The sequence below is a fragment of the Homarus americanus genome, unplaced genomic scaffold, assembly GCF_018991925.1.
Source record: "Homarus americanus isolate GMGI-L3 unplaced genomic scaffold, GMGI_Hamer_2.0 scaffold48016, whole genome shotgun sequence".
Lineage (NCBI taxonomy): Eukaryota > Metazoa > Arthropoda > Malacostraca > Decapoda > Nephropidae > Homarus > Homarus americanus.
This window is the reverse complement of record NW_024755055.1, coordinates 2617544-2668724: the sequence shown is the minus strand read 5'-3', so window position 1 is coordinate 2668724 and position 51181 is coordinate 2617544. Positions and strand designations below refer to the sequence as shown.

General features: G+C 47.9%; 1 protein-coding gene across 2 annotated transcripts; it reads left to right on the top strand.

The window, feature by feature from the left end:
* Positions 1–15846: 15846 nt before the first annotated feature.
* LOC121856264 (mucin-5AC-like) lies at positions 15847–46126 on the top strand. Of its 2 annotated transcripts, none has more exons than XM_042351670.1 (2): positions 15847–16036; positions 39519–46126. In XM_042351670.1, the coding sequence occupies exons 1-2, from the start codon at positions 16019–16021 to the stop codon at positions 42129–42131; spliced, it is 2631 nt and encodes an 876-aa protein (XP_042207604.1). In that variant the 5' UTR covers positions 15847–16018; the 3' UTR covers positions 42132–46126. The 2 variants fall into 2 exon arrangements, with proteins under 2 accessions (XP_042207604.1, XP_042207605.1); XM_042351671.1 differs by lacking the exon at positions 15847–16036 and adding an exon at positions 32257–34030.
* The last annotated feature ends 5055 nt before the right edge of the window (positions 46127–51181 follow it).

The window sequence follows — 51181 nt, the reverse complement described above, 5'->3', positions numbered from 1 at the left end:
TAGATCCAGCCCCTAGTACATATAGATCCAGCCCCAGTACATATAGATCCAGCCCTAGTACTTATAGATCCAGCCCCTGGCTGTATAGATCCAGCCTCTAGTACAGATCCTTCTAATTACTTATAGATCCAGCCTCCTAGTACTTACAGATCCAGCCGCTAGTACTTATAGATCCGAACTCTAGTACTTTACAGATCAGCCCCTGGCCTTGCCAGTCCAGCTCCTGGTACTTATAGATCCAGCCTCTGTACTTACAGGTCCTTTGTTGCTTATAGATCAGCCCTAGTACTTATAGATCAGCCTCTGAGTAACATGGTCCAGCCTCTGGTACTTACAGATCAGCCCCTAGTACTTATGGAGTCCAGCCTCCTGGTACTTATGAGTCCAGCCCTAGTACTTACAGATCCAGCCTGGTACTTAGATCCAGCCTAGTACTTACAGATCCAGCCGCTGGTACTTGTATAGATCCAGCCTCTAGTATACAGATCCAGCCCTAGGCCCTTATAGATCCAGCCTCTGGTACTTGGTCAGCCTCTAGTACTTACAGATCGGCTATTCCACTTTTAAGATCCCAACCCCTAATGCTTATAGATCCAGCCTCTGGTACTTATAGATCCAGCCTCTAGTAGCACAGATCCAGCCCCTAGTACTTATAGATCAGCCTCTGGTGCTTATAGATCCAGCCCCTAGTAACACAAGGTCAGCCTAGTGCCTGGAGTCAGCCCTGTTGTATAGATCTGGCCTAGTACTTATGGGTCAGCCTCTGGTACTTACAGATCCCAGCCCCTGACTTATAGATCCAGCCTCTGGTGCTTATAGATCCCAGCCCCTGGTACTTACAGGTCCAGCCTGGTACTTATAGATCAGCCTCCTAGTACTTATAGATCAGCCTCTGGTACTTACAGATCCCAGCCCTAGTACTTATAGATCCAGCCCTGGCGCATGATCCGGCTGGTACTGGGATCGCCCCTGGTACTTAAGATCCAGCCCTTAGTACTTATAGATCCAGCCCCTAGTACTTACAGATCCAGCCCTAGTATATAGATCAGCCTCTAGTACTGAGATCCAGCCTAGTACTTACAGATCCAGCCCCTAGTACTTATAGATCCAGCCCCTAGTACTTATAGATCCAGCCCCTAGTGCTTATAGATCCAGCCCCTAGTACTTATAGATCCAGCCTCTAGTACTTATATGTCTCCAGCCCCCCTGGTACTTACAGATCCAGCCTCTAGTACTTATAGATCCAGCCCCTAGTACTTACAGATCCAGCCTCCTGGTACTTATAGATCCAGCCCCTAGTACCCACAGATCAGCCCCCTGGTACTTACAGATCCAGCCCCTAGTACTTATAGATCCAGCCTCTAGTGCTTATAGATCCAGCCCCCTAGTGCTTACAGATCCCAGCCCTCTAGTACTTACAGATCCAGCCCTAGTAACCCCTGGTCAGCCTCCTCCAATAGCCATGTCTTGCATATAGATCCAGCCTCCAATAGCCATACCTTCGCCTCATTTAATTACAACACACATACAAATATAAATAAATAATTGTGTGTGTGTGTGTGTGTGTGTGTGTGTGTGTGACAGTAGAATGACTGGATGGTGTACGTACATACACTCACACACACACACACATCTCCGGGGTGCACCAACAGATGGCACGCCACAGTTATCTTTGGGTAGTTTTGATTGTACACAGTAGCTGGTGTAGTAGTAGATGGTAGTTTGGTAGTAGTAGATGGTGGTAGTTTAGGTGGTGGTAGTAGTAGATGGTGGTTAGGTGGTGGTAGTTTAGGTGGTGGTAGTGTAGATGGTGGTAGTTAGGTGGTGGTAGTAGTAGATGGTGGTTGTTTAGGTGGTGGGTAGTAGATGGTGGTAGTTTAGGTTAGTCTGAGGTATACAGTAGATTTGGCAAGTTCAGGGTACAGTAGTTTAGTGTAGGTGAGATTAGTGATGATACAGGTGTTAAGTTGGTGGTAGAAGGTTGAGCAGATTGGTGTTAAAATTGAAGTATAGTAGTAGGATGATGGCAGTTTAGTAGTATAAGGTGTTGAGTAGTATGTAGGGTATTTAGTTTGGGGTGGGGGTGGGGGGGTGGGGTTGGTGTGTGTATACAGCAGTAGTTTAGGTAGTGGTATTTGAGGTAAGGTTAGGGTTATAGAGCAGATTTATTGGTTTAGGTAGTATGGTAGCAGCTATGATGGTAGTAGGGAATGGTGTTATAAGATTGTATTAGGTAGTAGAGGAATTAGTAAGAGGGTGGAGAGCAGTGGGGGTGGTGGTGGTAGTAGGTGGTAGTGGTATATAGAGTGAATCCCACAACGTAGTTAGCAGGAGGGAGGAGGGGAGGAGAGAAAGAGGGAGGGGAGGAGAGAAAGAGTGAGGGAGGGAGGAGGGGAGGGAGGAGAAAGAGTGAGGAGGGAGAGAAAGAGGAGGGAGGGGAGGAGGGGAGGAGAGAAAGAGTGAGGGGAGGAGAGAAAGAGTGGAGGGGAGGGGAGGAGGGAGGGAGAGAAAGAGTGAGGGAGGGAGAGAAAGTGAGGGAGGGAGGAGGGGAGGGAAGGAGGAGGGGAGGGAGGGAGGGAGGGAAGGAGTGAGGGAAGGAGGAGAGAGAGAGTGAGGGAGGAGGAGGGAAGGAGGAGGAAGGAGGGGACGGAGGGAGAGGGAAGGAGTAAGGGGAGAAGGGAGGAAGGAGGAGGGAGGGAGGAGGGAAGGAGGAGGGAGGGAGGAGGGAAGGGAGAGGACGGAGGAGGAAGTGAGGGACGGAGGGAGAGGGAAGGAGTAAGGGAGGGAGTGAGGGAAGAGTGAGGGGAGGGAGTGAGGGGAAGGAGGAGGGAGGGAGGGAGGAGTGAGGAGGGGAGGGAGGGATGGAGGGGGGAGGGAGTGAGAGGAGGGGAGGGAAGTGAGGGACGGAGGGAGAGGGAAGGAGTAAGGGAGGAGGAGGGAAGGAGGAGGAGGGGAGGAGGAAGGAGGAGGGGAGGGAGGATGGAAGGGAGTGAGGGACGGAGGGAGAGGGAAGGAGGTAAGGGAGGGAGGAGGGAAGGAGGGAGGGAAGAGGAGGGGAGGGAGCGAGGAAGGAGGAGGGAGGGAGGAGGGAAGGAGGAGGGAGTAGAGGGGAGTGAGGGAAGGAGGAGAGAAGGAGGAAGGGAAGGAGTGAGGGAGAGGAGGGAGGGAGAGAAAGAATTAGGAAGGGAGAGAAGGAGTGGAGGAAGGGAGAGAAAGAATTAGGAAGGAGAGAAGGAGTGAGGGAGGGAAGGAGTGAGGGGATGAGAGAAGGAATGAGGGCGTGAGGGAGGGAGGGAAAGAATGAGGGAGTGAGGGAGAGTAACCAGCGTTTTCTATGTATCGTGTAGGTGTTGTTGTCAGTGTCGGGGTACTGGTGAAACTTACCTCATCTTGTCTCAATACTACCACGTTCCTCTCACTCTTCCTCCTCCTCCTCCCTACTCCTACCCCTCCCCACAACACCTCCTCCCTACTACCCCCTCACCCAACCCACAGTTCGGCCCCGAACAATATTATGGAGCCCACAAGAGTTTATTAGATAATTGTGAATTATTTGGGATTGTTTGTCAGAGTAAAATTAATGAAAGCAACTTTAGAGAGAGAGAGAGAGAGAGAGAGAGAGAGAGAGAGAGAGAGAGAGAGAGAGAGAGAGACTTTTCATTGGGGGTAACACTCTCCTACAACATCCCATTCCTCTCCTCCCCTTCCCCCACCCAGCATCCCCTCACACTCCCCTATCCTCCTATCCTCCCTACAACATCCCATTCTCCCCTACCTACTATTCCCACCCCTTCCACGTCTACGCTACTCCCTTCCTCTTCCCCCCATTCCCACAACATCTTCCTCCCCTACCTCCGTCCCTGTCCCCTATCCTCCCTTCCCCACCCCCTTCCTGCCTCTACTGTTTTAAATGATAAATATGATAGATTCTCAGGAAAAAAAGGATTTAAATTCTGTTTTTGTTTATTTACGAACGTTTGTTTTGTTTACTGATTTATGGTGTTCGAACGTTTGGTCTTTATGGTGTTCGAACGTTTGGTCTTTATGGTGTTCGAACGTTTGGTCTTTATTGTTCGAACGTTCGGTTTTCTTAATTTATAATGTAAACAGTGTTAGTAATTATTTATTGAACTTATATAAGGATAAGATTCAAAGATGTTTTTATTGTAGAGAGAGAGAGAGAGAGAGAGAGAGAGAGAGAGAGAGAGAGAGAGAGAGAGAGAGAGAGAGATACTGTTTGTATGTGGATAGAGAGAGAGGGAGGTGGGGAGGAAGAGGGAGAGGAGGGTAGAGGGAGAGGGAGGTAGATGAAGGGAGGGGAGAGGGATGTGAGGAAGGGGGGGAGAGGGAGGTGAGATATAAGGAGGAAGGGAGGAGATTGTGATGAGAGGAGGGAGGTGAGAGGGAGGAGAGGGTCGAGGGAGGAGCACTGACCTGTAGCGCTGGCTGGCTCCACCTCTCACACACACACAAATCCCTACACCTCTATATCTCTCTTTCTCTCACTTCAGCCATATCGCCCTCTTTCGCAATCACTCACACACACTCACTCAGTCTTAATAATTTTTCAAACACACACACACACACACACACACACACACACACACACACACACACACACACACATACATACTCAGATAGAAATTAATAGATAAGTAAAAAGAATAGATAAGATAGATAGACAATAGGTTAGGTTAGGTTAGGTTAGGTTAGGTTAGGAGCAGCTGTATGGTAGCTAATAATACCCATAATTAACTGAACAAATAATCACGTGTTGACAGATAAAGGAAGACAGACAAACAGACAGATATACAGACAGACAGACAGACAGACAGATAGACAGACAGACAGACAGACAGACAGACAGACAGATAGACAATCAGACAGATAGACAGAGAGACAGAGAAGAGAGACAGACAGACAGATAGACAATCAGAAGACAGACAGACAGATAGACAATCAGACAGACAGACAGGCAGACAGACAGACAGACAGACAGACGTTAAGTAATCATCTACGCTAACTATTAGTGGAAATTGTTTAATGTTTTACTTATCTCATTGAAATATAGATAAAATAATATATTTCTTTTAATATATATTCAGGGTAGGAAAGTCTCTAACCTAACCTAACCTAACCTAACCTAACCTAACCTAACCTAACCTAACCTAACCTAACCTAACCTAACCTAACCTAGTCTTGTATCTAACACTGATTTATGTCTTCACAGGCTGGGGCAACACTGCAGTACAAGGTAAGTGCTAGTTATGATGTTATTATAGAAGGGTACAGTTATAGCATTACAATAGGGTACAGTTATAATAGCTTCAATAGGGTACAGTTATAATACATTCATAGGGTACGTTATAGTGGGTGTTATATCAATGGGACAGTTTAGCAAAATAGGCGTTTAGTTATACAATAGGGTACAGTTATGCAATAGGAGTTATAGATGTAAGTTATAGCATACAATAGGGTACAGTTATAGCATTACAATGGGGTACAGTTATAATAGCATTACAATGAGGTACAGTTATTACCATTACAATAGGGTACAGTTATAATAGCATTACAATAGTAGTTATACATTACAACAGTTATAGCATTACAATGGTACAGTTATAAGCATTACAATAGGGTACAGTTAAGTACGTTATAGCATTACAATGAATGCAGTTATAATAGCATTACAATAGGGTACAGTTATATGCATACAATAGGGTACAGTTATGTTAGCATTACAATAGGGTACAGTTATGATATAGCATTACAATAGGGGTACAGTTATAATAGCATTACAATAGGGTACAGTTATATAGCATTACAATGAGGTACAGTTATATTGCACATTACAATAGGGTACAGTTATAATAGCATTACAATAGGGTACAGTTATAATAGCATTACAATAGGGTACAGTTATGTGCCATCAATAGGGTACGTTATAATAGCATTACAATAGGGTACAATTATAGCATTACAATAGGATTATTGTACAATATGCAGTTATATTAGTACAATAGATTACAGTTATAATAGCATTACAATAGGGTACAGTTATGATAGCATTACAATAGAGGTACAGTTATGATAGCATTACAATAGGGTACAGTTATGATAGCATTACAATAGGGTACAGTTATAATAGCATTACAATAGGGTACAGTTATGTTAGCATTACAATAGGGTACAGTTATAATAGCATTACAATAGGGTACAGTTATAATAGCATTACAATGGTACAGTTATATAGCATTACAATAGGGTACAGTTATAATAGCATTACAATAGGGTACAGTTATAATAGCATTACAATAGGGTACAGTTATGTTACCATTACAATAGGGTACAGTTATAATAGCATTACAATAGGGTACAGTTATGTTACCATTACAATAGGGTACAGTTATGTAGCATTATGGGTACAGTTATGATGGCAGTTACAATAGGGCACAGTTATGATAGCATTACAATACGATACAATTATGTTACCATTACAATGAGGTACAGTTATAGCATTACAATAGGGTACAGTTATGATAGCATTACAATGATTACAGTTATATAGCATTACAATAGGGTACAGTTAATCATTACAATAGGGTACAGTTATGATAGCATTACAATGGGGTACAGTTATAATAGCATTACAATAGGGTACAGTTATGATAGCATTACAATAGGGTACAGTTATGTTACCATTACAATGAGGGTACAGTTATAATAGCATTACAATAGGGTACAGTTATGATAGCATTACAATAGGGTACAGTTATATACATTACAATAGGGTAGTTATATACCATTACAATAGGGTACAGTTATGTTACCATTACAATAGGGTACAGTTATAATAGCATTACAATAGGTACAGTTATATTAGCATTACAATAGGGTACAGTTATGATAGCATTACAATAGGGTACAGTTATGATAGCATTACAATGGGGTACAGTTATGATAGCATTACAATGAGTCAGTTATATAGCATTACAATGACAGTTATATTACAATGGGTACAGTTATGTTACCATTACAATAGGGTACAGTTATAATAGCATTACAATGGGAACAGTTATATAGCATTACAATATACAGTTATGTTACCATTACAATAGGGTACAGTTATGATAGCATTACAATAGGGTACAGTTATGTTACCATTACAATAGGGTACAGTTATGATAGCATTACAATAGGACATTATGTTCATTACAATAGGGTAGGTTATAATAGCATTACAATGGGTACAGTTATGTTACCATTACAATAGATTATATAGCATTACAATAGGTACAGTTATGATAGCATTACAATAGGGTACAGTTATGTTACCATTACAATGGGGTACAGTTATGATAGCATTACAATAGGTTACAGTTATGTTACCATTACAATAAGGGTACAGTTATGATAGCATTACAATAGGTACAGTTATAATAGCATTACAATAGGGTTTAGTTATGTTACCATTACAATAGGGTACAGTTATGATAGCATTACAATAGGGTACAGTTATGTTACCATTACAGGACAGTATAATAGCATTACAATAAATTTAGTTATGTTACCATTACAATAGGGTACAGTTATGATAGCATTACAATGGGTACAGTTATAATAGCATTACAATAGGGTACAGTTATGATAGCATTACAATAGGGTACAGTTATAATAGCATTACAATGGGGTACAGTTATGTATACAATAGTACAGTTATTGCTTACAATGGTACAGTTATAATAGCATTACAATAGGGTACAGTTATGTTACCATTACAATAGGGTACAGTTATGATAGCATTACAATAGATACAGTTATGTTACCATTACAATAGGGTACAGTTATGATAGCATTACAATGGGGTACAATTATAATAGCATTACAAGAGGGTACAGTTATGTTACCATTACAATAGGGTACAGTTATGACAGCATTACAATACGATACATTTATGTTAGCATTACAATAGGATACAGTTATAATAAGCATTACAATAGGGTACAGTTATGTTACCATTACAATAGGGTACAGTTATAATAGCATTACAATGGGGTACAGTTATAATACATTACAAGGGGATTATAATAGCATTACAATGGGGTACGGTTATAATAGCATACAATGGGGTACAGTTATAATAGCATTACAAAGGGGGTACAGTTATGTTACCATTACAATAGGGTACAGTTATAGCATTACAATAGGGTACAGTTATGATAGCATTACAAGGGGTACAGTTATATATAGCATTACAATAGGGTACAGTTATGTTACCATTACAATAGGTACAGTTATAATAGCATTACAATGGGGTTTATATAGCAACAAGGGGTACAGTTATGTTACCATTACAATAGAAGGTTTAAGTTATGACAGCATTACAATACGATACATTTATGTTAGCATTACAATAGGGTACAGTTATGATAGCATTACAATAGGGTACAGTTATGTTACCATTACAATAGGGTACAGTTATAATAGCATTACAATAGGGTACAGTTAAGACAGCATACAATAGGGTACAGTTAGATAGCATTACAATAGATGTTAGTTACAATAGGGTACAGTTAAGATAGCATTACAATAGGGTACAGTTAAGACAGCATTACAATAGGGTACAGTTAAGATAGCATTACAATAGGGTACAGTTAAGACAGCATTACAATAGGGTACAGTTAAGATAGCATTACAATAGGGTACAGTTAAGATAGCATTACAATAGGGTACAGTTAAGATAGCATTACAATAGGGTACAGTTAAGACAGCATTACAATAGGGTACAGTTATGATAGCATTACAATAGGGTACAGTTAAGACAGCATTACAATAGGGTACAGTTAAGATAGCATTACAATAGGGTACAGTTAAGACAGCATTACAATAGGGTACAGTTAAGATAGCATTACAATAGGGTACAGTTATGACATGTACACACCTCAAGATCTAAATAAAACAGGTATTAAAAATCCACTAACGTAATAATTAAAATCACTTATATGTAACAAGAATAATAAGATGAATCAAAGTAGTAAAAGAAAAGTATTATTAAAAACTTTCCATAGATAAAGAAATATTGATTGACGAGCCTTGGTTTATACGAGACCAGATTTTATGAATTTATTTATTTTTTTTTATTAATTTACTTGTTTATTATGTTTTAATTTTTTTTATTGCATTCATCTTACTGACACCGTTGATCTGTCAGGGCTGTAAACCTCGAGGTGGTAATATTAGGTACAGAGATAAACTAAGGCTTATGACAGCGTTAGGTTAGATTAGGTGGGGTTAGGTGTAGCTAAAGGTTTAAATAACACTTTACAGTAAATTTCTTTTATAGAGGTTGTGTAGTGATCGTTTTCAGGTGAAGGTAAGAGTTATTTAATTATTTCATTATTTCAAGTGAAGAGGAGTTATTTAATTATTTCAGGTGAAGGTAAGAGTTATTTAATTATTTCAGGTGAAGATAAGAGTTATTTCATTATTTCATTATTTCAAGTGAAGATGAGTTATTTAATTATTTCAGGTGAAGGTAAGAGTTATTTAATTATTTCAGGTGAAGATAAGAGTTATTTCATTATTTCATTATTTCAAGTGAAGATGAGTTATTTAATTATTTCAGGTGAAGGTAAGAGTTATTTAATTATTTCAGGTGAAGATAAGAGTTATTTAATTATTTCATTATTTCAAGTGAAGATGAGTTATTTAATTATTTCAGGTGAAGGTAAGAGTTATTTAATTATTTCAGGTGAAGATAAGAGTTATTTAATTATTTCAGGTGAAGATAAGAGTTATTTAATTATTTCAGGTGAAGGTAAGAGTCGAGGTTAAAAAAATGTTCATGTGTAAATCTTCGTTCTGAAATGTAAACAAATTTCGCGCGTAAATCGTCGCTCAAATGTAAACAAATTTCGCGCGTAAATCGCAACTCAAACGTAAATAAACTTTTCGCGCGCAAATCGTCGCTCAAATGTAAACAAACTTTCGCGCCAATTTTTCGTGCGTGTTGTCTTCACGGTATTACTTTGTGTTGTATGCGTCAACGTTGTAGTATTGTTTAAACAGCCATTTATTGCTGTGTCCAGTGTATTGGTGTACAGTGCTGTTCTACAAAGCTTGGCACCATGATGACCTGATTGTGGCACCTTTTGGATAATGCCACAATTACCTACCTGGCTGATCTGTTCTCCATCCACCACACCTTTGAGAAGATGACCACAGGACACAAAAAACGGGTGAGTGTTATGTTATTATTATTGTAAATTATAACATGTTATTGTTGATGTTCCGCAAGTTGTTAATTTACATCTACGCTTAATTCTTCTGAACGGAACATGTTTTCTTCCGGGATGTACTTAAGCTAATTGTACATCCCTCCCTCCTCTCCCTCTCCTCTCCCTCTCTCCTACCCTCCTCTCCCTCTCCCGTACCCTCCTCTCCCTCTCCCCTACCCTCCTCTCCCCCTCCTCTCCCTCTCCACTCACTCATTTTTCCAGGTGCCACGCGAGCCCGTACAGGTGGGGAGTCAGTCAGTGTGAATTTACGTGTTTGGGATTCTTGCTTATCAGTGCTCTAACACCACACCCAGCCTACAGTGCTCCCAACACACACCCAGCCTACAGTGCCCCAACACCACACCCAGCCTACAGTGCTCCCAGCACCACCCAGCCTACAGTGCTCCCAGCACCACACCCAGCCTACAGTGCTCCCAACACCACCCAGCTTGGTGCCCCAACACCACCCAGCTTACAGTGCCCACAACACCACCCAGCCTACAGTGCCCCCAACACCACACCCAGCCTACAGTGCCCCCAACACCACACCCAACACAGTGCCCCCAATCCAGCTCTGTGTGTGTGTGTTGGGTGGGACCAGATTATGGAATCATACCAAATTAAATTAGGTCAGGTTAGGTTAGGTTAAGTGTGATGAAGGCTTGAATTAGGATAGGACAAACGAGGTTAAGTTTGAATTTGACATGTACATTTTGCATGACACACACACACACAAACACACATTTACACACACACACACACACAAACACACACACACACACACACACACACACACACACACACACACACACACACACACACCCCACACCCACATGCATGCACACTCATTGACGCATTTCCGTATCCGGCAATAGGTCACATCTAGCATACTGCCCAGACATATGCCTCCACACACACACACACACACACACACACACACACACACACACACACCAAACAACCATAATCAATCACAACCAGTCACAAACGACCACAATCAACCACGAACAGCTATAAGCAATTGATCACAACTACTGGCAATGAATAATCAACCAACTACAACCACAGAATACCATAAAACTAACCATAAACAACCACACAACCAGAGCTATTTTTACCCAAAATACCTTTCCTGGTACACGAACTTAACCTAACCTAACCAATCAGTCACTTAATTAACCATATTCAACCACACAACCACGTACATTTCTACCGCATAACCACGCACATTTCTACCACACAACCATACACATTTCAACCACGCACATTTCTACCACACAACCACACACACAACCACACACACATCTACCACACATATCTACCACACAAGCACACACATGTACCACACAACCACACACACACACATCTACCACACAACCACACACACATCTACCACACAACCACACACACATCTACCACACAACCACACACACATCTACCGCACTATCACACACACATCTACCACACAACCACACACATATCTACCACACAACCACACACACATCTACCACACAACCACACACATATCTACCACACAACCACACACATATCTACCACACAACCACACACACATATCAACCACACACATATCTACACACAACCACACACATATCAACCACACACATATCTACCACACTACCCACACACATATCAACCATACATATCTACCACACAACCACACACACATATCTACCACACAACCACACAAACATCTACCACACACAACCACACACATCTACCACAACCACACATATCTACACACACAACCACACACATATCTACCACACAACCACACACACATATCTACCACACACAACCACAAACATCTACCACACAACCACACACACACACATCTACCACACAACCATACAACCACACACATATCTACCACACAACCACACATTTTGCCATACAGCCACACACATATCTACCACACAACCACAAATATCTACCACCACAACCACACACATTTACCATACAACCACACATCCGTCTACCACACAACCACACACATTTACCATACAACCACACACATTTACCATACAACCACACAAATATCTACCACACAACCACACAAATATCTACCACACAACCACACACATTTACCATACAACCACACATCCGTCTACCATACAATCACACACATCTACCCACACAATATCTACCACACAACCACACACATATCTACCACACAACCACACACATTTACCATACAATACACACATATCTACCACACAAACCACACAAATATCTACCCACACAACCACACACATATCTACCACACAACCACACATTTACCATACAACCATCAAGTCTACATACAACCACACACACATCTACCACAACACACACATCTACCACACAACCACACATATCAACCACACAACCACACTCATTTTACCACACAACCCACACATCCTACTACATACACACACACATCTACCACTCAACCACACACATATCTTACCACACACATCTACTACACAACCACACACATCTACCACTCAACCACACACATCTACCCTCAACCACACACATATCTTACCACAATTATTGACAATTCATCACACACACACACACACACCACACATATACATACACACATACATACACACACACACACACACGCGTTTTCATCCATGTGGTTTGTGTGGTTTTACATGTAAACGTGATGGTTCAGCGTGGTTGAGGTGGTGGTCCAGCGTGGTTGGTGGTGGTCCACGTGGTTGAGGTGGTGGTCAGCATGGTTGGTGTGGTGGTCCAGCGTGGTTGAGGTGATGGTCCAGCGTGGTTGAGGGTCAGCTTGTTGGTGGTGGTCCAGCATGGTGAGGTGGTGGTCAGCGTGGTTGGGGTGGTGGTCCAGCGTGGTTGGTGGTGGTCATGGTTGAGGTGGTGGTCAACATGGGTTGGTGGTGGTCCAGCATGGTTGAGGTGGTGGTCCAGCATGGTTGGTGGTGGTCCAGCGTGGTTGAGGTGGTGGTCAGCATGGTTGAGGTGGTGGTCCAGCATGGTTGGTGGTGGTCAGCATGTTGGTGGTGGTCCAGCATGGTTGGTGGTGGTCCAGCATGGTTGGTGGTGGTCCAGCATGTTGAGGTGGTGGTCCAGCATGGTTGGGTGGTGGTCAGCATGGTGGGGTGGTGGTCCAGCATGGTTGAGGTGGTGGTCAGCATGGTTGGTGGTGGTCCAGCATGGTTGAGGTGGTGGTCCAGCATGGTGAGGTGGTGGTCCGGGGGTGGTGGTCCAGCATGGTTGGTGGTGGTCAACGTGGTTGGTGGTGGTCAACATGGTTGGTGGTGGTCCAGCATGGTTGAGGTGGTGGTCGCGTGGTTGAGGTGGTGGTCCAGCGTGGTTGGGTTGGTCCAGCGTGGTTGATGTGGTGGTCCAGCATGGTTGGTGGTGGTCAACGTGGTTGAGGTGGTGGTCCAGCGTGGTTGAGGTGGTGGTCCAGCGTGGTTGGGTGGTGGTTCGTCAGTGGTTGGTGGTGGGTCCAGCATGGTTGAGGTGGTGGTCAGCATGGTTGGTGGTGGTCCAGCGTGGTTGAGGTGGTGGTTCAGTGTGGTTGAGGTGGTGGTCCAGCATGGTTGAGGTGGTGGTCCAGCGTGGTTGGTGGTGGTCCAGCGTGGTTGAGGGTGGTGGTTCAGTGTGGTTGAGGTGGTGGTCCAGCATGGTTGAGGTGGTGGTCCAGCATGGTTGAGGTGGTGGTCCAGCATGGTTGGTGGGCGTGGTTAGAGGTGTGTGTGAGGTCTTCCCTGAGACGGCCCGGCCCGCTGTACACCACCTCCCTACAGGCACCTAACCACGTGACACAGAGAGCCACCCATCACACTATACAAGTTTACCATACTAATAAAACCCAGATGATAGTTTTCAATAGTTTACAGGTAGACAGAGCTGTGTGTGTAGGGAGTGGCAGAGGGCGCCTCCTGCTCCTTCCATAGCTGGCCGGGCTGTGATCATTCAAGTATCGGTTTAAATCTCAGCGCGACTGCATTTAAATGCCCCGGGCAGTCAGCTGATCGCGTCTTTGACATGGAAACACACACACCTAGCCGAAAACCGCCACAGTTTGAAAGGCAGCGATGGGTCCAAACTTTTGTACGGCGGCTGCCTCGCGTCGCCATACTCTCTCTCCCCGTCCCTCTGTCTCTTCCTCACCTCTCTATCTCCTCTTTACTCATGTATTGTAATTATTCTATGCGTTATTTTGTACATATATATCAACTCAAATAAAATTAATGTGGATGGCACATAAAAAAATTTATATCATCCCGGCCGAACAAGGTCTTGCCCGAGCTACGCGGAGTGTTGCCATCCCAGTGTGAACGATAACCTCTGCTCTCCTCTACCGATAACTTACTGAAATTCTGAGAAAAATTTACGTTTTTTAACATTATTGGGCCTTTACATGACGTCTGTCTCGATCAGTTTATATAAATAAATTATTTTACGTATGTTTGTCTCAGAGGAATGTTTATTGTGGATGTATATAAGTTAATAAAGCATAAAGTTGTTAGTTGGAAGATGATGGAAGCATTCTGAAAGGAGGTGTCTCTAGTCGGCTCCGGCTACGTGATTCAGCCCAGCAGCTTCACAGTGGCTGGGGACGACGCCACCTCCTATCGACCAGCTTTCAAATTTTTATATTTTATTCAAGAAGCCAGCGAGCATACCTCAAACACTCTACTTATAAGTCATTAACATATATAGATAATAATTAAGTTTACACCGTCGATTGTGTTTATTTGGGACATATTCCTACAGGGATACGAAAGTTTAAAGGAAAATTCCACAGTAAATTTGACGTAGTATTGATAATTGCAGGTTTGTGTCCACCTCACTGCGGGGTTAGGGAGCTTGGGGGTTTATTATTGGTTTATTTCATAGTTTAGATGGTTTTTGTGTCAATTTTAAAGATGGGAGATATAAGATAGATTTATTTCATAGTTTGTATGTGTTTTAGTTGACTCCCTACAGCCCGTTGTTGGTAGCGTAGGTTGAGAGTAGCTGGGGAGGAGAGCAGTAATGGTCCGACTTTGTCCGACTCTCTCTACGTCACACAGAGAGTGTCGTCATGACCGACACACGCACACACATATACACACGCACACACACACACAGACACAGACACACACACACGCGCGCGCCCCTCCACATCCTGCTAGCCAACGATGGCAACTTTAGCAACTTGCGCTACATGGTTTAAATCTTATTTTGTAGCAACCTCGTCTTATTTTCCTCCCTGTAGACATATTTTATAGCACGTGGACCTTCATTGTTGGTATTAGTGAGGAATTTGAGTGTTTTTACATAATAAATCGACGAAAAAAGACAAATGTAAATTGAAACTATTGAGTATGTAGCAACAACCGCTAGATGCTTTTAATTTTATTTTACGACTATTGCTCATTATTTACCTCATCAAAACAAAATCTACATTACAAATACATATTATAAGTACACTTAGATGAGTTAAGTGCATAAATAGGGCGAATAAGTGGTAAGAAGTGTTAGGTGGTGGCGTGTAGCAGGGAGCGCTAGAGGGAGCGGTGAGCGGTGTTGGGACTTTGTATAAACTTGGGACCTCAGAGCGACCTGAGCTGGCGCGCCACGTTGAACACTGGACTGTGTGTGTGTGCTTATGTTCTTATCATTACTGAACCTCTCTATATCTGGACATTTCCCTCGAGCATTTATAACCATGAGATCGTCAGCGCGACTTCTTGTGCATCATGTGAGCTGAAATGTCAGAGAAGAACAAGGTAGGTGATAAATACAAGACGGACCAGAAACACAAGGAGTAATATCTATAATATTTGATTGTGGAGTGATGACGAATTTACACAGAGCAAGTGAGGAAGAAAAGTTTACCCTCACAAATAAATGGAGACTTGGTGTGTGTATGTGTGTGTGTGAGAAACATTCTAACCGCTGACAGACTGACGACGTGTGCTGACGATCAAAACAGCCAAGTGAAATATAACCAGATTTCTCGTGTGTGTCCGTGTGTGTGTGTGTGGTGACGACACTTGGAAATATTTAAAACAAATATATTATCGAGTGAACGAATCGAAATTGACGTGAAGTTATATATACGATTTTTACTGAGTATATATTTATCTATATCAAAGTTGTGCATCCAATATACTGTACTATAATATACTATTTACCAATATATATATATATACGTGTTAGTTTGAATGTTCGTGTGTGTGGTAACGGGTAGTGTGTGTATGATATTGTCTGTGTGAGTGTATATGTGTCTGTATGGTTGGTTGTGTCTGTATGATAGTGTCTGTGTGTGGGAATGACTGGCAGTTGTGTGTGTGTCTGGGTGTTGCCACAGCTCTATACCTGCTGGACTTACAACATAATATCGCTCCTTAGTTTTGAAGTGATCCTTTCTTATGTTCCTTATGTATGCCATACCTCTGTGTTCCTTACCTGTGTTCCGTTCCTGTGTTTCCCCGTGTGTACTTTAGCTATATTCCTAAGTGTTTGTATGTTACTTTGTTCCATACCTGTGTGTTCCGTTCCTGGGTTCCTTAGCTGTATTCCAAGTGTGTTTGTATGTTACTTTGTTCCATACCTGTGTTCCTCACCTATGCTCCCTTACCTGCGCTCCACCAGGACTCCTTTACCTGGTGTGTTACATTCCTTGTTCCTTACCTGTATGATAGTGTTTCTTACTTGTGCTCACACACATACATACATACATACATACATACATACATACATACATACATACATACATACATACATACATACATACATACATACATACCAAACTCATAATACTATCTTTTAATTTATTAGAATATTAACAAAATGTGTGTGTGTGTGTGTGTGTGTGTGTGTGTGTGTGTGTGTGTGTGTGTGTGTGTGTGTGTGTGTGTGTGTGTGTGTGTGTGTGTGTGTCAGCCCAGGGGTCAGGTTAACTTGGTTAGGTTGGGATATAAGTTAAATTAGGTTAGTGTTAGTTCAGGTTAAACTGGAGTAGTTGGGTTTGGTTATTCTAGTCAGGTCATCAGAGGCAAGAGTAGGTCACGTACGGTTAGGTCACGTACGGTTAGGTTAGGTCACGGTTGGTTAGGTTAGGTCACGTTCGGTTAGGTTACTTGCGGTTAGGATTAATCAAACATAATAGGCAATTAGAGTTATATTAGGCTACTTAGGCTGGGATGTGCTAGGCTGGCAGACTTTAGGCTAAGATGGCAGATACTCTGCTTGGCTAGGGTGGCAGATACTTTGCTAAACTGGGATGGCAGATACTGTGTTAGACTGGGATCGCAGATACTGTGCTAAGCTAGGATGACAGACACTTAGGCGAGGATGGCAGACACTTAGGCTAGGATGTGCTAGGATGGCAGATGCTGTGTTAGACTGGGATGGCAGATACTCTGCTAGGCTAGGATGGCAGATACTGTGCTAGGCTAGGATGGCATATACTCTGCTAGGCTAGGATGTGAGATACTGTGCTAAGCTAGGATGACAGACACTTAGGCGAGGATGGCAGACACTATTAGGTTAGGATGGCAGACACTGTGACGTCATCCTGGAGGTCACTGCGTGTTTAGGATTGAACAAGACTCCTTCAGGCTGAGCGTAGGATGGAAGGAGCCTTGGCTGTTTATGTTAGGATGGGCTGGTCATGGTGAGAGTTGAGGGTGGTGGGTGGGTGGGCAGGAGGGTGGGTGGGGAGATGGGTGGGTTGGGTGGGGTGGTGGTGGGTGAAGTGGTGAGAGGGAGTGGCGAGGGGCGGTGGGTGGGGGAGGCGGTGATGGTGGAAGGGTAGTGGTGATGGTGGAGGGGTAGTGGTGATGGTGGAGGGGTAGTGGTGATGGTGGAGGTAGTGGTGATGGTGGAGGGTTAGTGGTGATGGTGGAGGGGCTAGTGGTGATGGTGGAGGGGTAGTGGTGATGAGGTGGAGGGGTAGTGGTGATGGTGGTGGGGAGGGGTAGTGGTGGAGGGGGTAGTGGTGATGGTGGAGGGGTAGTGGGTGATGGTGGAGGGGTAGTGGTGATGGTGGAGAGGTAGTGGTGATGGTGGAGGGATAGTGGTGATGGTGGAGGGGGTAGTGGTGATGGTGGAGGGGTAGTGGTGATGGTGGAGGGTGAGTGGTGATGGTGGAGGGTAGTGGTGATGGTGGAGGGTAGTGGTGATGGTGGAGGTGTGGTGATGGTGGAGGTAGTGGTGATGGTGGAGGGTGAGGTGAGGTGATGGTGGAGGGGTAGTGGTGATGGTGGAGGGGTAGTGGTGATGGTGGAGGGTAGTGGTGATGGTGGAGGGGTAGTGGTGATGGTGGAGGGTAGTGGTGTTGGAGGGGTAGTGGTGATGGTGGAGGGTAGTGGTGATGTTGGAGGGGTAGTGGTGGTAGTGGTGGAGGGTAGTGGTGATGGTGGAAGGGTAGTGGTGATGGTGGGGGGTAGTGGGTGATGGTGGAGGATAGTGGTGATGGTGGAGGGGTAGTGGTGATGGTGGAGGGTAGTGGTGATGGTGGAGGGTAGTGGTGATGGTGGTGGAGGGTAGTGGTGATGGTGGAGGGTGGTAGTGGTGGAGGGGTGAGTGGTGATGGTGGAGGTAGTGGTGATGGTGGAGGGGTAGTGGTGATGTTGGAGGGGTAGTGGTGATGGTGGAGGGGTGAGAGTGGTGATGGTGGAGGGTAGTGAGGTGGTGAGGGTGGAGGGGTAGTGGTGATGGTGGAGGGGTAGTGGTGATGGTGGAGGGGGGGTAGTGGTGATGGTGGAGGGGTAGTGGTGGTGGAGGGTAGTGGTGATGGTGGAGGGGGTAGTGGTGATGGTGGAGGTAGTGATGTGGAGGGGTAGTGGTGATTGGAGGGTGGTGATGGTGGAGGGGTAGTGGTGATGGTGGGGGTAGTGGGGTGTGGTGGAGGGTAGTGGTGATGGTGGAGGGTAGTGGTGATGGTGGAGGGGTAGTGGTGATGGTGGAGGGGTAGTGGTGATGGTGGAGGGTAGTGGTGATGGTGGAGGGGTAGTGGTGATGGTGGAGGGTAGTGGTGATGGTGGAGGGTAGTGGTGATGGTGGAGGGTAGGTGGTGATGGTGGAGGGTGGTGGTGATGGTGGAGGGTAGTGGTGATGGTGGAGGGGGGTAGTGGTGATGGTGGAGGGTGGAGTGGTGATGGTGGAGGTGTGTGGTGATGGTGGAGGGTAGTGGTGATGTTGGAGGGTAGTGAAGGTGATGGTGGGGGGTAGTGGTGATGGTGGAGGGGGTAGTGGTGATGGTGGAGGGGTAGTGGTGATGGTGGAGGGTAGTGGTGATGGTGGAGGGTAGTGGTGATGGTGGAGGGTGGTGTGGTGGAGGGTAGTGGTGATGGTGGAGGGGTAGTGGTGATGGTGGGGGAGTAGTGGTGATGGTGGAGGGTAGTGGTGATGGTGGAGGGGTATGGTGATGGTGGAGGGTAGTGGTGATGGTGGAGGGTAGTGGTGATGGTGGAGGGGTAGTGGTGATGGTGGAGGGTAGTGGTGATGATGGTGGAGGGTAGTGGTGATGGTGGAGGTGGTAGTGGTGGAGGGGTAGTGGTGATGGTGGAGGGTAGTGGTGATGGTGGAGGGGTAGTGGTGATGATGGTGGAGGGTAGTGGTGATGGTGGAGGGTAGGTAGTGATGGTGGAGGGGTAGTGGTGATGGTGGAGGGTAGTGGTGATGGTGGAGGGGGTAGTGGTGATGGTGGAGGGGTAGTGGTGATGGTGGAGGGGTAGTGGTGATGGTGGAGGGGTAGTGGTGATGGGTGGAGGGTAGTGGTGATGGTGGAGGGGTAGTGGTGATGGTGGAGGGGTAGTGGTGATGGTGGAGGGTAGTGGTGATGGTGGAGGGTAGTGGTGATGGTGGAGGGGTAGTGGTGATGGTGGAGGGTAGTGGTGATGGTGGAGGGTAGTGGTGATGGTGGAGGGGTAGTGGTGATGGTGGAGGTAGTGGTGATGGTGGAGGGTAGTGGTGATGGTGGAGGGGTAGTGGTGATGGTGGAGGGGTAGTGGTGATGGTGGAGAACACACACGTACACATTGAGTTCCTGCGTCTTAACATTACTCTGAGGTCGATCAGGCCCCAAGTCCTACCAGGCCCTTACCACAACCTCTAACTGGGCCCCAGGTCCTTACAGGCCTTTCCACACACCCCTCTAACTGGGCCCCAAGTCCTACCAGGCCCTTACCAATCCTCATCTTGAAGACTGGGCCCTGATGCTAATGATTCGGTGTGATTGGGAGTTACATAACACTTTATGCGTGTGTGTGTGTGTGTGTGTGTGTGTGTGTGTACATTATTAAGCTGTGTCATTTTTTAATTGGTGGGGGTGTGAGCTGTGAGAGAGGAGGTGGGTTGTGAGGGAGGTAGAAGGAGGCGTTGTTTGAGAGGATCACAAGTGAGGTAGGTTAGGTGTGAGGTAGGGGGGGGCATCGTCCACGTGTTAGTGTTGTTGTGGAAGTTGAGGTAACTGCTAGAGCCTTAGAGAAAACGGCGGTCAATAGTACTATACATACATACATACATACCGTTCATACATACATACATATTACATACATACATCATACAGTTACACACACACACGCGCGCGCGGTCACAAAATACAAGTATATAGGTATTCTGGAAAAAAAAAATCCTTGGTGAAAATAATCTTAATTTTCCTTTCGTTTTGATTACGTGTTTGACGGTGTTTTGAGATGCTTGGTAGTGGGTCTCCAGCAGCCCACGGTGACGGAATAGATGACGTCATCGGTAAGTGACGTCACAGCACGTAGGGAGTGATGGGTGAGTTGACCCCTCCCACCCTCACACCCACTCACACTTAATTTTGTAGGGCCAGTGACTATACACCAACACCCACCTACTAACCAGTCTCACACCTACATACCCCTCTTGCTGCCTATGACCCATCACACTCGCCCCACCACCCACCACCCCACTCACATCACCCACACCACCCTCTCACACACCACCCACATACCCACCACCCACCACCCACCCACAGTCATGTTTACTTTCCTTCCTCAAAAATGTGGCGTCCACATGTACCATCACCTGCCCAGTGTGTGTGGTGGTGGTTGTGGTGTGGTGGTGGTGTGAGGCAGTGTGGTGGTAGTGTGGTGGTGGTCACGGGTGGGCGCGACGTATAATAACGGCGGAGGGCGACTGGCGGCAGATCTCTCCTGGCGAGCGGTGTAGCGTGTCGAAACCACCACACTCCCTCACACCACCACCACACTATCACCACACTGCCTCACCACCACCACACTACACACACTATCACCACACTGCCTCACACCACCACCACACTCCCTCACACCACCACCTGATCACCACCACCTCCCTCACACCGCCACCACCACACTCCCTCATACCGCCACCACACTACCACCACACCTCCCCACACCACCACCACCACACCACCACCACCACACTTCCTCATACCGCCACCACCACACTCCCTCATACCGCCACCACCCCTCCCTCATACCGCCACCACCACCTCCCTCACCACCACTCCCCTCACACCACCCCCTCCCCTCATACCGCCACCACACTACCACCACACTCCCTCATACCACCACCACACCCCTCATACCACCACCACTCCCTCCCTGCCACCACACTACCACCACTCCCTCACACCGCCACCACACCACCACCACACTCCCTCACACCACCACCACACTCCCTCACACACCACCACCACACTCCCCTCACACCCTCCCACCACCTCCCTCACACCACCACCACCACACTCCCCTCATACCGCCACCACACTACAACCACACTCCCTCATACCGCCACCACCACCCTCCACACCCACCACCACCACACTCCCTCATACCGCACCACACTACCACCACCTCCCTCACACCGCCACCACCACACTCCCCACCACCACCACACTCCCTCCACCGCCACCACACACTACCACCACACTCCCTCACACCGCCACCACCACACTCCCTCACACCACCACCACCACACTCCCTCCGCCACCACACTACCCACACACTCCCCTCCCACACCGCCACCACACCCACCACACCCTCACACCGCCCCACACTCCCTCCCACACCCACCCCACACCTCCCTCACACCGCCACCACCACACTCCCTCACACCGCCACCACCACACTCCCCTCACACCACCACCACCTCCCTCACACCGCCACCCACCCTACCACCACACCCTCCCCCCTCCACCACCACCCCCCTCACACCCACCACCCCTCCCTCCCACACCGCCACCACCACACCTCCCTCATACCACCACCACACTCCCTCACCACCACACCACACACTCCCCTCACACCGCCACCACCACCCCTCACACCGCCACCACCACCTCCCCTCCCATACCACCACCACACTCCCCTCATACCACCACCACACTCCCTCCACACCGCCACCACACCTACCACCACACTCCCTCATACCACCACACACTCCCTCACACACCGCCACCACCACACTCCCTCCACACCACCCACACTCCCTCACACCGCCACCACCACACTCCCTCACCGCCACCACCACACTCTCTCATGCCACCACCACACTGCCTCACACCGCCACCACACTACCACCACACTCCCTCATACCGCCACCACACTCCCTCACACCGCCACCACACTCCTCACACCACCACCACACTCCCTCACACCACCACCACACAGGAGCTGCCATGCGAGGCCAACCGGCCTTGCAGACTCCTTATTTTCTTATGTTCCCGCCACCACCCCACACTCCCTCACACACCGCCACCACCACACCTCCCTCATACCGCCACCACCACCTCCCCTCATACCGCCACCTCACTACCACCACACTCCCTCATACCGCCACCACCACACTCCCCTCCACACCACACCACCCACCCACACACTCCCTCATACCGCCACCACCACACACACCCCACACACGCCACCACACAACCACCACCACACTCCCCACATACCACACCACCACACCTCACACCGCCACCACCACACTCCCTCATACCACCACCACACCTCACGCCACACACTACCACCACTCATACCGCACCACCACACCTCATACCGCCACCACCACACCCTCATACCACCACCACACTCTCCCATGCCGCCACCACACTACCACCACACCTCATACCGCTACCACACTACCACCACACCCTCACACTGCCACCACCACACTCCCTCACACCGCCACCACCACACCCTCATACCGCCACCACACCACCACCACACCCTCATACCGCCACCACCACACTCCCTCATACCACCACCACCACACCCCCACACCGCCACCACCACACCTCACACCGCCACCACCACACTCCCCACACCGCCACCACCACACCCCACAGCGCCACCACCCACACCCCTCATACCACACACCACACTCCCCACACCACCACACATTCACACCACCACCACACCACACATCACTACAACCCCCACCACACACCCCCACACCTCACACACACCCCACACCTCACCCCACACACCCCCACACATCACCAGACACCCCCCACATCCCCACACATCATCACACATCACCACACACCCCACACATCATCATCACCACACACACCCCACCCCCACACACCCCAACCCCACACACCCCACCCCCACCACATACCCCACCCCACCACATACCCCACCCCCACCACATACCCACCTGCCCCACACACCCCACCCCACACCCCCCACCACACACATCAGCACACACCCCCACACATCACCACACCCCCCACACATCACCACACACACCCCACACCCCCACCACACCCCCCACCCCCCACCCCTCCACCACACACCCCCACACATCACCACACACCCCACACATCACCACACATCACCACACACCCACACCACCACACCACACACACACCACACACCCCAATCACCACACACCCCCACACATCCCCACACATCATCACACCGGCTGTACAGTGCAGTATATTATGGACCAATGTTATCAGTTTCACCTCACTAGTTATCTGCTGCCAGATATACTGTACTGTACACAGCCAGCTATCTTATCTGGCCCTGTACCTCTCTCTCTCTGCTGTCATACCCAGCTGCCCCATACCCAGCTGCCCCATACCCAGCTTCCCCGGGCTTCAATACCCAGCTGCCTGGGCTCCAATACCCAGCTATCCCGGGTTCCAATACCCAGCTGTCCCGGGTTCCAATACCCATCTGCCCCGGGCTCCAATACCCAGCTGTCCCGGGTTCCAATGCCCAGCTGTCCCGGGTTCCAATGCCCAGCTGTCCCGGGCTCCAATACCCAGCTGTCCCGGGTTCCAATACCCAGCTGTCCCGGGTTCCAATGCCCAGCTGTCCCGGGTTCCAATACCCAGATGCCCCGGGCTTTAATACCCAGCTGCCCCGGGCTCTAATACCCTGCTGCCCCGGGCCTCAACACATGTAGGGGGGGCCCCGACAGTGGACGTCGCCCCCTCCCACACTCCCACCCACCCCCCTCACTCCCACTTTCTCTCCACTCTCTCTTTTTCTACGTCTTGGATCTTTCCCCCTTCCTCCCTCTCACCACCCTTCTTTCCCTCCCTCTCACCTCCCTTCTTTCCCTCCCTCTCACCTCCTTTCCTTCCCTCACCTTTTCTTCCCTCCCCTCACCTCCTTTTCTTCCCTCCCCTCACCTCTTTTTCTGCCCTCCCTCTCACCTAACCTGCAGGTGGTGGTGGCTTAAAGAGTAGTATTAAGTGGTGGTAGTAGGAGTGGTGACTCAGGTGGTGACAGGTGGTGACTCAGGTGGTAGTAGGAGGTGGTGACTCAGGTGGTGACAGGTGGTGACAGTGGTGACTCAGGTGGTAGTTGGAGGTGGTGACTCAGGTGAGTGTAGGTGGTGACAAGTGGTGACTCAGGTGGTAGTAGTGGTGAGGTGGTGACAGTGGTGACAAGGTGGTGACAGGTGGTGACTCAGGTGGTAGTGGGAGTGGACTCAGGTGGTGACAGGTGGTGACAGGTGGTGACTCAGGTGGTAGTAGGAGGTGGTGACAAGTGGTGACTCAGGTGGTAGGGAGGTGGTGACCTGGTGGTGACATGGTGACTCAGGTGGTAGTAGGAGGTGGTGACTGGGTGGTGACAGGTGGACAGGTGGTGACATAGTCCAAATTAAGAAATATATTGATAACAGGCGTTGGGTGCTTGATACCTGCTTTAATGTATGGAATTGTAGAGGTAGTGGTAGTGGTGGAGTGTAGTGGTGGAGGTAGAGGTGGTGGTGGAGGTAGAGGTGGTGATAGTGGTGGGGAGAGTGTGGTGGTGAGTGTGTGTGGTAGGTAGAGGTGGTGGTGGGAGGCAGAGGTAGTGGTGGAGGTAGAGGTGGTAGGAGGTAGATAGTGGTGAGGTGGAGGTGGTGGTGGGAGGGAGGTAGAGGTGGTGGGAGTGTAGAGGTGGTGGGTGGGAGGTAGGTGGGAGGTAGGTGGAGGAGTGTTGGTGGTAGAGGTAGTGTTGGAGGGGAGGTAGAGAGAGGCGGTAGTGAGGTAGTGGTGGTGGAGAGAGGTAGAGTGGTGGAGGTAGGGAGGTAGTGGTAGGTGGTGGTAGTGGTGGTGGTGATAGTGGTGGAGGTACAGGTAGTGTTGGTGGTGGGACAGAGGTAGTGGGTGGAGGTAGTAGTGGTGTAGAGGTAGTGGTGATAGAGTGGTGGTGGAGTGTAGTGTGGGAGGTAGTGGTGGGAGGTAGTGGTGGTGGTGGAGGTAGTGTGTGGGGTAGTGGTGTAGGTATAGTGGTGTGGTGGTGGAGGTAGTGGTGTGAGTGGTGGTGGTGGTGGTAGAGGTAGTGGTGGAGGTAGTAGTGTTGGTGGGAGGTAGAGGTAGTGGTGGTGGAGGTAGTGGTGGTGGAGGTAGAGGTGGGGTGGGAGGTAGTGGTGGAGGTAGAGTGTGGTGGAGGTAGTGGTGGTGGTGGTGGAGGTAGTGGTGGAGGTAGAGTGTAGGGAGGTCGGGGCTCTGTAGGTCATCGACGCTGATGCTAAGGAAACATCGATCCAAGTGAGGCACCAACGTTCTGGCCGCCCACCCCGCCCACCTGTCTACCTGCCGCGCCGCCCACCCCGCCCATCTCTACCTGTCGCGCTGCCCACCTGTCTACTTGCTCACCTCTATCTTCCGCGCCGCCCACCCCGCCCACCTCTGGTCCCGCGCCGCCCCCTCCGCCCATCTGTTTACCTGCCGCCCGCCCACCCCGCTCACCTCTACCTTTCGCCCACCCCCCCGTCTGTCTAGCTGCCGCGCCGTCCACCCCGCCCATCTGTCTACCTGCCGCCGTCCACCCCGCCCATCTGTCTACCTGCCACGCCGCCCACTTCGCCCACCTCTTTCTATCTGCCGCGCCACCCATCCCGCCCATTCCATCCTGTCCACTTATCTATCTGCCGCGTCGCCCACTCGCCCTCTCGTTCTGCCGCGCACACCCCACCCACTTATCTTCCTGCCGCGCCACCCACCCGCCCACCATCCTGCCTACCTGTCTAGCAGCCCCTACCCTAGCCTGCCCATGCCCTCCCCGCCCACCATTTTACCCTCATATCTGTTCAGGGACAGGTCACATGTACAAAGTCACAGGTACACACATGAAAATTACAGGTCAAGGTTACACACACACACACATCTGAGGTACACACACACACAGGTCACAGGTACATACAGGTATAGGTCACAGGTACAGGTCACAGGTACAGGTCACAGGTTCGTTGATTAAATTTCTTACCTGTAATATAACTGAACGGATGGAGGTACAGAACTGAAACTAGGTCTATGGTGTGTGAGGTACAGGTGTGTGAGGTGTACAGGTGTGTGTGAGGTGTACAGGTGTGTGAGGTGTACAGGTGTGTGAGGTGTACAGGTGTGTGAGGTACAGGTGTGTGAGAAGTCTTCTAGGACTAAGTGTGATAGTTTTACTGCTGCTCAAACATCCTAACTCCTCATGATAAACTTCGTCTAATCTGGTGACTGGTCAAATGGGCCCCAGTCCTCTTAGGCCCCAATGTAATAGACGTAATCGGACCCCAGTTCTTGTAGGCTACCAAACCAAACCATTGATACTGGGGCGTAGTCTTCATAGGCCTATTGTTTAAATGATCTGTGGGAGTAAGGGTGTCGATGGTGGTAGTCGTGGTGGAGGTGGTGGTAGTCGTGGTGGAGGTGGTGCCGATGGTGGTAGTCGTGGTGGAGGTGGTGCCGATGGTGGTAGTCGTGGTGGAGGTGGTGCCGATGGTGGTAGTCGTGGTGGAGGTGGTGTCGATGGTGGTAGTCGTGGTGTCGATGATGGTAGCACTGGTGGTAATAATATTGAGAATGGTGGGAATGGTGGTAGTGGTTTGAATGGTGGTAGCAGTGGTGGGAATGGGGGGAAATGGAAGTAGCAGTGGTGGGAATGGGGGAAATGGAAGTAGCAGTGGTGGAAATGGTGGTAGCAGTGATGGGAATGGGGGGAAATGGTGGTAGCAGTGGGGTAAAATGGTGGTAGCAGTGGGGTAAAATGGTTGTAGTAGTGATGGGAATGGGGGAAATGGTGGTAGCAGTGGGTTAAAATGGTTGTAGTAGTGATGGGAATGGGGGAAATGGTGGTAGCAGTGGGGGAAATGGTGGTAGCAGTGGCGGGGAAGGGGAGGATGGTGGTAGTGGTGGAAATGGTGGTAGTAGTGGTGGTAGGAGAGCGGCGTCAGGCAGGCGGGCGGGCACCTCAGCACCAGTTTGGCGACAGAGGTGCCGGCGCCAGGGCTATACTTAGTGGGCCCCCGACCCTCGCCAGCTTCTCCTCCTCCTCTTCCTCCTCCTCCTCTTCTTCTTCCTCCTCTTGTTCTCCTCGCTGTAACCATCTCTTCCCGCTTCTCCTCCTGCGCGCCATCAGCTCCCCGTCCCTCCTCCTACTCCCCGTCTCCTCATCGCCCGCCAAATTTAAACATTGAGGCTAAGATGGCCGCCAAATTACGCTGAACCTGTAGAGTTAATTGAATATATTTTAATGTACTTATCGAGGCTTAAGGTGACGCAGTTATAGGTCAAATGGGCCCCCAGTCCTAATAAGCCCCAGTTTTAACGAAATTGTATTGTCGGTACCTTACGAACATTTGAGATAGTGAGCGTAGATTTACACACACACACACACACACACACACACACCACTATTAAACATTCTACTACTACTACTACTATTAGCTTAACCATTCACCACCACACAGTGTCCCCCTTGATGTGAGTCAGACGCACTATGTGTTTGTGTCCACAGAGGGAGCATATTGGCTAATACTCCTCCCTCCCTCCCTCCCTCCCTCAACATACCTGGTTCTCCGTCAGGTAACTCGGACACCCACCTGACGACCTCCTGAAGAAACGTTTCCCTGGTGTGTGTGTGTGTGTGTGTGTGTGTGTGTGTGTGTGTGTGTGTGTGTGTGTGTGTGTGTGTGTGTGAGTGATGTTATATGGGCAGACGCGCGCACACAATGTACGTGCATGGAGCAGAGAGAGAGAGGGGGCAGGAGGGGGGTGAAAGGGGAGGGTCGGAGGGTGAGAGGAAGGGAAGAGGTCGGAGAAGAGGGTGGAAGGGAGGTCGGAGGAGGTGAGAAGGGAGGAGGAAGAGGTCGTAGAGAATTGGAAAGGAGGAGGAAAAAGGGTGGAAGGGAGGGACGGAGGTAGAGGGAGTGACGGAGGAAGGAAAGAAGGGTCGGAGGAGAGAGAGGGCGGTAGGTGGAAGGGAGGAAAGGAGGTGCAGTGAAGGTGTCTGTATATGGATGGGGGCATGGCCAGGTGGTCTCTCTCTCTCTCTCTTCTCTCTCTCCTGTACCTTACGGAGAGAGGCATCAGGTAGGGGTGTGGGATGGTGCGACAGATGATAGTGTGAGGGATGTGGAGGGGTCGTAGTGTGTGTGTGTGTGTGTGTGTGTGTGTGTGTGTGTGTGTGTGTGTGTGTGTGTGTGGGTCGTGGTGTGTGTGTGTGTGTGTGAGAGGGTGGTTGGGAGAGAGAGAGGGTGGTTGGGTGGGAGCGACAGCAGGCGGAGGTGGGGTACGTACAGGGTGCGAGAGAGGGTGTGTTGGTGTAGGGTGTGTTGAGGTTGTGGCGTGTGTGTAGGGTGTGTTTGTGAGGAGGGATGTGTGAGAGGTGAGGAGACAGAGAGTAGGAGGGGGTGTTAGAGGTGGGTGAGGTGAGGTGAGGGTGGGCCGGTGGGTAGCAGAGGAGGGTGGGCCGGTGGGTAGCAGAGAAGGGTGGGCCGGGAACCTAGTGCGGGCCGCTGTGGTATTTCCTGCCCGAGGTTCAGCCATCAAGTTCTCCCAAGGTTTTCCGTTCCGTTCCATTTCGTTTTGGAGAGACACTGTTCGCGGCGTGAAGCTTCCTCCTCCTGGTCTTCCCGCTTCTTTAAAACATTTCCTCCCCCCATCAGAGAGTACTTGATAGATATTAACTCGCTTCAGGAGCCTTCAGCAACGGGTTGGTCGTACATTCAGGCCTCCAGGGTCGAGAGTCTTGCTGTATGGAGACTTCAGTTCGTGGTGGCAGGAGCGGGCCCAGCTGTCCTCTCGTGACGTCATCGACCCGTCGTTGACCAATCACAGTCTTTGTTTACATACTCGGTAGATATTTGTTTATTGGTGGTTGTTTTGATGACGTAAAGAGATAATTATTATTATTATTATTATTATTATTATTATTATTATTATTATTATTATTTCCGCTTCTTATGGTGCACATAACGGTACACACCTGGTCCACACGACGTTACACACCTGGTCCACACGGCGTTACACACCTGGTCCACACGGCGGGCCACACCTGGTCCACACCCCGATACACACGGCGGTACACGAGTTGGTTCCTGACGTTTACCTGGCGTTGATTGCGATACCTGGTGCTAATTACGATACCTGGCGTTGATTACGGGGACTTTTAGTGGTTTAATTCATGATAAAATAGATTATCTGTTTTCGGTGTCATGACCTTTGGCCGTCCACCTGACATGACATCACACAGACACCTCACATGACATCACACTGACACCTGACATGACACCACACTGACACCTTACATCACACTGACACCTCATATGACATCACACTGACACCTCACATGACACTGACGCCTCACATCACACTGATACCTGACATGCCAGTGGATGACGTGTGCCAGACTGAGGTGTTGATAACGTGTTGGGCAATGAGTGACAGGCTGGGGGCAATGAGTGACAGGCTGGGGGCAATGAGTGACAGGCTGGGGGCAATGAGTGACAGGCTGGGGGCAATGAGTGACAGGCTGGGGCAATGGGTGACAGGCAGGGACAGGCAGGGGACAATGGTGACAGGCTGGGGAATGGGGGCACCTAGGAGGCTATGGGCAGTGAGGGCAAGAGTGTGGTGTGTGTGGGGGGGGGTAATGAAGGGACAGGTAAGGGTAGTGGGGTGGTACACCTGTCGAACTCAGCAAGGTGTTGGACGGTGTTGTTATCTCATTGTTGATATGATAAGATAAATGAACCTCGCTACACCTTCACCTCTTACGTTACTGTCTTCACACCCACACCTGTTAACTACACCACCACCTGTTAACTACACCCACACCTGTTAATTACACCCACACCTGTCACCTACACCCTATCCCTACACTCCCTCAGTCGTCACCTACACTCCTCCCACATCTTCCCTGTGTGTTGGTATTCAGAGCAAAGAGGTAATGTGTGTGTGTGTGTGTGTGTGTGTGTGTGTGTGTGTGTGTGTGTGTGTTTAAGTTTAGGTTAGATTAGGTTCTAGTAAAATTGGTGTCCATTTGTTCAGTCACAGACCGTCTCCTCACCCCTCACAAACTCCCCTCTCTCGTCACCCCTCTTAGAGTCTTTTCTCCCCTCAGCGTAGTTTTCCCCTCTTCACCTTAAGGGACCCTCCTCACCCTCCCTCCCTTTCCCCCCTCACTCTCTCCCTCCCTCGACACACATACACACACTCCTTCCCTCCCTCTATCTCTGTCTCACCCTCCTTCGTTTCCCCTCACCCTCTCCTCACCTCCCCCCTCCTTAGTCTCCCCTCATCCTCTCCTCACCCTCCATCATTTCCCCTCACTTACCCTCCCCCCCTCACCTTCACCCCCCTTTCTCTCAGAGGCCAAACACTTAGAAATATACTATTATCGTAAAGTGTCGTTAGGAATTAGAGCCTGTTAATAATGTGTGCTAAGATGGCCCTGCTAGGAGCTAAGATGGTTCTGCTAGGAGCTAAGAAAGCCCTGCTAGGAGCTAAGACGGCCCTGCTAGTAGTTCAGGATATTTTACTTGTTCCATATGGCCCTGCTAGTAGTTCAGGATGTCTTACTAGGAGCTAAGATGGCCCTGCTAGTAGTTCAGGATGTCTTACTAGTAGTTCAGAAAGCCTCAGTGAACAAGACAGTATTTAGACTTACCAAAACTAGCAACCATATACAGTAAACCTAACCTAACCAATTATTGTTATATAAAGATTAATATACCCATTATACAGGCGTTATAAGTGTAAAGTGTAAGGGTTGTAGTGAGTGTATAAGAGTGCGGTAAAGTAAGTGTAAGTAAGAGTTTGGTTGCTTTAAACTTACTTATCAAAGATGCGGTATTAAGTGTAAAGTGTTTTGGTTGTAGTGTGTATAAAGTGTATGTGTCCGGTAAAGTAAATGTAAGTAAAGGTACTTAAGTGAAAAATGTAAGGGTTGTAGTGTGTATTAAGTGTATAAGTGTTCGGCTAAAGTAAGTAAGATTTTGGTTACTTTTTACTTACTTATCAAAGGATCGATTACATGAGGGATGGCTGCGACAGATTTCTATGGTAGGTTGTTAATGATATAGTCCCCCCTACGTCCTGATGTAAATGTGGACACCCATTTTCCTTAAGAGTTTTGTTAGTTAGGTTTATTAATATCTTAATTAATGGTATTGTGTTTATGGTAGTGGTGTGGGTATATGGAAGGTGTATGGGGGTAGAGGAGGGGGGGGGGGTTAGTGGTTAGGTTAGGTTAGGTTAGGTTAGGTTAGGTTAGACTTGTGTGTAGAAATGTTTCTCCCTCTCAAGATGTGTTTTGAAATCCCTCCTGGTCTGTGCACGCATCCGAACAAATGTGTCCGTCGCCGGTAGAAATTGACAGCGGTGGTTGGAGGAGCCAGTTGGTGCACAGCTGCGAGAGAGGAACGAACGAACACTCTCGACTCTAACGTGGCCTCGCCGGAGCCTGTTCAACCCGCAAATACCACAACCTCGCACAGGAGACTCGCCACTACGGCCTCCTCACCCTCACACTCAACTCGCGCGCGCCGCCCCTGATGAAGCAAGTTTTGGGGTCTGACAGCGACGCACAGCAAACTCGATTCTATGTACGACGCGATAGGATTTACAACGGTGAAGTCGAGTCTCTAGCAACTAACATATGAGAGGAGAGTCAGGCAACTACCGGCCTTGTGTGTCCCGTACCGAAGGGTGTTTTTGCCTGTGAGGTTCAGTTCACCACGGCCAGTCACCGTTCGTTCTCCCTCTTTCCCTCCCTCCCTCTCTCTCCGTCCCTCTCTCCCTCCCTCGGCCCCTCCCATCCTCCCTCTGTGGCCCCTCCCTCCCTCCACTCAAGGCAGACTACACCCCAATAACACCCTTCCGCCTCTGCCACATAGAGACCTAAATCCCGCGGCAGCGGTGGGTTGCGTCCCCTCAGGCACCGACCACCAGTAGAGCGGAGGGACTTTCACCCTTGCTGCCCTGCGCGCCAAGACCTAAAATTGTGGAGTTTGGCGCAGACGCAGAGCCTTTCTATCACTGGTCGAACAATAAGTTAGCCAATGGGACGCGAGTTCAGCCCTCACGCGCGGGTGACTCACAGACCAAATTGGAATAACGGCGTTGGTGGTTGCTACGTGAGTCGGACAAAACATCCGGGTGGTAGACGACTCTAGGCACTAGGTAGAGGCGCAATAAGGGAGAGTTTACTGTAGCGGTGCTGGGTGGTGCGGGGGCGCTACTACCCAAGTCTAGCAAACAGAGCTGCGAGGAAAACAAGAAAACACTCCACCGAGAAATATAGACGAATCAAAACAAAAGAAAATCGACAAGAAAAATTAATCCATTCTGCCATTCCCTCATTTTATCCACCTATCTATCTCTGTATCGTTTCGTGTTTGTACTGGGGTTATGGAGTTAGTTGACAGGTTATAATTATGAGTGGTGGCTGGCGGAGCTTTACTACACTACAGGATATCCTCTTTTGAAGTCGCGGGTTTTCGGCTTTCATTAAGTATAACTGCACAAATATCTCCCTCTCACGCACTTGTTGAGAGGAGTGAAGTGTGTGTGTGTGTGTGTGTGTGTGTGTGTGTGTGTGTGTGTTAGAAAAGATTTGTTGTTTCCTCCAGGCCAACAGGTGTTATAGAGGTCAACATGTGTGTAGGTGTGTGAAGGAAGGCAGATGTGTTGAGGCAGGTGTGAGTGAGTGAGAGGGGGTGGTGGGTGTGTACTGGAGCCAACAGGTGGTACGGAGATAGGCCAGCCAGGCAGCAGCATGTGTGTGGTCACTGTCAGTCGGGGCTCTTCCCTGCCTCCCTCACCAAGTCTTGGGGGTTGAAGTTGGCGCGGCGGCAAGTATGGCTGTGTGTGTGTGTGTGTGTAGCCACCTGTTACGTCACGGTGAGAGGAGAGCCGCGTGAGGTGTGCAAAACTTGCCAGTGCCTCCTCCGCCGCCCGCTCCGCCCACTATGAGTGCCATCAGTCCTTGAGGCGGGCGTGGGCGGCCTCTACACCTACGCATTAGCCGCCCCTGTCCCTCACGGTACGACTAACCTATTTCTTCTCCATCATAGCTTCATTTTGGGCTCCTGTCTTATATATGTATGGTCTAAGTAGAGGTGTTAGTAGGTGAGGTAGTGAGAGGCAGCAGGGAGTGAGTGTGCGGTGTAGGAGAGAGAGAGGCAAGCAGGCAGGGTGGTGGTGGTGAAGGCTGTGGGCCGCTCTTACACAAGGCGAGCCGCTGCTGCTGCCTGCAGTAGAGGCCACCGCCGGGCTGCCTCGCCCCACACACTCGCTCTTACTGCCTCACCACCCTCGGGCACCTAAACTCTGGCTCACTTCCAAATAAAGCGATTTTGAATATATCTAATTCATAGTTACTTACAGATAAATGTCACAGTCGGAAAAGGACCTTAACGTAGCTCAAAATGTAGTTAAGGTTAGTAAGTGTGTAGAGGAGGAGAAGTGTGGTGTTAATGTGGACCAAGCTCGCCAGCTCCGTGAGAGTGACGCAGGCGCCACACACCACTAGAAAACACCACTATTTACCTCGTTGCCATGGTAATGCGCCACTACTTAGACAACATTGGCCAAGGTTTATCGACCTTTTAAGTGTAATTATTTAACAATATCATCGTCTACTGAGAGCGTTAATACGCCCCAAATACTAAGGGACAATTTTCAATAAAGTTTTGTTAAATAGTTGAGGAGAAACTGTTAGGCCCAAACGTTCTCGCTCCCTTAATATTGTTTTTATGAGTTGCCCCTCGGAGGGTTGTTGCCATTTTCTGTAACAGTGGCGCCGTCCACCCTGCCACGGTGTCTGCCTCCAGCCTGCCATACTGTGTCTGTCCCGGGCCTGCCATACTGTGTCTGTCCCGGGCCTGCCATACTGTGTGTCCCGGGCTTACCATTCCTTTACCACTTGAAGAATACATATCATACATAGCAACTGACTTAATACATAGCAGATGAGTTATACATATAAACATTACACGTGAACAGTTATGCTTGTGTTGTTGTCTGTGTATTAATGTGTTTATGTATGAAATACTTGAGTTTCCCCAGACAAAGAAAACGGTGACGTTAGAGAGATGGGAAGGAGAGAGAGAGAAAGGGAGGGAGGGTGAGTGAGGAGAGGGAGGGGATGATTGGTAGGTAAAGGGTGGGATGGAGGGAAGGATGGGTGAGAGAAGGGAGGGAAGAAAGGATGGAGGGAGGGAGGGAGGGAACCTAATAATCCCCTTCGTGAAAAATATGTGAGGAGGATGGAGGGGCGTAGAGGAAAGGAGGGAAGGTAGGTTAGACGGAGGTAGGGTGAGGGAGGAGGTAGGGTAAACGGAAGGAGGGAGAAAGGGTTTTAGACGGAGGGACAGGGAGGTAGGGAGGGTAATGTAGGTGGACAGGGAGGGAACCAGGACGCTTCTACACTTTCGTCTCCCCCCTCACCTCACCTCCCCCACCTCCTCCCCTCACCTCACCTCCCCCACCTCCCCCTCACCTCACCTCCCCCCTCCTCTTCTTGGTCACCACAGAAAACGGGTTACTCACTCCAGATTCTTATTTCCTGGATTTCGAGTCTCAAAGGTTCCTTGGGTAAATATCCTTCCCTCCTAGCTAGTGACGTCACACTCTAGTTACCTAACTGATTGACGTAAGATACAAAAATAAACAATCGTTATAAAATTGTACCAGAATTACTCTTACACTAAACTAGTTACGTTCACTTAGCATCACCAGTTAGGAGACAAAATTGGGCTTGTTTAGTTTAGTTCAGGTTGAGTTAGTTTAAGTCAGGTTGGGTGAGTTTATGTCAGGTTAGTTTAGGTCAGCTTGGGTTAATTGAGGTCAGGTTACGTTAGTTTAAGTTAGGTTGAGTTTAGGTTAGGTTAGGTTAGTTTAGATTAGGTCAGGTTAGTTTAGGTTAGGTCAGGTTAGTTTAGATTAGGTCAGGTTAGTTTAGATTAGGTCAGGTTAGTTTAGGTTAGGTCAGGTTAGTTTAGATTAGGTCAGGTTAGTTTAGGTTAGGTCAGGTTAGTTTAGATTAGGTCAGGTTAGTTTAGGTTAGGTCAGGTTAGATAAAAGGGTCTGATTAGCTTGGTTGAGGTTGGATTAGGTTTGATTTCGTTAAGTTTGGTTAGGATTGGTTAAATTCAGGTGAACCCAAGTTAGTTTTAGCTTAAGTTAGGTAAAGCCAGGTTAAATTAAAGTTGAATTAGGGGACTAGGAGAGACACCCAACCTGACCACCTTTGTCAGTAGAGTGTAGCCTGCAGTGTTCTCAGCTGGGTATGTCGAGCTTTCACCTTACCGTAAACTCTCACACACCTCTCTCTCTCTCTCCACCTCTCGTTTTCTTTCAGTGTGTTTGTTCCTTGAGTGTGTTTGGTGTGTTGTGTGTGGGGGGGGTGGGGCCAGAGGGGGGTGAGTGTTGGTGTGATTGGTAGCACTGTCTTTGAGCCCACGTCAGCAGGTTGCGAGGACGTCGTGTGTGTGTGTGTGTGTGCCCCCGCTTGCCTACCCTCCACCCCTCCACATTTCCTCACCCCACCCTCACCCCTTGTGTTCTTCCTCCACCCTACCCTGCTCCTCATCCCACCCCCGTTTCCTCCTCATCCCACCACTCTGTCCCGGCTCCTCATTCCACCCCGTCTCGCCTCTCCTTATCCACCCGCCCCTCCTCATCCTACCCCGCCCGTCTAGCACCAGGTGTGACAGAGACCACCCAGGGGCGTACCTGTGAGGCGGGTGAAGATAGTGAGGGGCGGGTGAAGTAGTGAGGGACGGGTGAGGAGTGAGGGACGGGTGAGATAGTGATGAGTAGAGGGACGGTGAGGAGATAGTGAGGAGGGTGAGATAGTGAGGGCCGGTGAGATAGTGAGGCGGGTGAGAGATAGTGGGGGGAGGTGAGGGGCGGTGAGAGATAGTGAGGGCGGGTGAGAGATAGAAGTGTGAGTACAAGGTTGAACACCCAGGTCCTCTGCTGGGGGGGGGGTGATGACCGCCTCCACCTACCAAATTATCCAAGATTTCATCCATTATTAAAAGACCAGCTTGTTTCTGTAGAGTCTGTACGGATTCTACGCTGAGTGTGTGTGTGTGTGTGTGTGTGTGTGTGTGTGTTGCTACAGGAGGAGAGCGTCCTAACCAGCCAGACAGGATCCTTCAGGAGTTCTCGGCCAGAGCGCCCCTAGCAACTCCACTATGGCTCCTCCACACACACACACACACACCGGGACGGTAATTCCTACGTCGCACACCCTCACGCACGTTGCAGGAGCTACCACTGCACACAACATGTATAGGTCAGGGAGGAACCTTCTAGTGGGCCTTCTTCAGCGTCGACCTAACACACACACGACTCGCCATCTACCAGGAGTCCTACACACACACACACACACACACGACTTACCATCTACCAGGAATCCTACACAGACTCGCCATCTACAGGAGTCCTACACACACACGACTTACCATCTACCAGGAGTCTCTACCAGGAGTCCTACACACACGACTTACCATCTACCAGGAATCCTACACACACACGACTCGCCATCTACCAGGAGTCCCTACACACACGACTCGCCATCTACCAGAGTCCTACACACACACACACACACACACACACGAGACTCGCAGATGTAAAGTGGCTGTGGGTCAATTGGGCCCCATGACCATTAGGCTCCCACCTTAATCTAATTAGGGTCGTGGCCTATTAGGACTGGTGTCGCAAGTGGTTAGGTTAGACAACATTGGGTTAGGTTATATTAAAGCTTCGTTATGTTAAAGCTTCGTTAGATTAAAGCTTCGTTAGGTTAGGTTAAAGCTTCGTTAGATCTCTTTAGTTTAGGTTAAGTTAGCAAGACTGCGGCTATATAACACGTGATGTAACCTGGGGGTGCTGGGAGGTGCTAGGAGACGGGGCGCTGGGTGCTAGGAGACGGGGCGCTGGGTGCTAGGAGACGCGGGGCTGGGTGCTAGGAGACGGGGCTTGGGTGCTAGGAGACGCGGGCTGGGTGCTGGGAGACGCGGGCTGTGCAGGGAGACGGGGAGCGCTGGGTGCTGGGAGACGGAGCGCTGGGTGCTAGGAGACGCGGGGCTGGGTGCTAGGAGACGGGGCGCTGGGTGCTGGGAGACGGGGGCGCTGGGTGCTAGGGGAGACGGGGCGCTGGGTGCTAGGAGACGGCGCTGGGTGCTAGGAGACGCGGGGCTGGGTGCCTAGACTGTTGTATAGGCTGGGAGCATTGAAGTCTTGGGTGGTTGCCCTCCCTGTTTCACTACCGGGTCTTGCTACCACTGCGCACCTCCCCTTCCTCCCCCTCCCTCACCTTCTCTTCCCTTCCCCTCTCCTCCCTTCTCCCTCACTATCTCTCACCTCTTATGTTATTTTATGATAATTACATCTATTAGTTACTTAAATATGCGGTAATAATATGAGGGGGTATTTTTTTGAGGGGGGGGGGCTTGTTTACAAGGTGTGATGAGAGAAAACGTCGCCAGAAAGAGTCTTGGAAGGCGTAACTCAAGCAATTGTGCGTGTGTTGTGTGTGTGTGTGTGTGTGTGAGGTAGATGGTAGTGTGGGCCGTGGCAGCTAGTCGGGTGCGGGGTCTGAATTGCGCCAGTCAGCCAGCCAGCCAGTCAGCCAGCCAGCCAGCCAGCCAACCAGCCAGCCAGCCACCAAGGATAGCGCGGCCGCCTCGCTCCCGCCATTCGTTCTAACCGTCGCGTCTAACTTTAATATAACCAAAACTCATCTACCGATCACTGGGTTATCATAACCGTTATTATTGGAATAATTAATTAGAAGATGAAGACAGAATGTGAGATATTGGTATATTGTTGGTTTAAGGAGAAGTTGTGGTGACTGGTGAAGGCGAAGTCGTTGCCAGTGTGTGTGTTGGGAGGCGGTGGAGCCCGGCCTCTTTACCTACTTCCCTCCCGCCACGCTCACCACCTCCCTCCCTCCCTACTCCCTCCCTCCCTACTCCCTCCCACCTCCCTCCCTCTCTACAGTTTTTATATATTATTTAAATTAATGCTTTAATGCTTGCACATTTTTAACTTGTATTATACCTCTTGCCTTTTCTTCTACAGTCTACGTATGAAATTTGATCACCACTACTAATAATGATAATACTATGATAATAATAATAGTAGTCTAAAGTGTAAAGTAAACACACTTAAATGTTACTTATAATCAAAACCTTTTCTTCAAGTTGAACCTCAATAGTTTTTTCGTGTATTTATTAGTTACAAACAAATAATATTTTTTTTATTATTATTAAATCAGGTGTAGGTAACTATTTATTGTTTTGCTGTAGTCGTCAGGATACAGCTGTATTTTACCTGTAAGTTGTTATTTTACCTGTAAGTTGTTATTTTACCTGTAAGTTTTGTTATTTTACCTGTAAGTTGTTATTTTACCTGTAAGTTGTTATTTTACCTGTAAGTTGTTATTTTACCTGTAAGTTGTTATTTTACCTGTAAGTTGTTGTTGTGGCTGGTTGTTACAATGTGTTTTGTTCTTACAGGGGCACTTGACAATGGGGCTTCCTCGAGCTAGCGGCAAGCGGCGGTGGTGTGGCGACGATGGCACTGACGAGGTACCAGCCAAGGTGATGTGTACCTCGCCCCCCCACGCCCTCTGTGCTGAGGACGTGCTACACCACCCCGCCCTCACCCACGCCCATGCTTCCACGCCCGCCCAAGAGTGTGAGCTGACAAATCCGGCGGCAGTGTGTGATGACGCCGATGGCACCTCTACTGAAGTGACTCAAGAGGACACCAACACTTCTTCTTCTTCTTCTTCCTCCTCCTCTTCCGGGCCTTCCCTCCACGACGACCACGCCTTCACCGACGATGACGATGATGACTCCATGGATGAACCTGAGGACTTTATTGATGACGAGGAGGACAAGGATTCAGGTTTTATTGATAGTAATTCAATAGATAATTCTTCTGACGAGGAAGTAGAGAGGAGAGGAGCGCCGTGTGATCATTCCTCCTCCACCTGTCCTGACACCTCCACCTCCTCTTCCACCACCACCTCCTCAACCACAACTCCAGCCTCCACATCCCTCCAATTGTCTCTGTCACAGGTGCTCCCTCCTTCCACCTCCTCCTCCACCACCTCCTCCTCCACCACCTCCTCCTCCACCACCACCACCACCTCCTCCTCCACCACCTCCTCCACCTTGAGTATAACCTCCACCATCTCTCCCTCAACACAGGTCACCACTATTCTCACCTCCTCTCCTGTCACCATCCATACCACCAGTCCTCTGTCACCTGTCACCATCCTCACCGCCGCCTCACCACTCGCCGTCCACACGTCCACCTCGGCCTCCCACACACTCACTCACACTTCTCCCTCCTCCACCTCCTCCTCGTCGCCGCCGTCATCTCCACCACCAACGATTCTCGCTCCAGAGACCACGTCGTTGTTAACCATCCACACGTCCACCACCACCACCCCGTTGTTGTCACCACCATCTCCTCCACCACCCTCCACCACCACGTCCTCCACCACCACCACTACGGCTTTCCTCTTGTCTGCGATGTCCACTACCACCACTACCACGACCACCAGCAGTAGCGGCGCCACCACCAGCGAGGAGCGGCTACCTGGGGCGCTGGTTAGTGACGCCAGCATCACTACCGTCACGACAGCTCAAACGGCGACAGTAGTGACAAGCGCCTATCAGGGGGCGCTGTCCTCACCCACCTATGAGCCCCATTCCTACCCATACCCGCCAGACACCTACCCCTCCAGGCCCTCTACTCCGTCATGGGAGAGCTGCAACTTCTACGACGGCTCACAACCCAACACCAACAAGTACATGGAGATCTCACCCACCAAGGCCGGCACCAGTCAGTCTATACAGTGTGATGAGAACGGCAAGTCGTATATGGAACTGGGCAGCGCCTCCCCCTACACCCACACGTACTCCAGCGACTGTGGGAACTACACCACCTCCCCTTCCAGTTACCCTTCACAGTCGTACAATCAAACCTACACCAGTCCCAGTTCTTACGGTCAACCCAACACTTACTATAACTCTAGACAAAGTTATAGTCCCAATCCTTACAATGTCTACCCCAACAGTGATAACTATGGTGGCTTTGAGGGGGACACTGGTTGCACCTATGGGTATGGTGGAAATAGTTACGGTGGGACACGGGGTACGTTGCCTCCCTCTCGTGGTCCACCCAGGTGTCTGTCTCCTTACTGTGACCCGACCAGAGGGGGGGCGCGACCCTCCTGCTACCACCAGCAGCGGCTCTCAGTGCTCAATGTTTCCATGTACAAATTGAACAGATTTCGACAATTCCCAGACCCCAGCCTTCACCGGTCAGTGCTCATCTGTAACACCTTGAGACACATTGAGCGAGAGCTAGAGGCGGAAGGTGTGAGTGTAGCGTCTATCTTGGCACACTCCCACGCTGCTCACTCTCACCTACAAGGGGCCACACCCAACCCAGGAACTCCGCCATGCCCAGAGCCCATGCCGTCCTCCCCGCCATCATCTCCTCCACCTTCAGAAGGTCCTCTGCCACCCATGCACACTCCTCTCGTAGGATCCCCGCTGGCGGCACCCGTGTCTCCGGCTCCGTCCACACCTGTCACGCCCTCACCTGTTAACCACTACAGTACAGCAGGACCAACTGTGCAGTACCCTACTGCACAGTATCTGCCTGCTGAACACTCTTCAGCATATGACAGCAGAGAAACTGTTCACCTGAGACCTTACCCGAGTTTGCCTCCAAACTCCCACCATAATGATGTAGGTGAGGGACCCTCAGGTGTGGTGGACACCAGGGCAGAACCCGAAGACCCGCCGCCCCCCACCACCCCACGACCTCCACCTCTACCGCCCGAGGATAGAACCGATGCTATCAACTGGTGTTCGGTACTGAGTCTGTCCTCCCAGACTGACCTGGACTCTATGAACAATAATGAGTACGGCGACTGGAGCGGCGAAGGCAGCTCGGACCTGGATTATGCTAGGCCAGACGACGCGCCGCCCTGGAAGCTGCCGTCGCTCAGTGCCGACGATGTGCTCAAGTCTTTTCCCGAAGCCTCTAAAAGACTGGAAGCTACTGAGGACCTCGACTCTATAATAAATGTCTTGGTTGGCTCTTAGCATTTAGTATAGGCTAGATAATGTTTACTTCATTCCAAAGGAATCAGTGTTCAAGTTCTGCCGCCATGCTGGCAATAAGTGTACATCGCAATCCAGTGCATTTGTGGACAACCAGACTTTGCTCAACGCCTGGCTGGCACCAGTGGTCCAAAGGTCCAGCAGCCAGTGGCTCCCTGTGTCCCAAGGGTGCCGACGTAGGCCGCCTACCCCAGTAAAGTACAGTGCAGCACAGTACGGTACAGTACCGTACAGTACGGTGCAGCACAGTACAGCACAGACCAGCCGCACAGCAGCACACGGAGGCACATATGCTATACCTCTCACATCTGGACTGGTTATGTCGGCAACCCCTTTGATTAAGGTTACGAAGTGTACCTGCGTATAAATACAGTAATTAAGTTCTCATTGATGTAACGGTGGCAATATATAAGGTTCCGTACCACAGTTTTTAGGCAGTGAAATGCCAGAATATTTTTATGCTTCATTATTGAAGAAATATCTTAGTGCTGATTTCCCTTAAGGACAAAAAGGTGCTTATATTCAGTTTTAAAAACAGTTAATGTCGGCCCAACGTACATCTCGACGTTAACTGGACCTCCAGAGCGTTAACCTGGTGTACGTGAAGCAGACACTGACTGTACATTATTTTGATTGTTCATTTATTCATAATCTCAAGAGCGGTTGTGTCTTAGTATGTTTCAGTATTGACAATTGTTGATGAGTCTAATAATAACATGGAGTAAGGCTGTTTTCGCCCACCTACAAGTTCAAATTGTCTTTTTTTTTATTATTATGTTGATGAGGTCAGCCCCCAACAGCTGACGTCATCATCAACCCCGGCACACTTACGTCGGGGTCTAAACATGTCACCATTATCAATGAGTTTGTTTGTTTTTAATTCATTTTTGGTGCCAATGGGAATCTCAGCTTGACCACACCATCTTAATGTAAATTGGAGACTAAATTTTTCTCAGGAAATATTCAATATGTTGGACTTTCAATATGCTTAGAGATGGCCTGTTTTGAAATTACGAGACTGAGAGATGGCCTTTTTTGATATTGAGATACTTAAGAGATGGCCTTGTCAATCATAAAGAGATAGAGAGATGGCCTTTTTGGGTACTGAGATATTTAGAGATGGCCTTTATAGATATTGAGATAGAGAGATGGCCCCTTTGGATATTGAGATACTTAGAGATGGCCTTTTTTGGATATTGAGATAGAGAAATAGCCTTGTATATCATAAAGAGATAGAGAGATGGCCTTTTTGGGTACTGAGATATTTAGAGATGGCCTTGTCAATCATAAAGAGATAGATGGCCCCTTTGGATACTGAGATACCTAGAGATGGCCTTGTCAATGGTGGCCTGGTCAAGCTTCAGTTCCTGCATGTTTTTTGATCTCTGGTTATCTTTACAAATGTAGAATGACTCATTGATTTCTAGTCGTGGTGATGCCCATAGACAGCAACACACACACACACACACACACACACACACACACACACACACACACACACACACACATGTAAACAACTGCCTCAAAATTTGACTAACACTACTCACTAGTAAACACCTGTCTCACACAACTGACTAACAGTACACACCTGTCTTATACTACACACCTGACTAACACTACACACCTGTCTTACACTACACAACTAACACAACACACCTGTCTTACACTACATACCTGACTAACACAACACATCTGTCTCACACACCTGACTAACACAACACGTCACAATTTAGTAACTTCATAATGTCTTCCTTATTTCTCAAAAGAAAGTTAATATCCAAAAATGTTTTAATAAGTCATATATATATATTTTTTTCTTTTGAATTAAATGTATCAAGATTATTAATAATTTATGACTTACGACATTTATTAAAACTTGCAAGACAATTAATATTCTATAAAAAAAAATTGAATATATTTTGTTGTCTGTGTGAGTATTTGTATATGAGTTGTGGGCGGGGGAATATGGGCGGCGTGTATGTGTGTATGGGTGGTTACCTAACCCAACACCTACACACACACACATATACACCCACTACGCCCACACGCCCACCTGAAGTGTCAAAACAAAAGCCACACTTGTAGATTATCGAAAAAAAAATTATGATAAAAAAGAGATGTATCAGTGAAGCCAGCCAACCCCAGCGGCCGACAGCTCTCAAACTAGGAGGTGACACGTGTGTTAAAAGTACAATGGCACTGCCTTAACATAAATGATTATTAGTTAGATTAATATTCAGATCGGCTGTGACCACTTAAGGTAACCCCCCCTTAAGTGTACGCTAAGTGATATATATTTATAGATACATTATATGACTTGGGTTGTGGTCTACACTCAAATTCTCAAACCTCTTAGGATATTTCTTGTGATACAGACATGCTCAGTCGTTACAGTAGAGAGAGAGAGAGAGAGAGAGAGACCAGCAGTGTTTTAGATTCTTTGTAACTCATTTTGTAACACCCACTGTATCACTATGGCCTTACCTGATGCTGCCTCACCTGTATATCAACACCTGGGTACACCTGTATTCTTAGGTCCTGGTACAGTACATATGTCTTTATATCTTATTATAAATGCCAAGTAACTCTCAATCACCTTTCATTATACCTGAACACCTGCCCACATTACCACCACTATGTGCCCACACTACCTCCTCGTGCTACCACTATCCCCCCGTGCCCCCCCCCCCCACCCACCCACCCCCGCCCACGTAAGGGTGAGGGCGGCGGGGAGGGAAGTAGAGTACATATATTCAATTATTAATGGGTTGGTAAAACGATGGTGGGGGATGGGCCAGCCTCACCCCACAGTATTGATTAACACAGGACACGGCACGCGAGGGGCCTGGCCGACCCCCACACACACACACACACACACACACACACTACCACAAGGATACCGTCAGTAGTAAAACACACACACACACAACACCAGGGTGTGGGTTTCTCCAGATGAGGAACTTGACAATATGAGGGTGTAGACCGCAGGTGTAGGCCGCAGGTGTAGGTGTAGGCTTCAGGTGTAGGCCACAGTGAGAAAGTGGGCGACAAGGCTCAAGAAGAGTAGACCGGGTGCTGGCCGGCTTCACTTGATGGGTGGTGGTGATGGGCGTGACACCCCGCCCACACTTGGTGGACTATGGTAGCCCCTCACACCTGGTGGGGACTATGGTAGCCCCTCACTCGTGGTGGAGGACTATGGTAGCCCCTCACACTGGTGGGAGACTATGGTAACCTACAAGTAGTGGGGGACTATGGTAGCCCCTCACTCGTGTTAGAGACTATGGTAGCCCCCACACCTGGTGGGGACTATGGTAGCCCCTCACCGTGTTGGAGACTATGGTAGCCCCACTCGTGGTGGAGGACTATGGTAGCCCTCACACCTGGTGGGAGACTGGTAGCCCTTACAAGTAGTGGGGGGACTATGGTAGCCCTCACTGTGTTAGGAGACTATGAGCCCCTCACTCGTGTTAGGAGACTATGGTAGCCCCTCACTCGTGTTAGGAGACTATGGTAGCCCCTCACACCTGGTGGGGAGACTATGGTAGCCCCTCACACCTGGTGGGGGGACTATGGTAGCCCCTCACCCACCATAATTAGCTGTGATCTTCCTCACCCTGGACGACCAAACGGTTATGGTAATGAACGATATAAGAGAAATAAATTAATCCATTAGACCAGCGTGTGATGGTGCACCGTGTTGGCCGTGCAGCGTCACACCTACAGTACTTATATAACACGCCGCTTGTTCTATAAAGCTGTGAATGAACAACAATAACAACAACGCCAAAGATATTTTCAATAATAAAAGATAACAAAGATATTAAATGAAATAGATAAACTCTCGGCAGTAATATGGCTTTATGATGAGGCAAATGGTGTGTGATTTATATAGATATATTGTGTATATATTTATTATATGTAAATATATGTAAGTAATGTCAAAAATAAGGAGCAATAAAAAAATCAAGTGTCGAGTTTTTGTGTTTTTATTCTGGAACCAAAAATTTATGTTGTGTTTTGTGGAGTATTGTGATTCTCTCTCTCGCTCTCTCTCTCGCTCTCTGTTTTGTGAAGTCTGCCTGTCTGTCTCCTCTCTCTCTCTCTCTCTGTTTCTCTTTTTGCCTCTCATTCTCTCCTATCTTCCTGTCTCTCTTGTCTCTCTATCTCATCATCTCTCACTTCCTCTTCCTCCTCAGTACGACCCTCTTGAATGTCATGATTAATCAAGGGGTTAAATCATCATACTCAAGGGGTTAAGTCATCACACTCAAGGGGTTAAATCATCATACTCAAGGGGTTAAGTCATCATACTCAAGGGGTTGTCATCATACTCAAGGTGTTAAGTCATCATACTCAAGGGGTTAAATCATCATACTCAAGGGGTTAAATCCATACTCAAGGGGTTAAATCATCATACTCAAAGGGTTAAATCATCATACTTAAGGGGTTAAATCATCATACTCAAGGGGTTAAATCCATACTCAAGGGGTTAAATCATCATACTCAAAGGGTTAAGTCATCATACTCAAGGGGTTAAGTCATCATACTCAAGGGGTTAAGTCATCATACTCAAAGGGTTAAATCATCATACTCAAGGGGTTAAATCATCATATTCAAGGGATTAAATCATCATACTCAAGGGGTTAAATCATTATACTTAAGAGGTAAAGTCACTATACTTTACCGTGGGAGAACCTGATCACATTATTCTATGGTTCAGAAACACCAAAGTTTGGGTTAACTTGTGGCCATAGAGGGGACTTGCCTAGGGAGAGAACACTTCACCTAGGAGCAGCTAGGGAGATAATACTTCACCTAGGAGCAGCTAGGGAGATAATACTTCACCTAGGAGCAGCTAGGGAGATAATACTTCACCTAGGGATAGCTAGGATTTGTATACGTCGCCAAGTAACAGGTCCTGGGGGCTGACACCTCATGTGCCTGGCATTGAGTTTGATAAAGACAACAGTATAGTCGCTCATGGCCCACACACATGGTGTAATGGTCAGCATGTTCGCCTCGCAAGCCAGCCGACCCGGGTTCGTTCCTCGGGCAGGGTGAAACTATGGGTAAGTTTCTTTACGTCATTTGTCTCTGTCTACCCAGCAGTAATTGGGGACCTGGAAGTTAATCGATTTGCAGATTGTAGTCCGGGGTAATGGTTAGCCAGTGCAGTTGGCGAGTTGTCCGGTCTACTCGGACTATTCCTCGACACTGGGTCATGCAGCTCGTTAACTCAGGGTGTATTAATTGACCCAAATGGTAATGGGTCCCAAAAGTAGTAGGCCATAGTCTAAATGGGCCTAAGACCTAACAGGCCTCAATCCTAATGGACTCAAATCTTAATGGGCCCAGTCCTAATAGGCCCCAGTCCTAATACGCATAACCTAACCTAACCCTTAGGTAGTACGCAGCGACCAAACAGGGAGGTACTACCGCCTGGGAAGACATTAGAAGCATGATGTACTGCCTAATGGTAGACCCTGCTGCCATATGGCATTACAAAAATTGACCAAGTCCCAGGTTGCTGATCTGACTTTCTGCCTCATTTACACAAACATTTTCGCCCCCCAGGCCCCGATGTGGGTCAGTGACCTGTGCCCGGGTGGGCTAATCCCCGTAAAAAATCAAACAAAAAACTAACCTATCCTAACCATACAGACAAAGGGAAAAAGCTGGATATATCCTCTAGTTAAGGTAGAGTCTCAGCGTAACTTTGATGTCATATTTTGTTTTATCTTAAGTCAATCAATTAAGGGCATCATTACAAACTTACGAGAAATAAACTTACGAGAAAAAATTAACTTACGAGAAATAATTAACTTACGAGAAATAATTAACTTACGAGAAATAATTAACTTACGAGAAATGATAAACTTACGAGAAATAGTAGAATTACGAATATGTATGTGACGTCATATGTAACGCAAATATGTTAGTTGTGTACATATATCAGGTTGGTGTTACAGTAGGTGAGAAATTCGACCTTTTACGGGTTATGTAACTGATCTTATGTTACAGAATATTTTGTATTGTTTAAAAATGTGCGAATTCTGTATTTTATTTTGCATTCATTTTATTTTGAATGATAAAGCTTAAGAAATATCTGATAATAATTATAATTTAAGTAAAATTGCATCAAGAGAAATTACTTTACATAATTATTTCCACCAAAGACACACCAAAATATTATTAGTATTTGTCCAAAGTAGTTTTTCTGTAGTTTGTAATATTTTTTTTCACATAACATAAACGTTTAGTAATATTTTGGCCTGTGAAGTAACTTAATACTTTATTGTGAGAGCTGGTGTGTTACTTGATATTGTGAAGGTAGTGTTAAGTAACTCACTGATGGTGGTGTTAAGTAACTCACTGTTGGTAGTGGTAAGTAACTCACTGTTGGTAGTGGTAAGTAACTCACTGTTGGTAGTGGTAAGTAACTCACTGTTGGTAGTGGTAAGTAACTCACTGTTGGTAGTGGTAAGTAACTCACAGGGAGAGAGTGACAGACAGACAGAGAAAGAGAGAGAGAGACAGAGAAAGAGACAGACTGTTCACTATACAACCAAGACTGGGGATCTCAAACGGGGATTTCCCTGGCGGTGACGTCACGCTGTGTAATTCCCAGAGCCGCCACCAGGAGCTGGAAGGACAGTTGCCAGTTAAGAAAATTTCGCTCTACGACCCACCATTTACCTTAAGGTTAATTTATCAACTTAAAATAATGTTTATAAGTGATGATTGTAACGTAAAAGTAGAAGGCTAAGTATTGGTTACATACTTAAGAAACGTATAAGATATACCGAGGTCCTTTTATAAGTGCAACAACAGTTTAAGTAGAATCCGGGTGTAAATACATCAGTAACTTGTATTTGTTTATCCTAACCACATTAATATATAACTTACTAACTCAACCTTAACCTAAATTTAACCTTATCATTAATATACAAAGGAAGTATGACACACTGTTTACTGTTTGTGTGTATATCTTACATCATACACGGTCATACAGTATACTCTGAGGTGTATACTGAGTAGTGAGACGAGTATAGGGCATTGTGTATATCGGGTATTTGGTACAATGGAGGTGTTCCTAAAGATGGAGTCCTCTTCTGTTTCATTTTATTGTCTTTAATATTCTCCCATTCTTGTGTGGGGTGGAACAAGGGGCTTAGAAACGCCAATAAACGAAGGGGGTAAGGAAGAATGCAAGACAAATGCAGAAAGTGACAATAAGTAGAAATATTCACACATACTTGTTAAGCTAGGTTAAGTAAGGTTAGGTGAAATATGCAAGAGGGGGATTCTTCACGTGATCCATTATCTATCAGTTTCTTGTAAGTTTAACCTGTATAGAGTTTACACTGATGAGTTAACCTTCAACGTTCATTAGCGATAGGTAAGACTTGTGTGTGTGTGTGTACGAGTCACTTGAAGGTGTGGGATGATGAAGGTCGCTTTGTTCACCACAGCACCTGACTAATATGTGAGAAAGTCTGTAGCAGAAAGTTGTGTCTGTATTATAACTACATGTGTACCATAAATGCAACTCTGTGTGTGTGTGTGTGTGTGAGTGTTACGACGTCCGGTAGCGCTGTTGGCATTTCCGGTGTGTCTGGTCGTTCGGCCACGCACAAAACTAACACCACTTCTACCACCAAAATTTGAGCCTGTCATCATTAAATATGGCACATGGTGTTATGACCTCCCCTAAGATGGCTTTAAAGGGGTTAGAGGTGATAATAACCAAAGGGAATTATGTTAAAGGGGTTTAGATTTACACTTCATACGTCCGCCAAGTAGGAAAGGAAATGGCCCCTGAGAACTGGCAGTCGTCGCGTCCCAAACTATCGTATCGTAATGAGTGAACAGGAAAGGGTTTTACGTTCATGATTAGTTTGTTGGTTTATTATGATTATTAATTATGTGATTTATCTGTGTGAAACTTGTGGTTAATGAGACTAGTAGTTACTGTCATACACACGACCATAACAAGGCAATTATCTCTTGTGATGTTATACTAAGATAGGTTAGGTTAGATAAGGTCACATTAGGTTAGGTTAATTCAAGTTAGGTTAAGTTAGATTACATAAGCTAGGTTAATTAAGGTTAGGTTAGGTTAGATTAGATGAGGTCACGTTAGGTTAGATTAAATTGCGTTAAGCCAAGTTAGGTTAAGTTAGATTACGTTAAGCTAGGTTAAGTAAGATTAAATTTAGTTAGGTGAAGTAAGGGGCGTGTAGGGAGAGACGAGGGCGTGTGTGTGAGGTGGAGGAGGTGTGGTGGCGCGCGTCCACACCCGTTATACTGGACATCCGTTGGTAGGAGGCAAATAACGGGTGTTGTAGCGGGGTCCAGGTCACCGGGGGTGTAGGTGTGTTGACTGTGTGAGTTATGCAGCAGTAATCCTCCTTTCAGTCTACCTGTGTGTGTGTGCGTGTGTGTATGTGTGTGTGTGTGTGTAATAATAATAATAATAAACGGTTTTATTATTGGTGTGTGTGTGTGTGTAATAATAATAATAAACGGTTTATTAATAGTGTGTGTGTGTAATAATAATAATAAACGTTTATTATAGTGTGTGTGTGTGTGTGTGTGTGTGTGTGTTTATTATTAGTGTGTGTGTGTGTAATAATAATAATAATAATAAACATTTATTAATAGTGTGTGTGTGTATGTTGTAATAATAATAATAAACGGTTTATTAATAGTGTGTGTGTGTGTGTGTGTGTGTGTGTGTGTGTGTGACGTTGTTGACAAGTACTGTACATGTATGGACTCCTGAATAGACTTGTCTGAACGTATACCTGTGTTAGTCAAGTCTGGTCTTGGATGTGCTCACAACTCTCTCTCTCGGGCAGGTTATTAAAACAGTTCACAACTCTCATTCCAAGCAAGTTATAGCTCAGATAGTTATCGGCACAGTTAGGTTAGGTTAGGTTATGAGGGGCTGGGTTAGGTTGCTTAAGATTGGGTCAGGTCAGGTCAGGTTAGGTTGCGTAACATTGGGTCAGGTCAGGTCAGGTCAG